Source organism: Ranitomeya variabilis, chromosome 3 (genome assembly GCF_051348905.1).
Source record: "Ranitomeya variabilis isolate aRanVar5 chromosome 3, aRanVar5.hap1, whole genome shotgun sequence".
Taxonomy (NCBI): Eukaryota; Metazoa; Chordata; class Amphibia; order Anura; family Dendrobatidae; genus Ranitomeya; species Ranitomeya variabilis.
This window is the reverse complement of record NC_135234.1, coordinates 368,940,061-369,012,149: the sequence shown is the minus strand read 5'-3', so window position 1 is coordinate 369,012,149 and position 72,089 is coordinate 368,940,061.

The window sequence follows — 72,089 nt, the reverse complement described above, 5'->3', positions numbered from 1 at the left end:
ATTAAGAGGAAGGAAAAAGACAAAACAGATTAAAGGAAAAAAAATGGCTCAGAACTCTTTTTCTTTTCCTTCTTTTGAGATGCATTCAACTCATTTTTGGCCAGATGCACTGTTATGGACTGGTAATTTAGGAGCGATATGCGACTAGCTCTGGGCAGGTGGTAACTATACAGACCGCAGTTCCTGATCTTAACGCAGTAGCCGTGGAATGTTCCTGTCACTCCCTGGACATCTCGTCACAGCCGGAGAACTAGCTTCCCCTAAAGGTAGAAAATGGAAAGCTATCTTGCCTCAGAGAAAATCCCCAAAGGATAGGACAGCCCCCCACAAATATTGGCTGTGAGAGGAGAAGGAAATGACATACGTAGTATGAAACAAGATTTTAGCAAAGGAGGCCAATTCTAGCTAGATAGACAGTAAGGAAAGAAACACTGTGCGGTCAGTAATAAAAACTAGAAAAAGTCCACCGCAGAGATATGCAAAAATCTCCACACCAGACTAAAGGTGTGGAGGGCAAAATCTGCAGCCCAGAGCTTCCAGCTTAGCTAAATAGATCCATACTGATAAGCTGGACAAATGAGCAAAACATAGAATGTGCTGAACAATAAGTCCACAACAAATGGACTGCAAAAGGACAAGCAAGGACTTATCTTTGCTGAACGAGACAGAGTGTCAGGGAAATCCAAGAGCCGTGCCTCTAGGCAGGAACAATTGGCAACTGGCATTGATTGAGGGAAAAAGCAGACTAATATAGCCGAGCAGAAAGAAGATCAATGGACGCAGCTGCTGATACTAAATCCAAGAAGCAGCTATACCACTCAAAACCACAGGAGGGAGCCCAAGAGCAGAATTCACAAAAGTGCTACTTACAACCACCGGAGGGAGCCCAAGAGCGGAATTCACAACATGCCTCTTGTTTTCCTCTACTAAACAAAGCTGAGCTTGAAGCTTCAGGCTTTCGGCCTGTAACAACAATATGAAACTACATTTGGCCTAGTTCTTGGTTTGGGCCTAGTAACGTTGTCTGCTGCTGCCTCTTGTTTTCCTCTACTACACAAAGCTGAGCTTCAATCTTCAGGCTTTCGGCCTATATTTAGAATATGAAACTGCATTTGGCCTACTTGTTTGGTTGGGCCTACTAACGGTGTCTGCCGCTGATTGTTGTTCTCCTCCACTGAACAAACCAATGCCGCCTGTTTACTCCTGTTACCAATTTTTAACAGCTTTTAGCCCACTTTTTTTTATTTTGGGCCTATATCTGTGTTTCCTCCTCATTCCTGCCCATTGCCCAGCCACTGCTAGATGAGTCTGCTGGTACATTGACACAGACCACTACATTCCCCTTGCACTCTACACAGCCTGAATCTGACCCTGCTGAAACTCAGGTTCCCCTTCCCGCATACTATACCACCTTTCTTGGGGACAAAGAGGAAGGTGCAGATGAAAGTGCAGGTTCCTTCAACAGGTGGGGGGGCATACTCGTTGGCGACGTCACTGGCACAGGGCCCCTCATAGTACGCAAAAGTGTCTCTGCCGGTGGGAGGCGCCCCCGCCGTCAATCACAACGCCGTACTTTGAGGGGCCCCCGAGTGGGCCCCCCCTGCTTGCTCAGGATCACAGCACTTGCAAAGTTGAAATACCTCTCCCTGCTCCACCGCCGTGACGTATTCCACTTTTCCAAGAAAAAATTGAGCCAGCCCTCCCCCCCACAACTTTAACCAAATGACCCCCAATTTTCAATACCTAACTATTATTATAAGGTTAATTAAGATTGACAAGCTTAAGTAACAATAATTGATGTTTTTGACATTAAAATGGGCTCTGTAGGTGTTTTCCTGTCCTCCACTCACTGCCGACTTTTATTCCCCATTGACTTGCATTGGGTTTCGTGTTCAGTCGGCCCCCCGACTTTTCGCAATGATCGGCCGATTTCACCCGACCCGACTTTTGACAAAGTCGGGTTTCGCGAAACCCGACTCGATCCTGAAAAAGTAAAAGTCGCTCAACCCTACTCATCACTACTACAATATTATCATCATCATCATCTGAACCATCTAATCGAGCTGTTCTCCTCTTCCCACAGGTATGCACTGACTTTCCCCAACTCTCCCTAGATCCTGAATGTCTCTGTATATTGCATTGATTTTCTATGGTATGCACTGGCTTTCCCCAACTCTCCCAGGATCCTGAATGTCTCTATATATTGCATTGATTTTCTATGGTATGCACTGACTTTCCCCAACTCTCTTTGGATTCTGAATGTCTCTGTATGTTGCATTGATTTTCTATGCTTTCCCTGGCATCTGAGTGTCTATGTGCGGCACATGTAATCTTTTTCTGGTATGCTTCTTACCTATCATTTTGCTTCCATGACCTGTTTCATGTCTCTCATTATGTTATTCTTAGTGATGAGCAAACGTGCTCACCACTGCTCGTTACTCACCCGAGTATCACTATTCTCGATGTACTCAGCAAGCACAGAGCATTTCCAGGATTATTCGGTGGTAACTGGTGTCTCCACCCAGCGTTTTTGGTGGACTTTAGAAGCCCAATCACGGTGCAGGGATTGTCTCCCAGGCCATGAAATGCCACAGCCATCTTTGTTGTGGTGGTGCAGTGATAGGCTTGGCCGCACAGCAGCATCCCGAGTATAAGAGACCTGGCACTGCCCTGCTTGTCGCATTCTGTTCCTGATTCAGCGAGAGTAGGGAGAGCTGTTGCCGAGATAGGGTCAGAACCGTGGTTTTTAGAGTTAGTGTAGGTCTGCAACTCTTAAATCCACAACTCCTCAGAAACCAAAAGTCCTTTTTAGGGCTAATTCATGGGTCCCGATATTGCAGCGCTAAGTAGGCAGGGCACAGCATATCCACATCAGTGCAAGGCCTGCAGGCACTGTATGTGCATCCATTGCTCCCATTGCATCCCTCCCAAAGCCCGATAACTGTCTGCTGCTGCTGCTTCTTTACTATATACCTAGTTGCATTTTTCTTCCAAAAATTCACCCCCAAAAAACAAGAATATACAGTCTGTTCTGTCAGACTGAAGTGCAGCACCCCAGAGTCCTGGTTGTTGCAGTACTGTGGCTCCGCCACTATGGGGAGCTATGGTACGTCTGATTGCACTAAAGGAGTTTCTCTGACCAGGTAACACCTCACTACACTTCACACTCCGGCCACCAGGGGGGGTGGTCCTATCTAGTAGGCCACTCCTCACACTATGGTAAAACTGGGGGTTGGACAGGAACACAGGGGGAAGTAGCTGGGAAGAGCTAGTGAGAGGACCTGTCAGGGATGGGATCCTGGCAGACTCCTCAGAACAGAACTAACCAGTGCACAACGGGAATACAGTAAAGAAGTATTGGGACCAGAAGGAGTCGTGCTGTTAGACCGAGGCAACATCCTTCTGAGGCGCAAACAGTCGGTGGCCGGAACGCCGAGCAAGTAAGAGACTCTAAGTACACTGCAAACCACGGCCGGACAGCTAATTACAGGTTGGCTATCTCACTTAACACCTAAGCAGACAACGGAGGCAGCTGTGGGAGAGGGGCGACTCTAGGGTCCCGGAAGAACTCCAGGCCTACCCCGTCATACGGGTGCGTCCTACCATATCATCTGGGGGACGGAGAGAACGAACATCAGAGACAGACAGAAACAGTTGTGAGGACTATCCCGGGAGCTCAGCAGGGAAGAACTACAACATCCAGCGCTAGAAGGTAGACACTGATTCCCACCTGTAAAGAGAACTCCTGATGTGCCTTTGGACCGGCCGGTCTCTGACAACCCAGTTAACAGCGCTCTGGACTTTGGTCTCCAAAACCTTCAGTAAAGAGGTAAAGACACTGCAACCTGGTGTCTTCGTCATTTACCGCGACTTGCACCCCACAACTGCACCGTTACAACACCACTTATTGCACCGGACGTCCCCCACCGACAGACAGGGCCACGGACCGGGTCTAGCCACCGTGACAACCCCAGGACTGAGACCCAGAGGCCCGGCTCCGGGTACCCCTCGGCCCTGCGGCGGTGTGGGGGCGCCGCAACTTGGCGTCACGAACAGGATCTACTTAAGCCTGAAGAATCAGGTCATGTGTGCCTTGGAACTGTGATTTATTGTGCTTGGACTGTACTTTATTGAAAAGACTGTGTGCTGTGCCATTTACCGCCAAAATTCGCCATTGCCGCGCACGGAGGGAGGAGCCCTAGCTACGCGGGCGGAACCAGCCAAAAGAAGCGCGGAACGGAAAGCGCGGTAATGCGCCAATCCCGGAAGAGGAACTCCGACCTCCAGCAGGTTAGTGGGAGGAAGGGACAGCCATGTCTGAGTCGGGAGGAGAGGAGGTGGCGGTCGCAGCCGCGGACGTAGGGGCAGCTCCGGTCCACGCAGCGGGCGAAGCCGCGGCCCTAATACCACCACCGGTTGCCGCAGAACCCGCTGTTCCCCTCAGCCAGCCGGACACTGCCGCTAACACAAAAGCCATAATGCCCTTTTCTATGCCGTACCTGCCCGGAGCGGCCTGGCTCCCACGATACTCTGGGGAGTCGCATACATTCACTGACTTTAAGGAAGGGCTCTGCAGCCTGCTCGAGTTCTATCCCCTGACAGAGCCCCAGAAGGTTCATATGATAACCGGCCAACTCTTTGGGGCGGCTCTGAGAGAATTGAAATCCTGGCCTGCTGAGGATAAAGGAACTGCACAACAGATTTTTGCCAAGCTTAAAGCCACCTTTGATACTCGCACTGCTACGGAAATTAAACTGACTTTTTATGGATGCAAACAGAGGCCACAGGATAGCTTACGGGACTATGCCCTTAATCTCCAGGAGGCGATGCGGGCCATTAAGCAGAGTGACCCCGGCAGCATGCAGGATGAGGATAAACTCCTGAAGGAGCGGTTCATTGAGGGGCTCCTGTGTAGTCACCAGCAGGGCCAATTGCACTTCCTGGCCATGCAAAATCCAGACTTGACTTTTGCGCAGTTCAAAGATAAAGCTATCCAGGCATTGCAGGAGCGACAGCCCAGCCGCGCAATACCACCCAGGTGCCCCGCTCTCACATACCACCAGGAGGTGGCATCAGATACCCCAGTTGCCGCGGAGGCCGACGCCCAGAGCTTCGAGGACGACTCCCCTGCAGGACTCCGTCTTCAGATGCAGGAGCTGACCAAGAACGTTGCTGCCCTAGCCCGGACGGTGCAGTCCCTACAGGAGGCCCCCAAGAAAAAGATCCAGCTAGCCTCCGGACCAGAGGATGTTCCCTGGACGCGACAGAAGAGGACCCCACCGACCAGAGGCCGGGACAGCGATCGTTTCCATCAGGACGGACGACCCATCTGCCGCCGATGTCACCAGGTGGGCCATCTTGCAAGGTACTGTCCTTTAAACGAGCAACCCCTGGGGCAAAGGGCCAACCCCCAGGAGTAGGACGGTCAGGCCCGCAGCATTGGAGAACCAAGTATATTGGAGGACGACCAGTTCTCCCTGTAGTGATTGATGGAATCCCCTTGAATGCTTTGCTGGACACCGGTTCTCAGGTGACGACTATACCTTACGTGCTCTACAAACGGTATTGGGAGGACGCTGATATTACTCGTGGCCCTGACGATGATTTCACCATAATCGCCAGTAATGGTCAGCCGTTGCCACAAGTGGGGTATAAGGAGGTCACCATCAAAGTAGGGCGGGTGGAATTGAAAGCCCAAGGGATTGTGATTGTTGATATTGATCGTCGAGAATGTAATCCCATGATGACTCTTGGTACTAATGTTATAGAAAATTGTCTTGCAGAAGTGATTGTTTTGTTGCAACAGGTGGCAGAAACCGCTGGCCACAGTGAGCAACGTGCCCTGCAGAAGGAAATCAGAGCTCTGATGCAGAGACAGCAGGTAGAGCTGACTGGTGGTGAGATTGGTCGTGTCACTGTGAGTGATTCAAACCCCATCGCGATACCCCCCAAGAGTGAAATGTTAATATGGTGTCGAGCAGCCATAGGCCTCAGGGGTAAGGACTACCAGGCCTTGGTAGAACCCGTATATTCAGACAATAGGCCTACTGTTCTGACAGCCCGGGGGGTGGTCGACGTCCGTCAGGGGAGAGTGCCCGTACGTGTCCTCAATTGTGGGGAGGAAGAGGTTCACCTCACCAAGTATACCACACTCGCCAAATTGTTCACTGTCAATAATAATGTGATACAGACACCTGAACCCTTGGTCCCGTCAAACTTGGCGGAGAACAAAGGTTCTGCAGAGCCCTCGAAGGACTGGTGTCGGGAATTGCATGTGGGCACTGACTCTACCCCGTCCCATCAAAAAGAGGGGGCCTACAGGGTGGTACACGAGTACGAGCAGATATTCAGCAAACACCCCTCAGATTTTGGGCAGGTGAAAGGGATCCAACATCACATCCCCACGGGAGATCACCGACCCATAAAAGAGAGATATCGCCCTGTACCCCCAGCTCATTACCAGTGTGCCAAGGACATGTTGCGGGAAATGAAGGAGGCTGGGGTGGTGAGAGACAGCTGTAGCCCCTGGGCAGCTCCGTTAGTCCTTGTTAAAAAGAAAGATGGTACAATGAGGATGTGTGTTGATTACAGGCAGTTGAATCGCATTACACATAAGGACGCATACCCACTGCCTAGGATAGAGGAGTCTCTGGCTGCCTTAAAATCTGCTAACTACTTCTCTACCTTAGATCTCACCAGTGGGTACTGGCAGGTTCCTGTAGCGGAGGCGGACAAAGAGAAGACGGCCTTCACGACGCCAATGGGTCTCTGTGAGTTCAACTACATGCCCTTCGGATTGTGCAATGCTCCCGGAACGTTCCAGAGGATGATGGAGTGCTGCCTGGGACACCTGAACTTTGAAACCGTGCTGCTATATTTGGATGATGTCATTGTCTTCTCTAAGACCTACGAAGACCACCTGAAGCACCTGGCCGAGGTGTTTGAAGCCCTATCCAACTTTGGCTTAAAGGTGAAACCGTCCAAGTGTCATCTGCTGAAACCTAAAGTGCAGTACCTGGGCCATGTGGTGAGCGCTGAAGGAGTGGCCCCAGACCCCGACAAGGTCACAGTGATCAAGGACTGGCCAAAGCCCAGTGACCTCCACAAAGTCCAGCAGTTCCTCGGGCTGGTAGGCTATTACCGGAGGTTCATTAAGGACTTCACCAAGAAGGCCGCACCCTTGCAAAACCTGTTGGTGGGCCAACCGAAGAGGACCAAGGGGAGGAACACCCCCTTTGATTGGAACGAAGAGCTGGAGGAATCCTTCACCTGTTTGAAGTCGGCACTGACGGGAGAAGAGGTACTGGCTTACCCCGAATACGACCAACCGTTTGTGCTGTACACAGATGCCAGTAATGTGGGACTAGGAGCCGTGCTGTCTCAAGTCCAGAAAGGCAAGGAAAGAGTGATCGCTTACGCCAGCAGGAAACTCCGTCCCACGGAAAGGAACCCTGACAACTACAGTTCCTTCAAACTGGAATTCCTTGCCCTTGTCTGGGCAGTGACAGAGAGGTTTAAGCACTACCTGGCCTCCGCGAAATTCACCGTCTTCACGGACAACAATCCGCTAACGCATCTGGGTACTGCCAAACTCGGGGCTTTGGAACAGCGGTGGATGGCCCGGCTGTCCAACTATGATTTCACCATCAAATATCGGGCAGGACACCAGAATGCCAATGCCGATGCTCTGTCCCGAATGCCCAATTTACCAGAAGTGGGAGAAGACCCGGAGGCACTTGAAGAGGTGGAGCTGCCTGCCTTCCATCGCCCCAAAGCCACTCAGAACTCTCACCATGTGAAGAACAGGCACAAGAACCAACCGGATGCCACGCTGAATCCCCTGCCCCACCACGGATGGGCAGAAACCCAGGATAGTGACCCCGCGGTCCGTCAGGTGAAGGAGCTCTTGACGCAGGCTGCGTTGCACCCTGGCCCAGACGATCCACAAGAAACCCAACAGCTGTGGAAGGGGAGAAGCAAGCTGTTTATCCATGATGGCAAGCTGTGCAGGAGGAGCATTGACCCACGTACTCATGAATTGGTGTGGCAGATAGTGGTGCCCAGGCGAGATGCGCCCATGGTTCTGGGAGCCTACCATGATGGAGCCGGACACTTCGGATGGAGGAAGCTAGAGAAGCTGCTCCGAGGGAGGTTCTATTGGATTGGCATGAAGAGAACCATTGAGAAGTGGTGTCGGGAGTGTGGTCCATGTAGTCTGCGCAGGAAGGACCGTGACAGTCAGCGGGCTCCCCTGCGGCCTATCATCACCAAAAGGCCGCTCGAACTGGTCGCGCTGGATCATGTGAAGCTGACACCTAGCCGGTCGGGCTATATCTACGCCCTTACCATCGTGGACCACTACTCCAGGTTTTTGGTGGTTGTGCCTGTCAAGGATCTAACGGCCAGGACTGCCGCCAGGGCCTTCCAGCAGCACTTTTGTAGGCCCCATGGCTACCCAGAGAAGGTTCTGACCGATCAGGGACCTGCATTCGAAGCGGAAGTGTTCCAAGAATTCTGCCAACTGTACGGGTGTAAGAAGATCAGGACCACACCGTACCATCCTCAAACCAACGGGATGTGCGAGAAGATGAACCAAGTGGTAATTGATTTATTGAAGACCTTACCCGTGGAGGAACGGAACCTGTGGCCGACAAAGTTGCCTGACTTGGTGGATATGTACAATCACATCCCAGTAAGTTCCACCAACTGTACTCCAGTGTACCTGATGCGAGGAAGATCTAGTCGGTTACCCGTTGATCTGGACATGGGGGTCCTAGTACCCGAAGATACCTCGCCGGATGCAGATTGGGATGCAGAAAGGCAGCGAAGGTACCGCGAAGTACAGGAGTGTGTAGAGAGAAGTCTCGCCCAGGCTAGGCAGAAGCAAGAAAGGGACTACAACCAACATGCTCCTGCGATCCCCCTGTCACCTGGTGAGCAAGTACTTAAACGAAAGAGGAGATTACATAAGCTCGATGACCAATGGGAAGCGGAACCATATACCATCCTGCCATCCGACTTTGACAACACAAAGGTCTGTCTCATCAGCAAGGACAGAGGGGAGACCTCGACAGCGGTATCCAGGGTTCACCTTAAGGTCTGCCCCGATAGGTTGAAAGAGAGGGGCACGGCCCCAGAAATCTCCCCGCCGGTGGAAAAGGAGAAGATGTTCCATACCGTCCTTGGTGACTTTCCCCAATCCTGGACTCAGATAAACCAAGCCATCGCGGCGCCTGTTCTAATGTTCCAACAGCCGGACCCACCAGAAACAATGGTGGTATCAGATCAGCCGGCCCCGCTACCTCAACAAGCCTCACCTGATGACGCCATGCCGACCGCTGAACCAGCAAATCCTCCCTCTGCTATCAGTGAATCTGCTGTACCCACTGTTGATAGCAGCAGCTCTGGGAGCCCTAACCTGCCAGTGCTACCCCGACTCACTAGAAGTGTAGCTAGAAGACAGTGCACTACACCAGCGGTAGCAAGCATAGCGGGCCCTGTTAGGCCAATAGCAACCCCTGCGCTGCGAAGGTCCACACGCAGCACTCAAAACCAAACTCCCCTCCGCTACAAAACTTGGAGGTATTAATAAGGGCTGCTATTTAATTGAAAATGTTTGTATATATATCTTTTTGTTACAGGTTTTAAATGGACAATAGAGTAATGGACGGTGAATTGCTCAAAAACCTTCAAAAAGGGGGCCCCTTTTGTTTACCTGGGGTCCCTGCTGTTTTAACCACTGAACTGAGAGTCATAAACTGTGCATGACCTAACTTTCGCAACGTTCAAGAATTCTCACCTCCCATAAAGGGAAGCTCTGTTATGTTTAATTGTTATACTATTTCAAAATGTTATGTGTTTTCTGTTAACATGTATTATTGTTCTTGTTTTCCCAGTCCCGGAGTACTGGATTTAACCGGGGGGGAGTGCAGCACCCCAGAGTCCTGGTTGTTGCAGTACTGTGGCTCCGCCACTATGGGGAGCTATGGTACGTCTGATTGCACTAAAGGAGTTTCTCTGACCAGGTAACACCTCACTACACTTCACACTCCGGCCACCAGGGGGGGTGGTCCTATCTAGTAGGCCACTCCTCACACTATGGTAAAACTGGAGGTTGGACAGGAAGACAGGGGGAAGCAGCTGGGAAGAGCTAGTGAGAGGACCTGTCAGGGATGGGATCCTGGCAGACTCCTCAGAACAGAACTAACCAGTGCACAACAGGAATACAGTAAAGAAGTATTGGGACCAGAAGGAGTCGTGCTGTTAGACCGAGGCAACATCCTTCAACCTGGACAAGACAACCTGGTGTCTTCGTCATTTACCGCGACTTGCACCCCACAACTGCACCGTTACAACACCACTTATTGCACCGGACGTCCCCCACCGACAGACAGGGCCACGGACCGGGTCTAGCCACCGTGACAACCCCAGGACTGAGACCCAGAGGCCCGGCTCCGGGTACCCCTCGGCCCTGCGGCGGTGTGGGGGACGTCCGGTGCAATAAGTGGTGTTGTAACGGTGCAGTTGTGGGGTGCAAGTCGCGGTAAATGACGAAGACACCAGGTTGCAGTCTCTTTACCTCTTTACTGAAGGTTTTGGAGACCTCAGTCCAGAGCGCTGTTAACTGGGTTGTCAGAGACCGGCCGGTCCAAAGGCACATCAGGAGTTCTCTTTACAGGTGGGAATCAGTGTCTACCTTCTAGCGCTGGATGTTGTAGTTCTTCCCTGCTGAGCTCCCGGGATAGTCCTCACAACTGTTTCTGTCTGTCTCTGATGTTCGTTCTCTCCGTCCCCCAGATGATATGGTAGGACGCACCCGTATGACGGGGTAGGCCTGGAGTTCTTCCGGGACCCTAGAGTCGCCCCTCTCCCACAGCTGCCTCCGTTGTCTGCTTAGGTGTTAAGTGAGACAGCCAACCTGTAATTAGCTGTCCGGCCGTGGTTTGCAGTGTACTTAGAGTCTCTTACTTGCTCGGCGTTCCGGCCACCGACTGTTTGCGCCTCAGAAGGATGTTGCCTCGGTCTAACAGCACGACTCCTTCTGGTCCCAATACTTCTTTACTGTATTCCCGTTGTGCACTGGTTAGTTCTGTTCTGAGGAGTCTGCCAGGATCCCATCCCTGACAGGTCCTCTCACTAGCTCTTCCCAGCTACTTCCCCCTGTGTTCCTGTCCAACCCCCAGTTTTACCATAGTGTGAGGAGTGGCCTACTAGATAGGACCACCCCCCCTGGTGGCCGGAGTGTGAAGTGTAGTGAGGTGTTACCTGGTCAGAGAAACTCCTTTAGTGCAATCAGACGTACCATAGCTCCCCATAGTGGCGGAGCCACAGTACTGCAACAACCAGGACTCTGGGGTGCTGCAGAAGCCTGTTGAAAAATCATAGTTTGTCAGGCATACGTAGCATAGTTGTGTGTGCTAGTCTTGTGCCACTTTTTTTTGTGTTTTTAATTCACCGAAAAAGGCCTCATGTATCTGCGTGCTCCAAGTTTTTGCATTTTAGGCCCTTTTGCCACTGTTTTGCTGTCTGTTACTCTAATTATATACAGGACTATTTGGCATTTTTAAAAAAACAGGCCACATATTTGCCAGTGTGAAATTTCCATGACAGCCCTCATATATCTGCGTGCTCAAAGTTTTGGCATTTTAGGCAATTTTGCCACTGTTTCTGGTGTCTGCTACTCTAATTTTATACAGCACTATTTAGCTTCAAAAAATATAAAAAGGCCACATGTATCTGCGTGCTCCAAGTTTTTGCATTTTAGGCCGTTTTGCCACTGTTTTGCTGTCTGTTACTCTAATTATATGCAGGACTATTTGGCATTTTAAAAAGAAAATATGACACATATTTGCCAGTATAGTATTTCCGTGACAGCCCACATATATCTGCATGCTCTAAGTTTGGGCATTCTAGGCCGGTGTGCCCCTTTTTTTTGCTGTCTGATGCTCTGATTCTATACAGCACTATTTAGCTTCAAAAAATATAAAAAGGTCACATATTTGCCTGTGTGGTATTTCCGTGACAGCCCTCATATATCTGCGTGCTCCAAATTTGGTAATTGTAGGCCGGTGGACCCCTTTTTTTGCTGTCTGATGCGCTGATTCTATACAGCACTATTTAGCTAAAAAAATATAAAAAGGCCACACATTTGCCAGTGTGGTATTTCCATGACAGCCCTCATATATCTGCGTGCTCAAAGTTTGGTAATTGTAAGTCGGTGGACCCCTTTTTTTGCTGTCTGATACTCTAATTCTAAACAGCACTATTTTGCGTAAATTTACTTCACAAAAATGCCCCCCAAAATTGAATACAGTCTATTATATCAGGCTGAGGCCTGCCTGGTGTTTGGGTTTTAAAAATCGTAGATTTGCAGGCATACTGATCAGACATTATCTCGCTACTAATAAATACATTTGTGTTGAGCATTTGAAATAGTGCAGTAGTCCATTTAAAATGGACAAGGCAAGGAGGGGCAATGGATGGGGAATTAGACGTGATGATGATGGTGCATGCAGAGAATGAGGCCGTGGCCAAAGTGAAAGTGGGCAACAACAAAGACCCACATCTTCTCTCTCAACCTTCCTGTCCCAGTTTCTAGGTGACCACAGCACACCACTATTGAAGCCAGAGCAGTGTGAAACGGTTGTTGGTTGGATATCGGATAATGCTTGCAGTCACTTAGCCACCACCACCACCACCATGTCTTCCACATGGTCATGTCTGAGTAACCGTGAGTGTGGCCCGGATTTTCCTCACCCTGATCCTCCTTCCTCCCACCATGCCGAGTGCCCTGAGACAAATGATCCCACACTTTGACACTCTAAAGAGCTGATCAGCTTTCCATTTCAAGATTCCGAACTCTCGGCAGGTCAACTTGAAGTGGGGACAGATGAGATCGCATGTACAGATGCGCAAAGCTTTGACCAGCCACGGTCACACGAAGGCGATGGTGGGAAAGTGTCACAAGAGATGGACGATGATGAGACACAATTGCCAGAAAGTAAGGAGGAGGAGAAGGGTGCGGATGTGGAAGACGAGGTGGTGGATGACATAGTGACTGACCCAACCTGGCAGGAGGACATGCAGAGCAAGGGCAGCAGCACACATGGGGAAGGAGGCATATCACTCCAACAGGCAGGAGGAAGCAGTGTGGTGACCACAGACAGAAGGCATGCATCTTTTCCCCATAACACCAACATGAGGGAAGTAGCCATTCCAACTGTTAGATCTTCCCGAGTCTGGTTATTTTTTAAAGACTCTGCCGATAACCCCAGACAGGCCATTTGCAGCACCTTCCATGCTTGCATCAGCAGGGGTAGCAAAACAACCAGCCTGAACACTACCAGCATGATCAGGCACATGGCAGCAAAGCACCCGACTTTGTGGGCCAAACCCCATGCTCCAGGACACTGCCTGCAGGTCACACCACTACTTCTTCGACTGTTTTGCAGAGAAGCCAATCCCCAGTACACCGTGCATGTGAAGATGCCTCTAGCCCTGCACCTGTTGTGGCCTACAGTCAAGCAGCACCATTATCAAGCTCGTCTATGTCCCAGCACAGCCTTCAATTGTCTATAATCCAGTCTTTGGAACGCAAGTGGAAATACCCCGCCAACGCCCCACAGGCCACAGTCCTAAATTCTAATATTTCTCTTCTGCTTGCTCTCAACAAGCCTAAAAGGCTGAAATGCTGCCTTTTAGGCTCGTTGAGATGGAATCTTTCCCCAGCCTGATGGTGGCAGCCGTCCCAAGGTATTCAGTCTCTAGTCGCCACTATTTCTCCCGTTGCGCCATACCTGCATTACACCAGCATGTGTCCCCAACATTACTTGTGCCCTCAACAATGCTGTTACAGGGAAAGTCCACCTAACCACGGACATGTGGACAAGTGCTTGTGGGCAGGGACGGTACATCTCACTGACTGCACACAGGGTTAACATAGTGGAAGCCGGGACCCAGTCGGGACTTGGGATGGAACACATCCTCCCCAAGCCGATGATTGCTGGTCCTACATCAATCATGGTTGCCCCCACAGTCTACAGCTCCTGCACCTCCTTCGCCTCTTCTTCATCCTCCATCTCTGAATTCAACAGATCAGTCAGAAGCTGGAAGCACTGCAGCACTACCCCAGCCAAACGGCAACAGGCTGTGCTGAAGTTAATCTGCATAGGTGACAAATTGCACAATGCAGAAGAGTTGTGGACAGCGCTAAAAGAGCAGTCAGATGTTTGGATGACACCGCTGAACTTACAGCCAGGCATGGTCGTGTTTGAAAATGGCTGTAACCTGGTGGCGGCTCTGAGGCAAGGTGAGCTCACACACGTACCTTGCTTTGCCCATGTGCTTAACCTCGTGGTTCAACGTTTTCTGAAAAGCTACCCGGAGCTGCCGCATCTGCTAGTGAAAGTATGCCGTCTATCTTCCCATTTTAGAAAGTCAGCTGCAACTTCAGCAACCCTTCCAGCTCAACGGCTGGTGTGTGATGTCCCCACGCGCTGTAACTCTACACTGCTTATGTTGGAAAGGCTTTGTGAGCAGAAAAGGGCAGTTGTTGACTACCAACATCAACAAGGCCGTTGATATTCAGTTCAGACTCCACACATAAGACCTCAGGAGTGGACATGGATTTCCGACATATGTACCATCCTCCAAAACTTTGAGGACTGCACCAAGAGGGTGAGCGGCGATGACCCCATAATTAGCGTCACCATCTCACTTGTCAGCATTCTGAAAACCTCTCTGCTCACAATTAAAGAGCATGCATTGCAGGTAGAGCACGAGGACATGCAGCAAGAAACCATACAGTGGGATTACACTCAGCCCAGCCTCATGTCTTCTCATCTTGGATTGGTAGTCAATGAGGAGGAGGAGGAAGAACAGAAGCTACTTTCATGCGCTATAGATGGTACTACAAACACAGCTGTCGTACTGTCTGTTCAGCGAGGATGGTCTGAGGACAGGGAGGAGGAGGAGGATGAGGATGAGGAGGACAGCATGGTCAGTCATCCTGTTGGTAAGGACACGGAAGTCTTGCCTGTTATCAGTCTGGCATGCATGGCTGACTTTATGTTGCGCTGTACTTCACGTGACCCTCGCATTATAAAAATTTTGGGTGACACTCATTACTGGTTAGTGACACTTCTAGACCCACGCTACAAGGAGAGCTTTCAATCTCTTCTACCATAGGCAGAGAGTTGTACTAAAATGTTGCACTACCAGAGGGCCCTTGTAGCAGAATTACTTAGAAAATTCCCATGTGAGAACTTTGCAGCAGACATTAGAGTTTGTTGTAAAACCAAGGAGTCCAAGTGAGAGAGACAGAAGTGCAATCCAGCCCAGGCAGAGGAAGTTCTGGGACAGTTTTCTCAGACCCTCCCATCATGACGGCACAGAGACAAGGGGTGCTGTCACAAGAAGTGCAATGTTTGTGAAGATAGTGAGGGAGTACCTTGCAGATCGTACAAACATCCTCCGTGATTCCTCTCTGCCTTTTAATTATTGGGTATCCAAGCTGGACACTTGGCATGAACTGGCTCTCTACGCCTTGGAGGTCCCGACCTGCCCTGCTGCTAGCATTCTGTCAGAGCGGGTTTTTAGTGCCGCTGGTGAAATTATAGCAGATAAGCGCATCCACCTGTCAACTGAAAATGCTGACAGGCAGACTCTTATAAAAATGTACAAGGGCTGGATTGGGAAAGACTTCTGTACACCATAAAGTGAAAACAGCAAAACATAACCTCAAATACATTCTCTCTTTTGGGGAGGTGTATTCTAATGCACCTCTTCACAACCACACATAGGTATACGCTGCCAGATTTGGTCTGCCTCGTGCAATGTGTCCGTTAACTGACACTAGATCACCGGGGTGAACGTGCTCTGTACGGTGAATTTTGGGCATGGGGGCTGTGATAGCACTATTTTATTTTGTAAAAACAGGACCCCACATTGGGGAATTGGACATTACATTACATTGGGCCTACTTCTTAAGTCTGTCTCCTGCAATGTGTCCTTTACCTGAAACTAGATCACCAGGGTGAACATGCTCTGTACTGTTATAGGCTGGTGAAGTTTGGCCAAGGGGCCTGCAATGGCACTAGTCTATTTTTAAAAATGGTACCCCATTGGGGGATTGTTTGGCAGATCATGCACTGCAGTACAAGTCTCAGATACACACCACTACATTAGGCCTGATTCTTAACTCTGTCTCCTGCAATGTCTCTTCTTTAACTGCCACTAGATCACCAGGGTGAGCGTGCTTTGTACTGTTATAGGCCGATGAAGTTTGGGCAAGGGGGGCTGTGATGGCAATAGTATATTTTTAAAAAAGTTACCCCACATTGGTGAAACCACATCCTTGTTGGCAAAGACTTCATAACATTTGTGTACCTTAAAGAACTCCTTTAAAAAGCTCCTTTTTGTGTTGCCTGGTTGCTCACATTGGACATAATACTCTCAATATAAATTTGATAAAGCAATGCTGTTAGTTTGGCTCAGTAGATGATTAAAAATATAGCTTTTTAAACTATATTAGTTTCTCTCCTTGAGGGCCATAACTTTGGCTGCCTCAAATGTACAAATGGCGAATATACAAATGGCGATTTGTAAACAAGATTAAAATACTGTATACTGAATGCATTCAGAAAATCACATAGCTGAATTTCTTGTAAAACATTTATAGATGTGACAGACAATGCTCATAGTGACACAATCTTGATAAATGTTTGTTTATTCACTTCACAAACAGTTCTAAGCCTCTATATGTTTGCTGTTTGTCATTGTAAAACATTAAGATTTACTGAAACTATGCCTGTGGTTTGATCTAAATCGTTGTGGCTTTTATTTTCTAGGGGTTTATGGCCTCTCGTCTGATGATGTCTCAGTTTCTTCCAACCTTGAAAAGTGGCCACTTGAAGGTCTGTGTGAAACTAGAGTTACTACATGGTGTAAATCACTATATAAGACCAGAGAAACATGACAGATGCCAAAACTGGGGTACATGTACATGTACAGTGTGATGATACCTGCAAAATTGGGGACGCCCATGCAGTGTAGATAATCACCCAGGGTTCTCTGTCTTGTCCTTGCTTCTCTGATATTCTAGACGGATGATGTTTAAAAGCCTCTTGGTGATCTAAGCATACTGTATGTAGTTGTCTTCATATATATGTAATCACTATATTTTTTTAATCCTTATATGTACTTATTAACCTTTGTATGTTAACATATACAAAAGTGTACACACTCAAACTATTCAATCATACTATCCCTTGAATTTTGTAGTTTGCAATAAAATTGCATTCTATTGCAAGTATTAGCCTTTTTTAAAGCTGTATCTGAACCTTAGTGTTAAAAACATGGCAAAAAGGATTGCCAAATTCTCCTGCAAATAATTCCGCAAAGAGGGAACCATCATGCCATTAAAAAATATGAGTGGATTTTCATGGGCCCATCCAGTATGTGGGTTCAAAGGCATAATGGGGTGCATATGACTGACTATGCAGCAGGGCTGGCCTTGCTGCCAATGTGTAAAACAAAGGAGTACGGGAGTACAAAATGCGTATTGTGAAGTGGATTTTCAGGGGCCCATCCATTATGTGGTTTCAAAGGTGTAATGGGGTGCATATGAAGTGCTAGCAGGGCAGGCCTTGAATTCAATGCAACACTTTTTCAGGAGTCCCCCATGGACATCTTATGAAAGGGGTACTGTGTTGCGTCGTCATTTTTTGCAGCCCATCCACTCACAGCCTAGGCTACAACAGCTTAGGAGACCCACAGTTTAATATTGGCCCTTTAAGAAGAGCAATGCCCCCTGATGCACCAGTAAAAATAGGCTCTGTGACTTTAAGAGTCCCTCCTTCATAAATGAAACAAGATGGGTCTGTGTATGTGTCACACACCACATGGCCAGCTAGGGTTGTTAAATGTTACAATGACATTTCACAGTGAATGCATTTGTAGTGGTTGAAAGCAATGTTAAAGTTGAAAAACGCTTCTAAAATGCTGGGTCTGAACTAAGCCTAAGTGGGGGAGGAAATTTTCGGTCTGGGGTTAAATATTTGGCCTTACAGTCAAGTTATTAACCTGCAAAGGATGTACCTTGACTTATTTCCTAGCAAAACCCGTTTTGGTTTCATTTTAATGTGTTTTTTGTGGCTCCGGGAAAAATGGCATGAATCTCAGAAAAAATTGATTAAAGTTGTGAACTAGGAGTCAGGAATGCTTCCAGGGGCAATCCCCATGATGTCCCTGTGTCATTTAAGGAGTGTTTCCATCATTTTCTTTTCAGATGTTTTTAGACCTTAAAAGGACCCCCTGGGGGATCGTAGTGAAAATGCTTGGGTCTCCCATAGACTTACATTGGGCTCGTTGTTCTGGCCGAGTACCTGAGTATTCCAATCTGCTCGACCCGAGCAACGAGCACCCGAGCATTTTAGTGCTGGCTCATCATTAGTTATTCTGGCATATCTTTGAGTGGTCACTCCGACCCCTCCCTCTCTTTATGGCCTTTGCTTAACTCTCTACATCTGGTCTCACCTTACCCACCCACCTTCTCATTCACACCTGATTGCTCTTATCTGGGGATATATTCAGACCCAGGAGTCTGATCAAGACTTAGTCTGATCCATGTATCTTTCAAATTCCATCTTTCAAATTACAGAATTCTAATTACTATACTTTACTATACTTTGAATTAGACTTGAATTGGACTGGAATTTGACTGTAAGGTATTTGAATATCAAACCACTACAATGTTTCGGTTTCTTTTCTCTTTCACACCTATACTACTCTATTTTTTCCCTACCTCCTGTAATCCCCCACCTAGAAAGGAACTAGTAATTTCACCCTCCATCCTCCCCAGCCATCTCCCCTCCTCCTCACAGCTGTTCCTCCACATGCAATCCTTTTTCTTTAGACACACACGGCCGCATCATGTCCTATCCAGCTCCCACCTTCTAATGCTCTCTCTGCTAATCCTCATTGCTGATGACATATCCCCAAACGTTGGCCCTCCTTAACACAACCCCATACTCATTTCAAAACCCTTGCCACGATCCTCTACACGTTTTCCCAATCATGATAACCTCATACCCATTCATCCAGCCACCACTCCCCGGTCCTCCTACCTGGAGCACTATGGAACGCACGCTCCATCTGCAACAAACTGCCATTTATCCATGACCTCTTCATCACAAACAAAGTCTCCTTCCTCGGCATCACTGAAGCCTGGCTCACCCCCTCTGACTCAGCCTCTCCGGCTGCACTTTTCTATGGCGGATTCCACCTCTCTCACACCCCTCACCCCAGCACCAAATGTGGTGGAGGAGTTGGCTTGCTCCTGTCCTCCACCTGCTCCTTTACTCCAATCCCACTACCACCCTCCGCTACTCTTCCTTCATTTGAGGTGCACTCCGTCCGCATCTATTTCCCCACCTACCTCCAGCTGACTGTCAACTACCGCCCCCCAGAACTAGCTATCTCCACCTTTCTCAACCACTTCACCACTTGGCTACTTCATTTTCTCTTTGCTGACAACCCCACTATCATCATGGGTGACTTCAAAATCCCCATTGACACTTCCACCTCAGCTGCCTCTAAATTTTTATAGCTTACTGCCTCCTTTGGCCTCTCTCAATGGTCTTCTGCGGCCACTCATAAACATGGTCACACACTAGACCTTATCTTTACCCGCTTCTGTTCCCTTACTAATCTCACTAACTCACCCATCCCCCTGTCTGACTACAACCTAGTGACATTCTCTCCCCTCTCCTCTCCTAGTGTGCAACCCCCACTCCACAAACTCACTCACCCTCGCAGAAATCTCAAACACCTCAACTTACAATCACTCTCTGAGTCCCTTCTCCCTCTTACAGACATAGCTTCTCTTCATGACACAGATGCTGCTGCCACTTTTTATAACACCATAACACCATAATAACAGCAACACTCGATTCGGCCTCACCCTCATGCATAGCAAAATTCAATCAACAGATAGCCATGGCTGACCAGGGTCGCTGAGCAGAGATGGAAGAGATCCCACTCTGCCGAGCACGTCATCGTATGCAGTTCCTTACCAGCTTCAAGTCCATGCTCACTGCTGCAAAACAAACTTATTTCTCATCTCTCCTATCCTCCCTGTCTCACAACCATAAACAGCTTTTCTGCACTTTCAATTCTCTACTCCATTTCCCAGCACCTCATCCCTCCCCTCTTATTTCTTCTGAAGACTTTGGATCTTTCTTTAAACAGAAGATCAATATGATCAGAGAAAGCTTTGGCCCACAGCGCCCAATGCCCCTCTTAGCTGCTCAACCCTGTTCCTCCAAAACCAGCTTCTCCACCATGACATAAGATCAGCTCTCCACCCTCCTGTCAAGATCACATCTCACCACTTGCATGCTTGACCCATTCCCATCCCACCTCATCCCTAACCTTGCCACGGTCTTCATCCCAACCCTAACACACCTCTTCAACCTCTCACTCACAACTGGTGTCTTTCCCTCATCCTTCAAGCATGCATCGATCACACCCATCCTCAAAAAGCCCTCCCTTGACCCATCCTCTGTGTCTAGATATCTCCCGATATCTCTTCTCCCTTATGCCTCAAAACTACTGGAACAGCATGTCCATCTTGAACTGTCCTCCCACCTCTCCTCCTGCTCCCTCTTTGACCGGTTACAACCTGGCTTCTGACTGCATCACTCAACTGAAACTGCCCTAACTAAAGTCACCAATGACCTACTAACCATCAAGAGCAAGCGAGACTACTCTGTCCTCCTTCTTCTGGACCTGTCTTCTGCCTCTGACACTGTGGACCATTCCCCCCTGCTACAGATTCTATAATCTCTTAGCATCACAGACTTGACCCTATCCTGGATCTCGTCATATCTAACAGACCGAACTTTCAGTGCCTCCCTCTCCCACACAACCTCCTCACCTCACCCCTTGTCTGTTGGTGTCCCTCAAGGCTCAATTCTAGGACCCCTACTCTTCTCCATCTGCACTTTCGGACTGGGACAGCTTATAGAATGCCACGGTTTGCAGTATCATCTCTATACCAAAGGCACGCAGATCTGTCTATCTGGACCTGACCTCACCTCCTTACTCATCAAAATCCCACACTGTCTGTCTGCTATCTCGGCCTTCTTTTCTGCTCGCTTTCCAAAACTGAACATGGACAAAACAGAATTCAGCATCTTTCCCCCATCTCACTCTACCCCTCCACCAGACCTATCCATCAAGGCCATTGGCTGTGTCATGAATCCCCAATGGCTAGGGATAGCACAGGATAAGCAAAGTATAATAAATATCGGACGAGCTCTAGGGTGATGGAACCTGGGCTGACCGCTGCCCTACGCCTGACAAACGCAACTAGAGATAGCCAGGGAGCGTGCCTACGTTGGTTCTAGACGCCACGCACCAGCCTAAGAGCTAACTAGTACTGCAGAGAAAACAAAGACCTCACTTGCCTCCAGAGGAATTAACCCCAAAGATATAGTTGCCCCCCACATGTATTGACGGTGAAATGAGAGGAAGGCACATACATAGAGATGATGTATATAGCTTTAGCAAATAGAGGCCCGCTGAAAACTAGAAAGCAGAATGACACAAAAGGGGACTGAGCGGTCAGCAAAAAACCCTAATCAAAACAACCATCCTGAGATTACAAGAACCCATGTGCCAACTCATGGCACATGGGGAGAACCTCAGTCCACTAGAGCAACCAGCTAACAAAGAGACATTCTAAGCAAGCTGGACAAAAAACCAAACAACTGAAAATCAGCACTTAGCTTATCCTGAAAGATCTGGGAGCAGGTAGGCAGGAACCAAACAGAGCACATCTGAACACATTGATAGCCGGCAAGGGAAATGACAGAGAGGCCAGGTAAAATAGGAAACACCCAGCCTCTGATGGACAGATGGAAACCAAAGGCCGCAACCCACCAAAGTCACCCAGTACCAGCAGTAACCACCAGAGGGAGCCCGCAAACAGAATCCACAACAGTACCCCCCCCTTGAGGAGGGGTCACCGAACCCTCACGAGAACCCCCAGGGCGATCAGGGTGAGCTCTATGGAAGGCGCGGACCAAATCAGTCGCATGAACATCGGAGGCGACCACCCAGGAATTGTCCTCCTGACCATAACCCTTCCACTTAACCAAATACTGGAGTTTGCGTCTGGAAACACGAGAATCCAAGATCTTTTCAACAACATACTCCAATTCTCCCTCCACCAGCACCGGAGCAGGAGGCTCGAACGAAGGAACAACAGGCACCTCATACCTCCGCAACAACGACCGATGGAACACATTATGAATAGCGAACGATGCTGGGAGATCCAAACGGAAAGATACAGGGTTAAGAATCTCCGAGATCCTATAAGGACCGATGAACCGAGGCTTGAACTTAGGAGAAGAGACCTTCATAGGGACAAAACGAGAAGACAACCACACCAAGTCCCCAACAAGAAGTCGGGGACCCACGCGGCGACGGCGATTAGCAAACTGCTGAGTCTTCTCCTGAGATAACTTCAAATTGTCCACCACCTGATTCCAAATGTGATGTAGCCTGTCCACCACCACGTCCACTCCAGGACAATCCGAAGACTCCACCTGACCAGAGGAAAAACGAGGATGAAACCCCGAATTACAAAAAAAAGGAGAGACCAACGTGGCCGAACTAGCCCGATTATTAAGAGCAAATTCGGCCAGTGGCAAAAAAGCAACCCAGTCATCCTGATCAGCAGAAACAAAACACCTCAAATAAGTTTCCAAAGTCTGATTAGTTCGCTCCGTCTGGCCATTCGTCTGAGGATGGAATGCAGACGAGAAAGACAAATCAATGCCCATCTTGGCACAAAACGTCCGCCAAAATCTAGACACAAACTGGGATCCCCTGTCAGAAACGATATTCTCCGGAATCCCATGCAAACGAACCACGTTCTGAAAAAACAAAGGAACCAACTCAGAGGAGGAGGGCAACTTAGGCAAGGGCACCAAATGAACCATCTTAGAAAAGCGGTCACACACAACCCAGATAACGGACATTTTCTGTGAAACCGGGAGATCAGAAATAAAATCCATGGAAATGTGCGTCCAAGGCCTCTTCGGGATGGGCAAGGATAACAACAACCCACTAGCCCGTGAACAGCAAGGCTTAGCTCGAGCACACACTTCACAAGACTGCACAAAGGTACGCACATCCCTAGACAAGGAAGGCCACCAAAAAGACCTGGCCACCAAGTCTCTTGTACCAAATATTCCAGGATGACCAGCCAACACAGAAGAATGGACCTCGGAGATGACTCTACTGGTCCAATCATCCGGAACAAACAGTCTTTCTGGTGGACATCGATCCGGTTTATCCACCTGAAACTCTTGCAATGCGCGTCGCAAGTCTGGGGATACGGCGGACAATATTACTCCATCCTTAAGGATACCAGCAGGCCCAGTGTCTCCAGGAGAGTCAGGCACAAAACTCCTGGAAAGAGCATCTGCCTTCACATTCTTTGAACCTGGCAGGTATGAAACCACGAAATTGAAACGAGAAAAAAATAACGACCAACGAGCCTGTCTAGGATTCAAACGCCTGGCAGACTCAAGGTAAATGAGATTCTTGTGATCAGTCAAGACCACCACGCGATGTTTAGCACCCTCAAGCCAATGACGCCACTCCTCAAATGCCCACTTCATGGCCAAAAGCTCCCGATTACCCACATCATAATTGCGCTCGGCGGGCGAGAATTTTCTAGAGAAGAAAGCACATGGCTTCATCACCGAGCCATTAGAACTTCTCTGTGACAAAACCGCCCCCGCTCCAATCTCGGAAGCATCAACCTCCACCTGGAAAGGAAGTGAAACATCTGGTTGACACAACACAGGAGCAGAAGAAAACCGGCGCTTAAGTTCCCGAAAGGCCTCCACGGCCGCAGGAGACCAATCAGCAACATCAGCACCCTTTTTAGTCAAATCAGTCAAAGGTTTAACAATACTGGAAAAATTAGCAATGAACCGACGATAAAAATTAGCAAACCCCAAGAACTTCTGAAGGCTCTTAACAGATGTAGGTTGTGTCCAGTCACAAATAGCCCGAACCTTAACTTGATCCATCTCAATAGTAGAAGGAGAAAAAATGTACCCCAAAAAAGAAATCTTCTGGACTCCGAAGAGACACTTTGAGCCCTTCACAAACAGAGAATTGGCCCGCAAAACCTGAAACACCTTCCTGACCTGTAGAACATGAGACTCCCAGTCATCAGAAAACACCAAAATATCATCCAAATACACAATCATAAACTTATCCAGATATTCACGGAAAATATTGTGCATAAAGGACTGAAAGACTGACGGAGCATTGGAGAGTCCAAAAGGCATTACCAAATACTCAAAATGGCCCTCAGGCGTATTAAATGCGGTTTTCCACTCATCACCCTGTTTTATCCGCACCAGATTATACGCACCACGAAGATCTATTTTAGTGAACCACCTAGCCCCCTTAATGCGAGCAAACAAATCAGTAAATAATGGCAATGGATACTGGTATTTGACTGTAATCTTATTCAGAAGGCGATAATCTATACAAGGCCTCAGGGAACCATCTTTTTTTGCCACGAAAAAAAAACCTGCTCCCAGAGGGGACGAAGATGGACGAATATGTCCCTTTTCCAAGGACTCCTTAATATAATTCCGCATAGCAGTATGCTCTGGCAGTGACAGATTAAATAAACGACCCTTAGGGAACTTACTGCCAGGAATCAATTCTATAGCACAGTCACACTCTCTATGGGGAGGGAGCGAATTGAGCTTAGGCTCCTCAAAAACATCCCTATAATCCGACAAAAACGCAGGGATCTCCGAAGGAGTAGATGAAGCTATAGAAATCGGAGGTGCATCATCATGAACCCCGTGACATCCCCAGCTTAGCACAGACATTGTTTTCCAGTCCAGGACAGGATTATGAGTTTGTAACCATGGCAGACCAAGCACTAGTACATCATGTAAATTATACAGTACAAGGAAGCGAATCACCTCCTGATGAACGGGAGTCATGCGCATGGTCACTTGTGTCCAATACTGCGGTTTATTCATAGCCAATGGTGTAGAATCAATTCCTTTCAGAGGAATAGGAACTTCCAGAGGCTCTAGACTAAAACCGCAGCGTTTAGCAAATGACCAATCCATAAGACTCAGGGCAGCGCCTGAATCCACATAGGCATCGACGGAAATGGAAGACAGTGAAAAAATCAGAGTCACAGACAAAATGAACTTAGACTGCAGAGTATCAATGGCAAAAGATTTATCAACCCTTTTTGTGCGTTTAGAGCATGCTGATATAACATGAGCTGAATCACCACAATAAAAACACAAACCATTTTTCCGCCTATAATTCTGCCGTTCACCTCTGGACTGAATTCTATCACATTGCATAGTCTCAGGTGCCTGTTCAGAAGACACCGCCAACTGGTGCACGGGTTTGCGCTCCCGTAAACGCCGATCAATCTGAATGGCCATAGCCATAGACTCATTCAGACCTGTAGGCGCAGGGAACCCCACCATAATATCCTTAATGGCCTCAGAAAGACTATTTCTGAAGTTTGCAGCCAGGGCGCACTGATTCCACTGAGTAAGCCCCGACCATTTCCGAAATTTCTGACAATATATTTCCGCTTCATCATGCCCCTGAGAGAGGGCCAATAAAGCCTTTTCAGCCTGAATCTCTAGGTTAGGTTCCTCATAGAGCAATCCCAATGCCAGAAAAAACGCATCCACACTGAGCAATGCAGGATCCCCTGGTGCCAATGCAAATGCCCAATTCTGAGGGTCGCCCCGTAGGAACGATATAACAATCTTGACCTGTTGAGCAGGGTCTCCAGAGGAGCGAGATTTCAAAGAGAGAAACAATTTACAATTGTTCCTGAAATTCAGGAAGGTAGATCTATCTCCAGAAAAAAACTCTGGAATAGGAATTCTAGGTTCAGACATGGGAGTGTGAACAACGAAATCCTGTATGTTTTGAACCTTTGCCGCGAGATTACTCAGGCTGGAAGCCAAACTCTGGACATCCATGATAAACAGCTAAGATCAGAGCCATTCAAGGGTTAAGAGGAGGTAAGAAGCAGCTAGACAGCAATTAAGGGCTAGGCAGCAAAACTCTGAAGGAAAAAAAAAAAAAAATGTTCCTTGAACACTTCTTTTCCTCCTGCTTCAGCCCAAACAATTAACACTTTGTGGCCGGCTATACTGTCATGAATCCCCAATGGCTAGGGATAGCACAGGATAAGCAAAGTATAATAAATATCGGACGAGCTCTAGGATGATGGAACCTGGGCTGACCGCTGCCCTACGCCTGACAAACGCAACTAGAGATAGCCAGGGAGCGTGCCTACGTTGGTTCTAGACGCCACGCACCAGCCTAAGAGCTAACTAGTACTGCAGAGAAAACAAAGACCTCACTTGCCTCCAGAGGAATTAACCCCAAAGATATAGTTGCCCCCCACATGTATTGACGGTGAAATGAGAGGAAGGCACATACATAGAGATGATGTATATAGCTTTAGCAAATAGAGGCCCGCTGAAAACTAGAAAGCAGAATGACACAAAAGGGGACTGAGCGGTCAGCAAAAAACCCTAATCAAAACAACCATCCTGAGATTACAAGAACCCATGTGCCAACTCATGGCACATGGGGAGAACCTCAGTCCACTAGAGCAACCAGCTAACAAAGAGACATTCTAAGCAAGCTGGACAAAAAACCAAACAACTGAAAATCAGCACTTAGCTTATCCTGAAAGATCTGGGAGCAGGTAGGCAGGAACCAAACAGAGCACATCTGAACACATTGATAGCCGGCAAGGGAAATGACAGAGAGGCCAGGTAAAATAGGAAACACCCAGCCTCTGATGGACAGATGGAAACCAAAGGCCGCAACCCACCAAAGTCACCCAGTACCAGCAGTAACCACCAGAGGGAGCCCGCAAACAGAATCCACAACATGGCTGCTCACTTTCCCCAGTCCCGCATGCTCGGTGCCTCGGCATGATCCTCGACTCTGCCCTCTCTTTCAAGCCACATATCCAAGCCCTTGCCTCCTACTGCCATCTCAAACTCAAAAATATTTCCCAGATCCAAGCATTCCTCGACAACGAAACCACAAAAACACTACAGTATTGCAGGCCCTTATTATCCCCCGCCTTGACTACTGCAACCTCCTACTCTCTGGCTTCCCCTCTAACACTCTGGCACCACTCCAATCCATCCTACACTCTGCTGCCTGACTAATCTACCTGTCTCCCCGCTACTCCCCAGCCTCTCCCCTATGCCAAGCCCTTCACTGGCTTCCTATCATCCAGACATCCAGAGACTCCAGTTCAAAACCTTTACTATGACATAAAAAGCCATCCACAACCAGTCTCCTCCACACATCTGTGACATGGTCTCCCGGTACTTACCTACACGCAACCTTCGATCCTCACAAGATCTCCTTCTCTACTCCCCTCTTATCTGTTCTTCCCACAACTGCATCCAAGACTTCTCCTGTGCTTCCCCCACACTCTGGACTGCTCTACCCCAACGCATCAGACTCTCGCCTACCATAGAAACCTTCAAAAAGAACCTGAAGACTCACCTCTTCCAACAAGACTACAGTGATCCTCAACCTACTGAACCACCGCACCACTAGCTCTACCCTCTCCTAGTGTATCCTGACCCATCCCCTGCAGACTGTAAGCCCTTGTGGGCAGGGTCCTTCCTCCTTCTGTACATGTTAGTGCCTTGTTTTTTGCCCATGTTTATTGTATTTGTCTATATTTGCCCCTTTTCACATGTAAAGCACCATGGAATAAATGGTGCTATAAAAATGTATAATAATAAGTAATAATAATCTCCTCCTCCTCTTCCATCTCATCCTCTTCATTCCCCTCCTCAGACTATCCAAGTAGGAGAGACCTGACGAAGCTTGTGAGGGCATTAGCCTCTTTTGCCAGAACCTGATCCTCCTCCTCTTCCTCAGCCTCTACCTCCTCATTGTTCGCACTGAGAAGATGACATGAGGCTGGCCTGGGTGATATCTCCCTGTCTCTTGTCTTCTTCCATCTCCACCTCGTTCGCATGCAAAGCTTTATGTTTAACTGTCTGCAGTGACTGTTTAAGTAGGCACAGAAGTGGGACCGCAGCGCTGATGATGATGTCATCACTGCTCCCCATCTTTGTGGAGTCTTCAAAGTCTTGGAGAACCACACAAATGCCAGACATGCATGCCCACTCTTCAGTTGTTATTTTTGATGGCTGACCAGATTACTGAGGCATGTTGAAGCTGGTATTCCACAACTGGCCTCTGCTTCTCACAAAGCATTGCCAGAATGTGCAGGGTGGAGTTCACGTTGCACACCAGTCAGTGAGCTAGCACTTGTATGCTCTGCTGCAACACTTCCAGAGCAGTGGCAGCTGTAGCTGACCTGTGGAAATAGACACTGACAAGGCGTACCTTGACCAGAAGATCTGTCAAATCTGGTTAGTCTTTCAGAAATCGCTGAACTACCAAGTTAAGCACATGGGCCAGCATACTTGTGTGAGCTTGCCAAGCTTCACAGCCGCTACCAGGTTGCGTCCATTATCACACACAACCATGCCTGGTTGTAAGTTCAGTGGTGAAAGCCACAGATCTGTTTGGTTTGTTATTCCTATATATAGTATATAAGGGATGTTCACTGTATAAATGCAAAATGGTGCTCTGAAGGAAAAAATAATGTAGACTTTAAGCAAGAACCTTCGGCACTCAAATGAGAACAATTTATTGTTCAGTGTTCAAAATGAAAATAGAGGCAAATCCACCAGATACAAAGGAAAAAGCAAAACGTTGGTAGCACAGATATACTTCAGCCGCGACGTTTCAGCAACAAAATGCCTTTTTCAAGCCAAATCTGTCATAGATAGTGTTGAGCATTCCGATACCGCATAAGTATCGGGTATCGGCCGATATTTGCTGTATCGGAATTCCGATACCGAGATCCGATACTTTTGTGGTATCGGGTATCGGTATCGAAACAACATTAATGTGTAAAAGAAAGAATTAAAATAAAAAATATTGCTATACTCACCTCTCCGACGCAGCCTGGACCTCACCGAGGGAACCGGCAGCGTTGTTTGCTTAAAATGCGCGCTTTTCCTTCCTTCCGTGACGTCACGGCTTCTGATTGGTCGCGTGCCGCCCATGTGGCCGCGACGCGACCAATCACAGCAAGCCGTGACGTAATTTTCAGGTCCTTCTAGGCATTCAGTATTTTAAAATTACGTCCCGGCTTTGTGATTGGTCGCGTCGCGGTCACATGGGCGACGCGACCAATCACAAGCCGTGACGTCACGGGAGGCAGGAGACGCGCGCATTTTAAAAAGCGCGCGTGTCCAGCCTCCCGTGACGTCACGGCTTGTGATTGGTCGCGTCGCCCATGTGACCGCGACGCGACCAATCACAAAGCCGGAACGTAATTTTAAAATACTGAATGCCTAGAAGGACCTGAAAATTACGTCACGGCTTGCTGTGATTGGTCGCGTCGCGGCCACATGGGCGGCACGCGACCAATCAGAAGCCGTGACGTCACGGAAGGAAGGAAAAGCGCGCATTTTAAGCAAACAACGCTGCCGGTTCCCTCGGTGAGGTGAGTATAGCAATATTTTTTATTTTAATTCTTTATTTTACACATTAATATGGTTCCCAGGGCCTGAAGGAGAGTTTCCTCTCTTTCAGACCCTGGGAACCATCAGGGATACCGTCCGATACTTGAGTCCCATTGACTTGTATTGGTATCGGGTATCGGTATCGGATTAGATCCGATACTTTGCCGGTATCGGCCGATACTTTCCGATACCGATACTTTCAAGTATCGGACGGTATCGCTCAACACTAGTCATAGAATAAACACAAAAACAATGGATATTAAAAAAAACATTACAAAAACACCCAAAAGTAATAGATATTAAAAACATATAAGTGACACACATAAATCAGGTGCTCATTACAATATAGTGTACATGAATATGGCGCCACAAAGTGAAATAAATATATAGTATAATTAGGTCAAATCTATAAATATATGAACAGAGAAAAAAGAAATATATATGCGCAGAAAAAAAATTGTACAAAGAAAAAAATAATGCAAAGAGGAATATATGCACAGAGAAAAAGAATATTGACTGAGGACCCATGGTGTAGGATTAAAGGAGGCTAAATAAAAATGAAGGAAGGAATAGCAGAGGGTAGAATAAAAGAAAGAAAGAACCCCTAAAGGGACGCCAAAAAAGGCTTGAAAAAGGCATTTTGTTGCCGAAACGTCACAGCTGAAGTATATCTGTGAAAACCAATGTTTTGCTTTATCCTTTGTATCTGGTGGATGTTTTGCCTCTTTTTTAATTTTGAACACTGAACAATAAATTGCTTATGGTCTGTTATTCCTTTCAATAACTTTGCTGCAGTGTTTGATTTTTGTCGCAGACAAATAAGCACCAGCAGTGCCTTTTGCCACTTTGCTGAGGCAATGCTGCAGAGCTTCCGGCTGATGTGGACGATGTGCTCTTAGATAGCAAATCGGAGATGGAGAATGAGGAACAGCAGGAGAGAGTGCAGGAAATGGTGTAAGAGGTGGAGGAAGCCCTGATAGAAGTAGGGCAGCAATCCTTGGCATGGGTAGCACATGTGCCGTGCCAGAGTGACTCGGCCCCGGCCCTCAGAGTGTTCAATCAGTGTGCGGTCAGGGAACTGTAGCATCTCTGGCCACAAGCTGTTGTCAATGTTTTGGCCACTAAGTGGACAATCCCAGTTGGTCAGGGCATGGGTAATGTTCCTGGACATTTGCTGGTACAAGGCGTGAAAGCCACAACTGGAGAAAGAGTTAGAATGTGTTGTGTGTTGGATAACCTGCCAAAGGGATCGCTCTTGTCTCCAGGCATAGCAGTACCCTCCCCGAGAGGAAGGCAGCACTACTGTCGTACCTGAACTCCTGGGGTGCCACAGTAGTGGTTTTAATTTCAAACCAACAAAATTTCACACACTCCAAGTTCTAGAGTCTATAGGACAATAGTCAGTTTTTGAGCAACAACATTTTTACACCTGTAGTAAGACAATTATTGTTTTTTATTTCAAGCCAATGAAATACTGTAGAACCAAGTTCTACAGTATAAATGACAACTAACCCACCTTTTTTCTCCATTATTTTAATTTCTTCTAACTCTTCAGTTTGCAAGAAATGATACATATTTTACTGAAATAAGTAAAGTAAAAGAAAACTGTGACAAAATGTTTTTGTTGCAAAAAATAAATAAAAAAAAGTCTTGATGGTAATAGCCAATTTTTGACCAACAAAATTTCTTTACCTGTAGTAGGCCAATTTTTGCTTTTATTTCAAACAAACAAAGTTTCACACTAAAGTTCTAGAGTATATATAACTATAGTCAATTTTTGAACACCTACATTTGTACACCTGTAGAAGGACATTTTTTTGTTTATATTTCAAACCAGTGAAATTTCACACAAAGCAGGTTCTACAGTTTATAGGATAATAGTCAATTTTTGGAAGAAAAATATTTTGGAAACTGTACTGTCACTCACAGTGTGGGAAGACAAAATGAGGGGAAGGAACCCCAAACACTAAGGAATGGGGGAGTGGAAACCCAGAGGACGATCTTATAGCACCCTGCCTAACCTATCATCCCTTTATTGGTTCCACACCAATCGCCGAGCAGGACTCAAAGCCCTGTATATCCCTAGAGCTAGACCCTCAAGAGGGAAGGGGGGGTGACACTGGTGAGTCCCAACTGTACACTAAAGACAAGAAGGAAGACAAACAAGGGGGGAGAAACTTAACTTGAGCAGACTCCAGAGAGGTAACACTAAATGTCCTCCAAGGGCATTGGAGAGGAAGTAAGCTGACTGCTATAGAACTAAGACTTCACAAGGGAATATGTGAATATCACTGACAGCTCCCTGAAGCCGACTGAGAGTCTATAAACACCCAGGTCCAGGTGTGCAAATTAAAGCCGGAGGGAGGTTGCAACTGGGTCCAAAAGTCAGAAGGATTAAGAAGGCATCTGCAATGCAAAACACAGAGACCTTCTGCAGATAGATGCAGAGTGACTGTCTGTTGCATCTGACACACCTGTGACAGTTCTTCCCCTTCTAGGAGTGGCCTCAAAATCTGAAGCTTTAGATTACCATCAACCATTATTGGTGGTGGCATAGGGGTGAGGCCTCAAGAGGTTGCACATATTTCTTGAGCAGAGATCTGTGAAAGACATTGTGAAGCTTAAGGGCCCGGGGTAGCTCAAGACGAAACGCTACTGGGTTAATGACGGCGGTTATTTTGTAGGGAACAATCATTCTAGGACCCAACTTGCAGGAAGGAACCCTCAATGAGATATTCCTGGTAGACAATCACAGAAAGTCATTCACATTCAGGTCTGGACCTGGCAAGCGTTTTCTGTCAGCCATACGTTTGTACCTGTCTCCCATTATCTTCAAATTACTCAGAACTCCCCACCACACCGAAGAGAGCGACCAAGCAAAATGTTCCTCTCAGGAACTCCCAAAGCCTCTCCCCCACTAAAAGTACTAAACTGTGGATGGTTACCGTATGTACCAAAGAACATTGACCTGCCGGTAGACTCCTGATGATGATTATTAATAGCAAATTCTGCCAGCGGTAAGTAGGTAAGTAGGATGCCCAATCCTCCTGATTCTCAGAGACAAAACATCTGAGGTAAGTCTCAAAATTCTGATTAATGCACTGGGTCTGTCCATTTGATTGGGGAAGGAAGGCAGAGGAAAAGGACAGCGGCACCCATAGTCAAGAACAGAACGCCCTCCAGAAATAAATTGGATCCCCTGATCTGACAAAACATTGGAGGGAACCCAGTGAAGATTCACGTTCTCGTTTATAAACACGTGAGCAAGAGTCTTGGCATTCGGAAGTGCCGGTAATGCAACAAGGTGAACCATCTTACTGAAGCTATCTACAACCACCAAAACCACAATCTTGCCTGCAGATATCCGTAGGTCAATAATAAAATCCATACAGAAGTGAGTCCTTGGCCTGCTAGGTAGCAGAAAAAAAGTACCAGACGGACGGGTATGCAATATTTTAGAGTGCGTGCAGATACTACAAGCAAATACATGTTCAACCACATCCCGATGCAACCCCGGCACCAAAAACGATGAGAAATGAGGTCCACCGTTGCCTTACCACCTAGATGACCAGCAAGCACAGAGTTGTGATGTTCCTTAATTACTTTGTGGCATAGATTACATTGTACAAATAACCTTCCTCAAGGGCAGGAGGCAGGGGCGTCCCCCTGGACCTCCAACACCTCACTCTCCAGCTCACGGTACAATACCAAAATGACTACCCCTTAATGCAAAATTGGGGCAGGGTTCTTATGGTCACCACCACCAGGGAAGCTCCGGGACAAAGCATCACCCTTGACATTTTTGACCCCTGGACGGAAAGTGACAACAAAATTAAACCTAGTTAAAAACAGGGCCCATCTATCTTGCCTGGGGTTGACACGCTTACCCGATTGAAGATATGAGAGGTTCTTATGGTCAGTAGTAACAGTAATGGGATGGACACCCCCATCCAACCAATGTCGCCATTTTTCAAATGCCAATTTAATCACCAAAAGCTCCCTATTGCCCATGTCATAATTTCTCTCAGCTGAAGACAATTTCTTAGAATAGAGAACTCATTGACGTCATTTACCAGGGGACGGACCCTGAGACAACACAGCCCCAACTCCCACTTCTGACGCATCAACCTCCACAACAAAGGGTTGGGAAACATAGGGTTGACAGATTATAGGGGTCGTGGCAACACAGCTCTTTAGCAAGAAAAGACCTACAGGGCAGCTTCCGACCATTTGGAAAAATCAGACCCCTTCCATGTCATGTCAGTAAGGGGTTTCATAATCAATTAAAATTTGGACGAATATCCGATTAAAATTAGTAAAGCCCTGAAAACATTATAGAGCCATCAGGTTCTCAGGATGGTCCCAATAAAGGACAGCATGGACCTTCTATGGATCAATCCAAAAAACCCGACGATGACAACAGGTACCCCAATTAAATATTGGAATACCACATGTGAATAGGTCAGACCAAAAGGCATGACCAGACTCTCGAAATGACCCTCAGGAGTATTGAATGCTGTTTTCCATCCCCTTCTCTGACTCTAACCAGGCTGTAGACCTCCCTTAAATCCAACCTGGAGAACACCTTAGCTCCCATGACCTGGCTGAACAGATCCGGAATCAGAGGAAATCCTTCATGTCTTGTCTCTCTGGGCCAGAAAAATTATACAGTCTGGACTTTGATAGTTTAGCTCCGGGGTCAGGTTAATAGGACAAGTATATGCACAATGAGGAGGCAAATCCTTACACCCTCTCCCAGAAAAAATGTCCTCAAAACCAGACAAAAATGCAGGTAAGGTTACTGTAGAGACCTTATAAAGAGAAATATTTAAACATTTCTCATGGCAGTAATCTCCCCATTCAACGATCAACCTAGTTTTCCAATCCACCAATGGATTATGCTTAATCAACCAGACCCAATACAATTGGGTGGGGAGAGCATCCAAGAAATAGCAAGAAATTATCTCACAATGAATCAACTCCACCCTCAGTCTTACATTATGTACAACCTGAGTCAGAGCTTTCTGCGCAAGTTGCGCTGAACCGATGGCGAAGATGGGAATAGACTTAAATGGGGGCTGGTCATTTAACATTTTATGAGATCCCCAACTTTCAGCAAATCTTTGCCCCTGGAAATCACAGGCAAACAATATTTTGGCATGTTTCCTATCACAATTTTACCTTTCTATAGAAATGAAACATGGCATGGATAGCATCACCCATCTTTACGATATTAAGTAGGAGGCATTCAGCCAGCCTTACTGTGATGTGAGTGAATGCATTATTTTGGCTATGACACCAAAAATATATCTTCCATAAATATTGGAATGATGCAAACTGCAATATTCATCACTGATAACTGGCTCCAAAGTGTCTCAGACAAGACCTTTGAACAGAGAAAGTTATTGCCTCAGAACTTTACTTCACTGTCTATGTGTAAATGAATCCAATTCTTTGTGGCTGGTTCCAAAAGCAGATCTTTGGTGCAATTACCTGTTCATGACAATAGGTCCTTACCACAATGGAGGTTGAAGTGTCACTTCTATCTCACTTTATAATTAGTTTCTCTCGTCCACAGTTATAATTAATCCCATATGTTCAATGTGAGGGTGGTATGTCACCCCTCTGGAGATATGTTTATGGATTTTAACTTTTCTATTAGACAGGAAGTGACATACTCTGTTTAAATATCATCTTTCTTGGCAGCACATTGTCTTGTGAACACGTATTGCATAAAAAAAATACTATTGACTGCACACAGAACTATCATGTTGAAGATCATAATATGCACATGACATATAAAAGTGCAGTCACAGCCTGTCTAAACCAGCTATCAATCAACTGCCGATCTGATTTATATAGCAGATTGGTGATTTTTTAAAGCCTGTGTTTAGCTATTGTAAATGCACCCTTAGATCAAGGTACTATAATGCTGGTGGATGTGGACTGTTGTGAACTCTGTTTTTGGGCTCCCTCTAGTGGTCACAAGCGGTACTGTGTAGTGTTGTCTTTCTGCAGGTTGGCAGCATCAGCTGGTTCGTTATCCTTGGTTGGTTTCCTATTTAGTCCACCTGGATACTCAGTTCCTTGCCTGCTCTCAATGTATTCAGTGCTCTTCAGATTCCTTGTGACTACCTTGCTCCCAGTCTCTCCAAGACAAGCTAAGTTTTTGTTTGATCATTTTTTGATTATCAGCATTTATTATGTTTTTAGTCCAGCTCGCTAAAATGTGATTTACTCGCTTGCTGGTTGCTCTAGGGGACTGAGTTTCTCCCCCCCCACACCGTTAGTTGGTGCGGGGGTTCTTGAAATCTCAGTGTGGATTTTTTGTAAGGGTTTTTTACTGACCTCACAGACCCCTTTACTATTTTCTGCTATCTAGTATTAGTGGGCCTCATTTGCTAAATCTGTTTTCACCCCTGTGTATGTGCCTTCCTCTTACCTCACCGTTATTATATGTTGGGGGCTTCTATTTCTTTGGGGATTATTTCTCTGGAGGCAAGAGAGGTCTTTCTTTCTCTCTAGGGGTAGTTAGTTCCTCAGGCTGGCTCGAGACGTCTAGGATTTTTAGACACGTTCACCGGCTACTTCTAGTGTGTTTGGATAGGTTCAGATTTGCGGTCAGTCCAGTTTGCCACCTCCCTAGAGCTTGTCCTATGTATGTTACTTAGCTGGAGTAATTTGGGATCCTCAACCACTAAGGATCATAGCAGTAGAGCAGGCCTCAAAAGTGTTTAATGCATCGCAGAAGTGGGATAAAAAGAAGACCTGAGTACATTTTTTTTAATTTTTTTTTCCTCCCGCTTTTCCTTTGCTGCAGTCTGTTTAGCTTCTTTCATCCCCTTGAACTCTGGGTGGTTTTGAGTTCAGCTGCAGACATGAATTTTCAGACTCTGACTTCTAGTGTGGATCATCTGACTGCACGGGTGCAAAGTATTCAGGATTTTGTTATTCATAGCCCTATGTCAGAACCAAAGATACCCATTCCTGAATTGTTTTACTGGTGATAGATCTAGGTTTCTAAACTTTAAGAATAATTGTAAGTTATTTCTATCTCTGAGACCTCGTTCCTCTGGTGATTCCGCTCAGCAAGTTAAAATTGTTATCTCCATGTTGCGTGGCGACCCTCAAGATTGGGCTTTCTCTCTGGCGCCAGGAGATCCTGCATTGCTTAATGTAGATGCATTTTTTCTGGTTCTTGGACTGCTTTATGAGGAGCCTAATCTTGAGAATCAGGCAGAAAAAGCGTTGCTGGCTATCTCTCAAGGTCAGGATGAAGCAGAGGTGTATTGTCAAAAATTTCGGAAATGGTCGGTGCTTACTCAATGGAATGAGTGTGCCTTGGCTGCAAATTTCAGAGAAGGTCTTTCTGAGGCCGTTAAGAATGTTATGGTGGGGTTTCCCACCCCTACAAGTCTGAGTGATTCTATGGCTTTAGCCATTCAGGTTGATCGGCGTTTGCGGGAGCGCAAATCTGCTCATCCTTTGGCGGTATTTTCTGAACAGAGACCTGAGTCTATGCAATGTGACCGAACTCTGACCAGAATTGAGCGACAAAGTCATAGACGTCAAAATGGGTTGTGCTTTTACTGTGGTGATTCTACTCATGTTATCTCAGCATGCTCTAAACGCTTAAAAAAAATCGCTAAACCTGTCACCATTGGTACTATGCAGCCTAAGTTTATTTTGTCTGTTACTTTGATTTGTTCTTTGTCATCCTACCCGGTTATGGCTTTTGTGGATTCGGGTGCTGCCCTGAATCTGATGGATTTGTCGTTTGCCAGGCGCTGTGGTTTTGTCCTGGAGCCTTTGGAATTTCCTATTCCTCTGAGGGGAATTGATGCTACGCCATTGGCTGAGAATAAGCCTCAGTATTGGACGCAAATGACCATGTGCATGACTCCCGTACATCAGGAGGTGATTCGCTTTCTTGTTCTGCATAATTTGCATGATGTTGTCGTTTTGGGTCTGCCATGGCTGCAGGCTCATAATCCAGTTTTAGATTGGAAAGCTATGTCTGTGTCAAGTTGGGGTTGTCAGGGAATTCATGGCGATGTTCCGTTGGTGTCTATTGCTTCTTCCACTCCTTCTGAGGTCACTGAGTTTTTGTCTGACTACCAGGATGTATTTGATGAACCCAGGTCCAGTGCCCTGCCCCCTCATACGGATTGTGACTGTGCTATAAATTTAATTCCTGGTAGTAAATTCCCTAAGGGACGACTTTTTAATCTGTCTATACCAGAGCATGCCGCGATGCGGAGTTATATAAAGGAGTCTTTGGAGAAGGGACATATTCGCCCATCCTCTTCCCCTCTTGGTGCAGGATTTTTTTTTGTGGCCAAGAAGGACGGTTCTTTGAGACCTTGTATAGATTATCGTCTTCTGAATAAAATCACAGTCAAATTTCAGTATCCTTTACCACTATTGTCTGATTTGTTTGCTCGGATTAAGGGTGCCAGTTGGTTCACCAAGATAGATCTCCGTGGTGCGTATAACCTTGTGCGCATTAAGCAGGGAGATGAATGGAAAACAGCATTTAATACGCCTGAAGGCCATTTTGAGTACTTGGTGATGCCTTTTGGACTCTCTAATGCTCCTTCTGTGTTTCAGTCTTTCATGCATGACATCTTCCGAGAATATCTGGATAAATTTATGATTGTTTATCTGGATGACATTTTGGTCTTTTCTGATGATTGGGAGTCCCATGTGAAGCAGGTCAGGATGGTGTTTCAGGTCCTGCGTGCTAATGCTTTATTTGTGAAGGGCTCAAAATGCCTCTTTGGAGTACAGAAGGTCTCCTTTTTGGGTTTTATTTTTTCTCCTTCTACTGTGGAGATGGACCCAGTCAAGGTCCAGGCTATTCATGACTAGACTCAGCCCACATCTGTTAAAAGTCTTCAGAAGTTCTTGGGTTTTGCTAATTTTTACCGTCGTTTCATCGCTAATTTTTCTAGCGTGGTTAAACCTTTGACGGATTTGACCAAGAAGGGTTCTGATGTGACTAATTGGTCTCCTGCGGCCGTGGAGGCCTTTCGGGAGCTGAAGCACCAGTTTTCTTCAGCTCCAGTCTTATGTCAGCCAGATGTCTCTCTCCCCTTCCAGGTCGAGGTTGATGCTTCTGAGATTGGAGCAGGGGCTGTTTTGTCGCAGAGAAGCTCTGATGGCTCTGTGATGAAACCATGTGCTTTCTTTTCAAGAAAGTTTTCGCCTGCCGAGCGGAATTATGATGTTGGTAATCGGGAGTTGTTGGCTATGAAGTGGGCATTTGAGGAGTGGCGACATTGGCTCGAAGGAGCTAAACTGTTGTGAATTCGGTTGGTGGGCTCCCCCGGTGGTCTGTTATGGTAGTGCCTCTTATGTGCCTTCCTCCATCTCTGATTACCTGTCGCCACCCTCTAGGGGAGTTTCCTATTTAAGGCTGCTTGGCTGTTAGTCATATGCCGGCCAACAATGTGCTAGTAGCATTCTGTTGCATTCACCTGCCTCAAGTTCCAGTTCAGCTAAGTTGAATTTTGTTTCTTGTTTTTGCTATTTTTGTCCAGCTATCTGCAATGTGACTCTTCAGTGCTGGAAGCTCTTGTGGACAGAAAATTACTACTCCAGTGGCATGAGTTGTCACTGGAGTTTAAAGTAATTTCTGGATGGTGTTTTTGAATAGTGATTTTTAGGTCGACCGTGAAGTAACACTTTCCTGTCCTTCTGCTATCTAGTAAGCGGACCTCACTGTGCTAAATCTGCTGTTCATCCTACGTATGTCATTTCCTCTGAACTCACCGTCAATATCTGTGGGGGCCTACTATCATCTTTTGGGGTTCCTCACTGGAGGTAAGGCAGGCCTGTATATTCCTCTTATAGGGGTAGTTAGATCTCCGGCTGGCGCGTGGTGTCTAGGGCATCGTAGGTACATCCCCCGGCTACTGTAAGTGTTGGGTCAGGTTCAGGTCACGGTCGACCTTAGTTTCCATCACCCGAGAGCTAGTCCGTTTTGTATTTTTATTCCCCTGGTCATTGGGGTAACCATAACAGTTTGGCCGGCCTGTAAAAAATCTATGTGTTAAAATATGCACTAAAGCAGGAAGGAGGAGAAAAGGTTTTTTTTTTTTTTTCTGTGTTTGAAAGTGCACCTTAGTTTGATCATTTGTATTCCTTGCTTAAACTGCAGTCTTCAGCCTTTTTTTTTTTCCCTCTCCTCTTAACCTCTGAATGCTTGGGTTACACCCATTTGAATATGGATCCACAGAGTTTAGTTGGAGGTTTGAATAACCTTGCGACAAAAGTACAGAACCTACAAGATTTTGTTATACGTGCTCCAATGTCTGAACCTAAGATTCCTCTGCCTGAATACTTTACCGGAGACAGATCCCGGTTTTTGAGTTTCAGAGAAAATTGCAAATTGTTTTTGTCTCTGAGATCTCACTCTGCTGGTGATCATACTCAACAAGTTAAAATTGTTATCTCTCTATTGCGCGGCGACCCACAAAGTTGGGCATTTGCATTATCGCCAGGGGATCCTGCGTTGTTAAATGTAGATGCGTTTTTTCAGGCTTTGGGGTTGCTTTATGAAGAGCCTAATTTGGAGACTTTGGCTGAGAAAGCCTTGATAGCTCTTTCCCAAGGGCAAGATGAAGCTGAGATATACTGCCAGAAATTCCGTAAATGGTCGGTGCTTACTAGATGGAATGAGTGCGCTTTAGCAGCTAATTTCAGAGAAGGTCTCTCTGATGCCGTGAAGGATGTCATGGTGGGGTTCCCTGTGCCTGCAGGTCTGAATGATGCCATGAAATTGGCTATCCAGATTGATCGGCGTTTGCGGGAGCGCAAATCTGTGCACCATATGGCGGGGTCTTCTGAGGAAAAATCTGTGCACCATATGGCGGTATCTTCTGAGCAAAAACCTGTGCACCATATGGCGGTGTCTTCTGAGCAAAGACCTGTGCACCATTTGGCGGTGACCTCTGAAAAGGCATTAGAGCATATGCAATGCGATCGTGTTTTGTCTAGAGGCGAACGTCAAAATTACAGGCGCAAAAATGGATTGTGCTTCTACTGTGGAGATCCAGCTCATGTTATATCAGCATGCTCTAAACGTATAAATAAGGTTGATAAAAAGGTTGATAAATCTTTTTCTACAGGTACCTTGCAGTCAAAATTTCTTTTGTCCGTGACATTGATTTGTACCTTATCATCTGTTACTGTGAATGCTTATGTGGATTCTGGCGCCGCTCTGAGTCTCATGGATTGGTCCTTTGCCAAGCGTTGTGGGTTTGATTTGGAGCCATTGGAAGTTTCTATTCCCCTGAAGGGTATTGATTCTACACCTTTGGCTAGCAATAAACCACAATATTGGACACAAGTGACTATGCGTCTTACCCCAGACCATCAGGAGATTATTCGTTTCCTTGTATTATATAACCTACATGATGTCTTGGTGCTTGGATTGCCATGGTTACAGATTCATAATCCCGTCTTGGACTGGAAATCTATGTCTGTGTTGAGCTGGGGATGTCGGGGTATTCATGGGGATGCACCTTTGGTTCCTATTTCTTCATCTACTCCCTCTGAGATCCCAGCATTTCTGTCAGATTTTTATGATGTCTTTCAAGAGCCTAAAGTTGATTCTCTCCCTCCTCACAGAGAGTGTGACTGCGCTATTGAATTGATCCCCGGTAGTAAGTTTCCTAAGGGTCGCTTGTTTAATTTGTCTGTGCCCGAACATACTGCTATGCGGGAGTATATCAGAGAATCCTTGGAAAAGGGTCATAGTTGCCCCTCGTTGTCTCCACTAGGGGCAGGATTTTTCTTTGTAGGTAAAAAGGATGGTTCATTGAGACCTTGTATCGACTATCGACTTTTGAATAAGATTACAGTTAAATACCAGTACCCGTTGCCTTTACTGACTGATCTGTTTGCTCATATAAAGGGGGCTAAGTGGTTCACTAAGATCGATCTACGTGGTGCGTATAATTTGGTGCGGATTAAGCAGGGGGATGAGTGGAAGACCGCATTTAATACGCCTGAAGGCCATTTTGAGTATTTGGTAATGCCTTTCGGTCTCGCAAATGCCCCTTCCGTTTTTCAGTCCTTTATGCACGATATTTTCCGTGAATATCTGGATAAGTTTATGATTGTGTATTTGGATGATATTCTTGTTTTTTCGGAGGACTGGGAATCTCACGTTCAACAGGTCAGGAGAGTTTTTCAGGTTTTGCGAGCTAATTCTCTTTTTGTAAAGGGCTCAAAGTGTAGTTTTGGAGTTCAGAGAATTTCCTTTTTGGGATATATTTTTTCCCCTTCATCTATGGAGATGGACCCTGTCAAGGTCCAGGCCATTTGTGATTGGATGCAACCTACTTCTTTGAAGAGTCTGCAAAAGTTCTTGGGTTTTGCTAATTTCTATCGCCGATTTATAGCGGGTTTTTCTGCCATTGCTAAACCTTTGACTGATTTGACCAAAAAGGGTGCTGATGTTGCTAATTGGTCCTCTGCGGCTGTGGAGGCCTTTCAAGAGCTTAAGCGCCGCTTTTCTTCCGCTCCTGTGTTGCGCCAACCTGATGTGTTACTTCCGTTCCAGGTTGAGGTGGATGCTTCGGAGATCGGAGCAGGTGCAGTTTTGTCGCAGAAAGATCCTGACTGCTCAGTAATGAGACCATGTGCGTTTTTCTCCCGAAAGTTTTCGCCCGCTGAGCGAAATTATGATGTGGGAAATCGGGAACTTCTGGCCATGAAGTGGGCGTTTGAGGAGTGGCGTCATTGGCTTGAGGGTGCTAGACACCAGGTGGTGGTCCTCACTGACCACAAGAATCTAATTTATCTTGAGTCGGCCAGGCGTCTGAATCCTAGACAGGCGCGCTGGTCGTTGTTTTTCTCCCGATTTAACTTTGTGGTGTCATATCTGCCTGGGTCCAAGAATGTGAAGGCGGATGCCCTCTCTAGGAGTTTTGAGCCTGACTCGCCTGGTGATTCCGAACCTACCGGCATCCTGAAGGATGGGGTGATATTGTCAGCTGTCTCCCCAGACCTGCGGCGTTCTTTGCAGGAGTTTCAGGTGGATAGGCCTGATCGCTGTCCGCCTGGTAGACTGTTTGTCCCTGATGATTGGACCAGTAGAGTTATCTCGGAGGTTCATTCTTCCGCGTTGACAGGTCATCCTGGAATTTTTGGCACCAGGGATTTGGTGTCTAGGTCCTTCTGGTGGCCTTCTTTGTCTCGAGATGTGCGCATGTTTGTGCAGTCTTGTGATGTTTGTGCTCGGGCCAAGCCCTGCTGTTCTAGGGCCAGTGGGTTGTTATTGCCCTTGCCTATTCCTAAGAGGCCTTGGACGCACATCTCTATGGACTTTATTTCTGACCTTCCAGTTTCTCGTAGGATGTCTGTCATCTGGGTGATTTGTGACCGTTTTTCCAAGATGGTTCATTTGGTACCTTTACCCAAATTGCCCTCCTCCTCTGAGTTGGTTCCTCTATTTTTTCAGAATGTGGTGCGTTTGCATGGTATTCCTGAGAATATAGTGTCTGACAGGGGTACTCAGTTTGTGTCTAGATTTTGGCGGACGTTCTGTGCCAGGATGGGTATCGATTTGTCTTTTTCGTCTGCATTCCATCCTCAGACTAATGGCCAGACTGAGCGTACTAATCAGACCTTGGAGACTTACTTGAGGTGTTTTGTGTCCGCTGATCAGGATGATTGGCTTGACTTTTTGCCATTGGCAGAGTTTGCCCTTAACAATCGGGCCAGTTCTGCCACTTTGGTTTCTCCATTTTTTTGTAATTCAGGGTTTCACCCTCGGTTTTCGTCCGGTCAATTGGAGTCTTCGGATTGTCCTGGAGTGGATGCTGTGGTTGATAGGATGCATCGGATTTGGGGACAGGTTGTGGACAATCTGAAGTTGTCCCAGGAGAAGACTCAACAGTTCACTAATCGTCATCGGCGTATTGGTCCTCGTCTTTGTGTTGGGGACCTGGTGTGGCTGTCTTCTCGATTTGTTCCTATGAAGGTCTCGTCTCCTAAGTTTAAGCCTCGGTTTATCGGCCCTTATAGGATTCTGGAGGTTCTTAATCCTGTGTCCTTTCGTTTGGACCTCCCAGCATCTTTTAATATCCATAATGTTTTCCATCGGTCATTATTGCGGAGGTATGAGGTACCGGTTGTTCCTTCTGCTGATCCACCTGCTCCTGTGTTGGTTGAGGGTGAATTGGAGTATGTGGTGGAAAAGATCTTGGACTCCCGTGTTTCCAGACGGAAACTTCAGTATCTGGTTAAGTGGAAAGGTTATGGCCAGGAGGATAATTCTTGGGTGACAGCATCCGATGTTCATGCTCCTGATTTGGTTCGTGCATTTCATAGTGCTCATCCAGATCGCCCTGGTGGTTCTGGTGAGGGTTCGGTGCCCCCTCCTTAAGGGGGGGGTACTGTTGTGAATTCGGTTGGTGGGCTCCCCCGGTGGTCTGTTATGGTAGTGCCTCTTATGTGCCTTCCTCCATCTCTGATTACCTGTCGCCACCCTCTAGGGGAGTTTCCTATTTAAGGCTGCTTGGCTGTTAGTCATATGCCGGCCAACAATGTGCTAGTAGCATTCTGTTGCATTCACCTGCCTCAAGTTCCAGTTCAGCTAAGTTGAATTTTGTTTCTTGTTTTTGCTATTTTTGTCCAGCTATCTGCAATGTGACTCTTCAGTGCTGGAAGCTCTTGTGGACAGAAAATTACTACTCCAGTGGCATGAGTTGTCACTGGAGTTTAAAGTAATTTCTGGATGGTGTTTTTGAATAGTGATTTTTAGGTCGACCGTGAAGTAACACTTTCCTGTCCTTCTGCTATCTAGTAAGCGGACCTCACTGTGCTAAATCTGCTGTTCATCCTACGTATGTCATTTCCTCTGAACTCACCGTCAATATCTGTGGGGGCCTACTATCATCTTTTGGGGTTCCTCACTGGAGGTAAGGCAGGCCTGTATATTCCTCTTATAGGGGTAGTTAGATCTCCGGCTGGCGCGTGGTGTCTAGGGCATCGTAGGTACATCCCCCGGCTACTGTAAGTGCTGGGTCAGGTTCAGGTCACGGTCGACCTTAGTTTCCATCACCCGAGAGCTAGTCCGTTTTGTATTTTTATTCCCCTGGTCATTGGGGTAACCATAACACTAAACATCGTGTGGTGGTCTTGACTGATCACAAAAATCTGATTTACCTTGAATCTGCCAAGCGCCTGAATCCTAGACAGGCTCGTTGGTCGTTGTTTTTCTCCCGTTTCAACTTCGTGGTCTCATATCTGCCTGGTTCGAAGAACGTGAAAGCTGATGCACTTTCTAGGAGTTTTGTGCCTGACTCTCCGGGAGTTTCTGAGCCGGCTGGTATTCTCAGAGAGGGAGTGATTTTGTCTGCCATTTCCCCAGATTTGCGACGAGTGCTGCAGAAATTTCAGGCGGATAGACCTGACCGTTGTCCACCAGAGAAACTGTTTGTCCCGGATAGATGGACCAGCAGAGTTATTTCCGAGGTTCATTCTTCGGTGTTGGCGGGTCATCCTGGGATTTTTGGTACCAGAGATTTGGTGGCTAAGTCCTTCTAGTGGCCTTCCTTGTCGCGGGATGTTCGTTCCTTTGTGCAGTCTTGTGGGATTTGTGCTCGGGCTAAGCCTTGCTGTTCTCGTGCCAGCGGTTTGCTTTTGCCTTTGCCTATTCCGAAAAGGCCTTGGACGCACATTTCCATGGATTTTATTTCGGATCTTCCGGTATCTCAGAAAATGTCCGTCATCTGGGTGGTGTGTGATCGTTTTTCCAAGATGGTCCATTTGGTGCCCTTGCCTAAGTTGCCTTCTTCCTCCGATTTGGTTCCTCTATTTTTTCAGAATGTGGTTCGCTTGCATGGCATTCCTGAAAATATTGTGTCTGATAGAGGATCCCAGTTTGTGTCCAGGTTTTGGCGGACTTTTTGTGCTAAGATGGGCATTGATTTGTCTTTTTCGTCGGCCTTCCATCCTCAGACTAATGGCCAAACCGAGCGAACTAATCAGACGTTGGAAACTTATTTGAGATGTTTTGTTTCTGCTGATCAGGATGATTGGGTGACTTTTTTGCCATTGGCCGAGTTTGCCCTTAATAACACAGGCCAACAAAAAACAACTTTTTTTATGTTTCTTTGATGAAAATAGGCAAATATTACTAATTTTGGGTCGAGAAACTCAAATATACCCACAGAATTGTTTAATTAGCTCTCGTTTTTTAGATACACGCCATGGATGTATGTGCTGTAGGTAGCGAGAAGCATTCATTACAAGAGTATAAATTGCACACAAATGTCATGTTCAAACTTGAAATATTGTTTAAAATATGATTAAAATAGCAAGAACACAATACATTAACTGAACACAACAGTTCAGACAAGACCTATTCACGAGAACGCTTTCTTTTTGCTTGTCTATTGAAGTTTTCTTCTGGTACATCTCTGATTAATGTCCAACAGTAGTCTGCAAGCATGGAAGCATTCCACTTGCCCTGATATCTTTGTTCCATATTTAAAATATCTTGGTGGAATCGCTCACCATGCTCATCGCTTACTGCACCACAATTGTCCGGGAAGAAATCCAGATGAGAGTCCAGAAAGTGTATTTTTAATGACATGTTGCAGCCTAATTTATGATACTTCGTAAGAAGGTTATTCACAATATCAACATAGTTATCAACTCGTCTGTTTCCCAAGAAGCCACGTACAACATCTCTGAAGGCTTGCCATGCCGCCTTCTCATTGCCTTGTAGGATCTCGTCAAAATTTCCATCCCTAAGTAGGTCACGAATTTGAGGACCAATGAAGACACCTTCTTTCACTTTAGCATCACTGAGTTGTGGAAACTTCCCTCTGAGGTACTTAAAAGCATTTCCTTCTTGGTTCATTCCCTTAACAAAATTTTTCATAAGACCAAGTTTAATGTGTAGCGCCGGCAGAATGATTTTACTGCGTTCAACAAGTGGACAGTGTTGAACATTCTTAATTCCAGGACACATTTTGTCCCTTGTAGGCCACACTTTTATATTGTAGTGAGAAGATCTAGCACGGCTGTCCCACTCACATAGGAAACAGCAATATTTTGTGTATCCCAACTGCATGCCTAACAATATTGCAACCACTTTCAAGTCTGCACAGATCTGCCATTGGTGGTCACTGTATTTTATTGCGTCCAGAAGCAGTTTCATATTGTTGTAGGTTTCTTTCATGCAAACAGCATGGCCTACAGGAACGGAAGGAAGAACATTTCCATTGTGCAATAGTACAGCTTTTAAACTAACCTTTGAACCGTCGATGAAAAGTCTCCAATCTAGTGGGTTGTACTGAACATTCATAGCGGACATTAAACCATCAACACTGGTGCAGAAAACGAGATTGTCTTGCTTTTTAAAATAAACATGTAAATCTCTTTGTCGATGCCTATAGGCAGTCACTTTAACATTGTACAGTAGAAAGTTCCATTGTTTTAATCTTGAAGCCAGAAGCTCTGCCTTTTCTTTCGACAGGTCCAGGTCGCGTATCAGATCATTGAGTTCACCCTGAGAAAGCAAATGTGGTTCATTTGATGCAGACTGTGAATCATATTCAAGATCTTGTGATGAACTTCCGGGCGATTCTTCCTCCTGATCTGATTCCAGTACATATTCCTTTGGAGGGCGAGGAACGGGAAGATCTTTCCCATGTGGGACTGGTCTTATAGCCGAGGGGATGTTAGGGTACTCAATAGTCCCCTTCTTTTTTCTTGACATGCCATGCTGAAGAGGAGCAACCATGCAGAAATAGCAGTCGTCTACATGATTTCTTGGCTCCCTCCAAATCATTGGCACACCAAAACGCATAGAACGTCCTTTATTCTTCAACCATGCAACCAGATTTACTGAACAACTATTGCAGCAAATGTGTGGAGCCCAGGGCTTCTCCTGATCACCAACCTTTACACCAAAGTAATGATGGTAAGCAGTCTTCACAAGTGGAGTAATTGGTCTTCTTTGGTTGGCAAATGTCACATAACCACACACGTAACAAAAATTGTTAACAATATTTGCACATTTACGAGGCATTTTCAAAGTGTAAATTCTCTCCACAAAATTACTGCAACAAGAGAAAGAGACTTCAATTAGTACAAACTATGCAGACACAATGAATAAAATGGCTGACATTGGTTCAACAGGTCTGTAATCAGGTTTACCAATACACATTTGTTGAAAATTCAAAATTTCCCTATTTTCCTGCATAATAATCTTAACCCCTTCCCGACATGTGACGGTATAGTATGTCACATGTCGGGACCCCCGCTTTGATGTGCGCTCCGGCGGTGAGCGCACATCAAAGTCGCGACATGTCAGCTGTTTTTTACAGCTGACATGTGCGCGCAATAGCGGCGGGTGAAATCGCGATCACCCGCCGCTATTAACTAGTTAAATGCCGCTGTCAAACACAGACAGCGGCATTTAACTACCGCATCCGGCCGTGCGGCCGGATATGAGCGCATCGCCGACCCCCGTCACATGATCGGGGGTCGGCGATGCATCAGGAAGGTAACCATAGAGGTCCTGGAGACCTCTATGGTTACTGATTGCCGGTGGCTGTGAGCGCCCCCCTGTGGTCGGCGCTCACAGCACACCTGCAATTCTGCTGTGTAACAGCGATCTTATGATCGCTGCTGCATAGCAGAGCCGATCGGGCTGTGCCTGCTTCTAGCCTCCCATGGAGGCTATAGAAGCATGGCAAAATTAAAAAAAAAAAGTTTTTAAAAATGTGAAAAAAATAAAAAAAACATAAAAGTTTAAATCACCCCCCTTTCGCCCCAATCAAAATAAATCAATAAAAAAAAACCCCAACCTACACATATTTGGTATCGCCGCGTTCAGAATCGCCCGATCTAGCAATAAAAAAAAAGCATTAACCTTATCGCAAAACGGCGTAACGAGAAAAAAAATCGGAACGCCAGAATTACGTTTTTTTGGTCGCCACGACATTGCATTAAAATGCAATAACGGGCGATCAAAAGAACGTATCTGCACCAAAATGCTATCATTAAAAACGCCAGCTCGGCACGCAAAAAATAAACCCTCACCCGACCCCAGATCACGAAAAATGGAGACGCTACGGGTATCGGAAAATGGCGCAATTTTGTTTTGTTTTGTTTTTTGCAAAGTTTGGAATTTTTTTTCACCACTTAGGTGAAAAATAACCTAGTCATGTTAGGTGTCTATGAACTCGTAATGACCTGGAGAATCATAATGGCAGGTCAGTTTTAGCATTTAGTGAACCTAGCAAAATAGGCAAGCAAAAAACAAGTGTGGGATTGCACTTTTTTTGCAATTTCACTGCACTTGGAATTTTTTTCCCGTTTTCTAGTACACGACATGGTAAAACCAATGATGTCGTTCAAAAGTACAACTCGTCCCGCAAAAAATAAGCCCTCACATGGCCAAATTGACGGAAAAATAAAAAAGTTATGGCTCTGGGAAGGAGGGGAGCGAAAAACGAAAACGGAAAAACGGAAAAAGCTCCGGGGGTGAAGGGATGACATGTATCTCAGCAACAAGAGCTAATAATGATTTTTAAGTAACATATTCGTTTTTAGGATGCTAAAATTATTACAAACCAGCTATTTTCATTTCAGACACATTTTCACTGTTGGCCAGTGTAATCGGGCTGGTTCTGCTACTTTGGTTTCGCCTTTTTTCTGCAATTCTGGTTTCCATCCTCGTTTTTCCTCGGGTCAGGTTGAGCCTTCTGACTGTCCTGGGGTGGATTCTGTGGTGGATAGGTTGCAGCAGATTTGGAACCATGTGGTGGACAATTTGAGGTTGTCACAAGAGAAGGCTCAGCGCTTTGCCAACCGCCGCCGCGGTGTGGGTCCCCGACTTCGTGTTGGGGATTTGGTGTGGCTGTCGTCTCGGTATGTTCCTATGAAGGTCTCCTCTCCTAAATTCAAGCCTCGCTTCATCGGTCCTTATAAGATCTTGGAAATCCTTAACCCGGTGTCTTTTCGTTTGGATCTCCCAGCATCGTTTGCCATTCATATTGTGTTCCATAGGTCTTTGTTGCGGAGGTATGTGGTACCTGTGGTTCCTTCTGTTGAGCCTCCTGCTCCGGTGCTGGTCGAGGGCGAATTGGAGTACGTGGTGGAGAAGATTTTGGATTCTCGTATCTCTAGACGGAGGCTTCAGTATTTGGTGAAGTGGAAGGGCTATGGTCAGGAGGATAATTCCTGGGTTGTCGCCTCTGATGTTCATGCGGCCGATTTGGTTCGTGCCTTCCACGCGGCTCGTCCTGATCGCCCTGGGGGTCTTGATGAGGGTTCGGTGACCCCTCCTCAAGGGGGGGGTACTGTTGTGAACTCTGTTTTTGGGCTCCCTCTAGTGGTCACAAGCGGTACTGTGTAGTGTTGTCTTTCTGCAGGTTGGCAGCATCAGCTGGTTCGTTATCCTTGGTTGGTTTCCTATTTAGTTCACCTGGATACTCAGTTCCTTGCCTGCTCTCAATGTATTCAGTGCTCTTCAGATTCCTTGTGACTACCTTGCTCCCAGTCTCTCCAAGACAAGCTAAGTTTTTGTTTGATCATTTTTTGATTATCAGCATTTATTATGTTTTTAGTCCAGCTCGCTAAAATGTGATTTACTCGCTTGCTGGTTGCTCTAGGGGACTGAGTTTCTCCCCCCCACACCGTTAGTTGGTGCGGGGGTTCTTGAAATCTCAGTGTGGATTTTTTGTAAGGGTTTTTTACTGACCTCACAGACCCCTTTACTATTTTCTGCCATCTAGTATTAGTGGGCCTCATTTGCTAAATCTGTTTTCACCCCTGTGTATGTGCCTTCCTCTTACCTCACCGTTATTATATGTTGGGGGCTTCTATTTCTTTGGGGATTATTTCTCTGGAGGCAAGAGAGGTCTTTCTTTCTCTCTAGGGGTAGTTAGTTCCTCAGGCTGGCTCGAGACGTCTAGGATTTTTAGACACGTTCACCGGCTACTTCTAGTGTGTTTGGATAGGTTCAGATTTGCGGTCAGTCCAGTTTGCCACCTCCCTAGAGCTTGTCCTATGTATGTTACTTAGCTGGAGTAATTTGGGATCCTCAACCACTAAGGATCATAACAGTGGACCCACTGTGCCATGGGCCGGGCTTACCCTGGAGGGTAATAACTAAGTGACTACCAGGTATTCTCTAGTGCCTCACCTGATGGTGAGATTAGGATTGTCTGCTGGTAGTCACCAGGTACCACTCCAGAGCAGTCCCCTGGTCTGCAGCAGCTGACTGAAGGGCCAGAGACTCAGGTATGGGGTACCAGTGGGAGAGGCAACAAAAGCGAGGTCAGATGGTCCAAGGTCGGGGAAGGCAGCAAAGGTTCAACACATGTACCTGAGGTCAGGAGCAGAAAGGTAATGATAAATGAGTAGGCAAGCTGGGTCACAACACAGGAGAGACCAGTGTCAGACTGGGGTGCCAAGGACCCACCAGTAACCAAATCCTGGGCCCCACTTTTCAGCTACATGCCAATGTGACATTGTCCTTAATCACAAATTTATCTAACAATGAACTGGGTAGATTGTTAAATGAATAAGAAACTGTCTATGTCTGTACATAGTGATTAGGCACAAGGTGAGTATATCATAGTAACATAGTAACATAGTTATTAGGGTTGAAGGAAGACTTTAAGTCCATCTAGTTCAACCCATAGCCTAACCTAACATGCCCTAACATGTTATCTGTGCTTTTTTTATTTTTATTTCAAATAAAGGTGTGTGTCATTATTTCAATTAAAGGATTTGGCTGTGTCTTTTTTACACTCTATCCGTGGGGTTAGTAATGAGGGTGTTTTATAGACACCTCTCCATTACTAACCTGTGGGCTTCATATCAGCAGCCATAAAACAGCTGATATCAACCCCACAAATATAGCCCCACTTGCCACCACACTGGCGCAAGTGTGAAGACTCGGGCAAAACACCAGAATTGGTGCATCTAATAGATACGAGTTTTCTGGGGTGGACGTGGGCTGCTATTTTTAGGTTGGGGGGCCAATATACATGGCCTTTGACCAATCTGAGAATACCAGCCCCCAGCTGTTTGCTTTAGCTTGGTTGGTTGTCAAAAATGAAGGGTACCACGCCATTTTTTAAATTATTTATTTAAATAAATGAAAAAATACAGTGGGAGACCCCTCTATTCTTGACAACCCACCATGATAAACCTGACTGCTGAGGTTTGCAGCCTATTGCTGTCATTTTTTGCCTGCACTGGTAATCAAAAATAGAAGAGTCCGACATCATTTTGTATTGTTATTTTTTTTTAGCATAAGTGGTGGCTGATGAATACTCTCATCAGCAGCGCTTGCTCTCGCTGTTATCAGCAACAGCAGGAGTGGTATGATGGGAGTAGTACTCATCAGCCGACGCCTGTGACCAGCAGTAACCTTTTTACTGTTGGTCACAGCTGCTGGCTCATGTTGACATCTAACAACGTGGGAACTGCAGCGCTATGACAGGCGGTAATGATCTTACCGCTGATCAGAGCCACCGGTGTTTCTAGCGCTGTCATGAAGATGACAGCATGGGAAACAGCCAATGTTTGTGGTGCAAAGCCCAAATAGTAACACGGACTACATGGAGATGTCCGTGTTCGAGGTCCATACCAGAACACTAGATGTTCGGTAAAGACCCCAAACTTTACAGTTCAGGTTCACCCATCTCTAGATAAGAGCCATTCCTGCAACATCAATGTTAGTAATTCTCTTTTTCATTATTCCTTTTTCTTTCATGTAATTGTATATATCTTACTGTTTTGTTCTCATTTTGTATCATTTTGTATATATTTTTTTATAAATACTGCCTACCTTTGCATATTAAATATATAATATTTAATAGGTATGTTCCTCTTACTCTGGAAACTGCACCTCTGATGCTATATGTTACATGTAATAGGTGTCCAATTGGCCTGTATAAACAATTGACAGTAGCAGCCAGAGAGTTTTTTAGGTATTGTGGGGTTGGCAGTAATCTTTTGAGGGTATGTATATATATATATATATATATATATATATATATATATATATATATATATATATATATATATATATATATATATATATATATATATCCAATGCAGCAAAAAGAAGAAACATGAGCGGCACTGTCCCATTTACTGAAAAAACAGACAGACCATTCTGTGGGGGAAACCCAGGTAGGAACCCCTTAATGCATAAACCAGTGTGACCACGGTGCTCCTCATGAGAAAATAAAGTCTGTATGAAAATGCTGAGGATAAGATGAAGGAGAGAGGGCACTCACCGGTCTTCTATAAAATCACTTCTTTATTATAAACTTGACATCCAGAGTAAAGGCAGCGGCCGGGGGAGAGAGAAGGAGCAGGGGTGGACGACGGCCGTTTCGCGCTTGTCCTGCGCTTCTACGGGTCGATTAGTGTTCAGGACCGGCAGCAGTTTATAGTGTGCCAGACTGGACACCTCCCACCGCTCGATCCCTCCCACCAACCGGAAACTACACCAAGCACAATGTAAAAACATTAAAAGGACAAATTAAAAACAATTAGTATCGGAGTACACGCATTTACAGAAAGTGCATTACAACAAGACATTAGTGTATTACACAGGAGAATTTCAAAACCGCCGCGCTCCGCGGCGAACCAATCCTGTTTACTTTAAAGGAACAGAGACTCTTGCGCCACCTATAGGAAAATGGACATATCGACCCTGTCATTGAAGCCAAGCGGACCCATGGCGCCACTGCGCAGGATCCACCTGGCCTCACACCTCAGGAGCAGATTGTCCAAGTCGCCACCCTGAATGGGCAGGACCACCTTCTCAATACCAGCAAAGGTAAGGCACTCAGTCCTACCTCCATGTTTCTCCCTCATATGGTTAATAAGTCGCGGGACTCCCTTCCCGGACACCACAGACTTACAGTGCTCCCGAAATCGAATATACATCGGCCGAATGGTTTTGCCGATGTAAAAATACCTGCAAGGGCAAAAAACAATATACACTATGTGATCAGTCTTACAAGTAATGAAATCATCAACCACATGACTTATGGATCCTATCTGAAGGCATCGATCTAAAAGATGCTGCTGACAACATGGACAATGGCCGCACCTGAAATTCCCCTTAAGAGATCCTCCTAAAAGCCAATTAGTACTCGGCTTGACCACCCGATTTTTTACTAATTTGTCCCGCAATCTGACACTCCTCCTATTGGCTATAAGGGGGCCTCTAGCAGCTATTTCGGTTAGATCCTTATCTCTTTCTAACAGGTGCCAATTCTTTTTAACTGCCAATCTAATTTGTTGGTCCATGTTGCTAAATTTGAAACAAAAGTTAAATCTCCTATTATTCCCCTTTTTTTGTATTTGGTGTGGGGGTGGCTTTTTATCAATCTTTGTTACTGCCCTCTCATTTTTAACTCTCGCTAGAGCTGGTGTTAAAACGCTCTCCGGGTACCCTCTTTTTCTGAATCTCTCTCTCGTTTCCTCTGCTTGACGAATAAAACCTTCTTCCGTGTTATTTACTCTACTGGTCCTTAAGAATTGACTATATGGCACCGCTCGTTTTGTATGAGGAGGGTGATAGCTGTTATAGTGCATGAGTGTGTTCACTGCAACCGGTTTACGAAAAAGAGAGGTGCATACCCTGCCATCTGTGATTTCTACTAAAACGTCTAAAAACTCCAAACGTTCACCCCCAAAAACCGAAGTGAAGGTCATGTTGACATCATTTGCACCATTTAAATATGCCACAAATTTATCAAAGGTTCCCTTGGGGCCATCCCAGATTATTACAATATCATCGACATATCTCCGAAAATATTTGATATGTCGTAGGAATATGTTGTCATTAGAATATACACATTTCTCCTCCAGAAAGCCAAGGAACAAATTCGCGAAGGTGCAAGCTACCGGGGTCCCCATCGCAGTGCCCTCCTGCTGTAAATACCAATTGTCAAGAAAAGTGAAAACGTTGTGGGTCAAGATAAATTTTAGTCCTTCACAAACAAAATTAATGAAATTATCACTCTTATCAGTTGTTTTCAAAATAGCATTAATGGCATTAACCCCAGCTGTTTGGGGAATCCTGGTGTATAGGCTTTCGACATCTATCGATGCCAAAGCAAAACCGTCCTGCCAATCAAATTCTCGCAAACTATCCAAAAACGAATTGGTATCTTTGAGATACGACGGAATATTACTCAGCATGGGGCGTAACAACCAATCCAAGTACTGGGATAGTGGCTCAGTGAGCGAACCTATCCCAGATACTATGGGGCGTCCCGGGGGATTTGTCATAGATTTGTGCACTTTGGGGATATAATACCAGTGCGGTCTGGTGGGGAACCCCGGTAGCAAGCTTTCAGCTTTCTTCTGCGAAATTGTGCCTAGTTCAACATACCTCCTCAAAAAAGATCTTAATTCCACTTTGCATTTCTGCACAGGATTCTTGGGAAGCAATCTATAGACTGTTTTATCGGATAATTGTCTCAGAGCCTCACTGATGTAATCAGTCTTCGGCAATAGAACAATTTTTCCCCCTTTATCAGCAGCCCTGATTACGGTGTCTTCCCAAGTTTTGATCTCTTTTAACGCCCTTTGTTCTTTGGACGTGATGTTATTGGTGGCTTTATGGTATACCAATGCCTCAACGTCCTTTATCACTTGTGCCTCAAATAAATCGATCAGATTACCTGGGGATGTAATTGGCATAAACCTCGATGGAACTCCTCCCTTAAAAGGTGCTGTGTCAGTCACTTTTTCGCTGACAGTTATACTGGGTTCATTTCCACAACTCAACAATAGTTCTACATCCCCCCTCATATCTGCCAAAGCCCCTGTGCCTGCCATAAACCCTAAAGGACCGATCTTAACAGGACTCTCTCCTTCTAGAACATTACTGGAGACACTTTTATTCGCAAAATTTTTAAACAGGTGAATTTTTCTAATAGATTTAAATAAGTCGATCTTGAATTCAGTCAAGTCAAACTCCTCTGGGATACTGTAATTTAGACCTTTAGATAATAAAGATAAATGGTCTACGGTCAGAACATGATCAGTCAGATTGAGAACCACCTCCTCCGGAGGAACAATTAATACTTCTTTGTCCAAGCAACATGTCTGCGTTTCCGTTGTTTTCTTATCTCTCCTCCTTCGTTTCTTTCTTCCACCCCTCCGGGTCTTTCTCCTAAAGGGGTGGATGCACCTATGGTATCCATGTCAGTAACGGGTAACGTGTCCATTGAGCCTGCTGCAGTGCCCGCACCATCACTGAGGCTGGATTCAGACTCTGTGGTGAGATAATCTCTGTGACGATTTTTACCAAAAAAATTAGTTTTTTTCCTCTTCCAATTAGCGGTATTTCTGTTCTTACCGAAACTATCATTGGGGATATGCCAAGAAAAGATGCGACCATTGTCAAAATCTGCTTTGTCGCGTATATATTTATCCCTTTTCCTCTGCTTTATGTTAGCTTGGATGGGTATTAACTTATTTTCCAATTTTTTCTGGCAGACTCCCCATTGGTTCTCTGTGAATCTTGTTTTGAGTTCTTCAAAACTTGCACCTTCGCGAATTTGTTCCTTGGCTTTCTGGAGGAGAAATGTGTATATTCTAATGACAACATATTCCTACGACATATCAAATATTTTCGGAGATATGTCGATGATATTGTAATAATCTGGGATGGCCCCAAGGGAACCTTTGATAAATTTGTGGCATATTTAAATGGTGCAAATGATGTCAACATGACCTTCACTTCGGTTTTTGGGGGTGAACGTTTGGAGTTTTTAGACGTTTTAGTAGAAATCACAGATGGCAGGGTATGCACCTCTCTTTTTCGTAAACCGGTTGCAGTGAACACACTCATGCACTATAACAGCTATCACCCTCCTCATACAAAACGAGCGGTGCCATATAGTCAATTCTTAAGGACCAGTAGAGTAAATAACACGGAAGAAGGTTTTATTCGTCAAGCAGAGGAAACGAGAGAGAGATTCAGAAAAAGAGGGTACCCGGAGAGCGTTTTAACACCAGCTCTAGCGAGAGTTAAAAATGAGAGGGCAGTAACAAAGATTGATAAAAAGCCACCCCCACACCAAATACAAAAAAAGGGGAATAATAGGAGATTTAACTTTTGTTTCAAATTTAGCAACATGGACCAACAAATTAGATTGGCAGTTAAAAAGAATTGGCACCTGTTAGAAAGAGATAAGGATCTAACCGAAATAGCTGCTAGAGGCCCCCTTATAGCCAATAGGAGGAGTGTCAGATTGCGGGACAAATTAGTAAAAAATCGGGTGGTCAAGCCGAGTACTAATTGGCTTTTAGGAGGATCTCTTAAGGGGAATTTCAGGTGCGGCCATTGTCCATGTTGTCAGCAGCATCTTTTAGATCGATGCCTTCAGATAGGATCCATAAGTCATGTGGTTGATGATTTCATTACTTGTAAGACTGATCACATAGTGTATATTGTTTTTTGCCCTTGCAGGTATTTTTACATCGGCAAAACCATTCGGCCGATGTATATTCGATTTCGGGAGCACTGTAAGTCTGTGGTGTCCGGGAAGGGAGTCCCGCGACTTATTAACCATATGAGGGAGAAACATGGAGGTAGGACTGAGTGCCTTACCTTTGCTGGTATTGAGAAGGTGGTCCTGCCCATTCAGGGTGGCGACTTGGACAATCTGCTCCTGAGGTGTGAGGCCAGGTGGATCCTGCGCAGTGGCGCCATGGGTCCGCTTGGCTTCAATGACAGGGTCGATATGTCCATTTTCCTATAGGTGGCGCAAGAGTCTCTGTTCCTTTAAAGTAAACAGGATTGGTTCGCCGCGGAGCGCGGCGGTTTTGAAATTCTCCTGTGTAATACACTAATGTCTTGTTGTAATGCACTTTCTGTAAATGCGTGTACTCCGATACTAATTGTTTTTAATTTGTCCTTTTAATGTTTTTACATTGTGCTTGGTGTAGTTTCCGGTTGGTGGGAGGGATCGAGCGGTGGGAGGTGTCCAGTCTGGCACACTATAAACTGCTGCCGGTCCTGAACACTAATCGACCCGTAGAAGCGCAGGACAAGCGCGAAACGGCCGTCGTCCACCCCTGCTCCTTCTCTCTCCCCCGGCCGCTGCCTTTACTCTGGATGTCAAGTTTATAATAAAGAAGTGATTTTATAGAAGACCGGTGAGTGCCCTCTCTCCTTCATCTTATCCTCAGCATATATATATATATATATATATACAGTATATTCCTTGCATTGGAATTCAAGGTGTATATGCCATACACTCTCTGTGAGATCCCCAATAACTGGCAGTGGAAGCAGCACCATCACATGTCAGCCAATTGCATAATTGTCCTTATGAATAGAGGCTGTGGAGTTGCATCTCCTTGACAAACTGATGATGGTGGTGGGATTTGCGTGATGCCCCCAGCTGTTATCTGTGACAAGCAGTATGGCAGGAGGAGTGAGTGTTTGACTAAAGGATGGAGGTACAATAATATTGCAATGCTGGAAGTACAAGGACGGGTTTAAGTTGGGTGTCTAATGACAGGATGAGCCAATCAGGAAAGCACAAGGTGGAGACAATCAGAAACAATAGGTACTGGTATATGGGTTAACAAGGAACTGTCCAGAGGGCTGAATAGCTCAAGTGGAAGAGGTTATTCCTGGTGCACAGCAGTTACCATGTTTGAGTCATGACAAGGATGAAGTTGACACTGGCAGAAGAGGTCTAATGGATGAATCCCTTGGCTAAATTCTCTTGGATGTATTCTGACATGGCCCTAGTCTCAGGTAGGCATAGGGGATACACTGACTTCATTGTTGTAAAATTCCAGGCATAGGGACAATGGGACAGTCATAAGGTCTGTGGGGAGACAGGACCTCTGCCTTCTATTCACAGAAGACATCCACAAAGGCATGATATTGGATGTGCAGCGAAGCCGGGATTTAAAGGCATAGGAGGCGCTGTCTTGGGAGTGATTTTGTCTAAGCAGTTGGAAGCACAGTGCGGTCTCCAGTGAAGTACCTGAGATGAGGACCAGTTAATAAGCGGCGCGTGATCACGCATCCAAGGAAAGACAGGGAGAACAGAATTCACAGATCTGGGTAGCAGGCAGAAGGAAATCCTTTCAGTATTCAGTACAGCAATTGACAGCATGACTGGTAGTGTGATGAATCGAACAGGTTGTGCCAGCTGTTGTGTAGGGAGCTGAAGTCAAAGGACAAGATCCTGGTAAATTAAGTGGCCCATGAAGTAGGAGAGGGACCGCTCCTGCCACGCCAGGGTAACTTTGGTCAGTAGCTTTGGAAAGCAATTACACTCACCTACAGTCATCTCTCCGGCCAACCCTAGATGTTGGAGATTCCTAGTCACACAGGGCACTGGTGAACAAAATGTCCCTTAACTCCACTGCATAAGCAAATGTTCTCCCTGATCCTTCACTGTCGTTCCTGCACAGAAGGGTTGGCCCATTCAACCTGCTTCGGCTCAGTGGCTGGGGGTGAAATTTGAAGTGGCAAAGGTAACTGGAAGTTTGGAGCCAGTCTGAGTGATCTGATCTTCGGGCAGTAGGAGACATTGAAGCTTTTTCCAGGTCCACTCACGGAAACAGAGATCTATCCTAGTTGTCAAGTCTTTAAGGGCATCCAGGGAGGTTGGTAGATCTCTGCTTGCCAACTCGTACCTTGTACAGCTGGACAGGCCCTGACAGGTCACCATGAGGGCTTCTTCATTCCAAGATAGCTCCACTGCCAAATTACCGAAGCGTAAGGAATACTTGGTCCCTGATAGGGCTGGCAGAACGCACCAAATAATATAAAGGAAGCTATAAGGTGTGTTTGCAGCCTGGGGTCCACTGTGCAGAGATATTACCTGCTGCTTGGTAATGGCCAACAGTATATGGCGGTATATTAAGAACTCACACGGGTTAACGTCACCCGGTGAGAATTAGAAACGGACCCTGTTAAGTCACAGAGCCGCAATACCTCTGAATGAACTCTAGTGTTCAGTCACAGGATACCTGCCCCAAGGACACGGGGTTAGAGTCCCTCTAGACCCATCAGCACTCGGCACCGCACCAGCGGTGCCAGGGAAAACTAAATAGTAGATTTAGCGCACTGAGTGCATGCAGCTCTGCTCTGGTGGATGCCACTAACCACCCTAACTAGGGACTGGAAAGCGCACTAGTAGTGCACGGCGTCGCACTGCTAAATTGACGCTGTACTTGTCCTCTGTGCTGGATTGCACTATCTGGCGCTGTACTTGCTCCAGACACCCAACCACACACAACAACCCTAGGGAGGGGAATTATAAGGCGTTATCACCAGATAACATACATGCATCCACACACGATTTCTATTTATACTAGCACATGGTCGAGCGGCCATATGAACCTTTTATAGTTGCAGCCTTCCGGGACCTTGCCAGTGGTCCAATCAGAGTCACTTGAGGACCGGAGCGTGTGACCTCCGACCTCCAATGAGAGGTCGTTCCACGGGCATGCTCAGTGGACAAAAAGCAGGAGCATCTGCTCGATGCTGATTAATGCTGGTTAGAATAGCTGGACTTGGGACGGCAGCAGTAACCAGATATACAGCATCAGCTTGAGCAAGACGCTGGGACTGACGTCTCTGCTGAGCAGGCCCCTCTGCAGCTGAGGAAGAATGGGAGACCGCAGAGGACATGGTTTGAGATTCCCCCTGTGCAGTGGCGGGAACTTGATACCTAACAGTCCCTCTCTCCAAGCTACTCCCTTCTTCACACTGAAAACCCCATGCTGTCCATTTTTCCATACTGAGCCCTCCATGCTGCCCTTTACCATAATGAACCCCCACTCTACCTTTTTTGTCATGATGGTAACTTGGACATATTTGCAGCACTGTGCTACTCCCTGCATTTGCTGTTCTGCCCCTTTCCATGTCAGGCCGACTCATTGAGTTACCTCATCCTGCTCTCCCAGTTCTGCGGTATCTTCCTGCTGTCTCCACCTGGATATAGAGGGGCGGGGACAAATCCTACAGGAATTTAGCCCTGATAATTTAAACAGCACCAGAGTTGTTTAATACAAAAGTATATTTTATTAAATGCAAATACTAAAAGTTACCACACAGGATAACAATAACAGAAAAATAACACAAAATATATAATAGTAAATATATTGGTATGGACTAGTACCAAGATATAATGTGATCCCAAATGGTGTGCTAAAAAACGCACAGCGGTCACGGGCCCTACCTAGCAGCAATCAATCCTATAAATTAAAGGTGTCCATTGTAATTGGAACACCACAAGAGACAGACCCACATTTGTAAGTGAGAGGAAGGGAGGCAGGAAAAGAAAAACCTCCCTCGGCCAGTAGAAACACACTTGTGAATAGTCTTGTCACATATGCATATTAAGAAATTGTTGCTGCTAAAATGTAAGGAAAATAAACAGTTAGTTACCCATGAGAAGTGTTCAGTAATGTCCAGTAATGAGGGACCGGACCGCTTTCCCCGACGCGCGTTTCGCGAGGATAAACCTCGCTTCCTCAAGGGGGCGCCCCCTTGAGGAAGCGAGGTTTATCCTCGCGAAACGCGCGTCGGGGAAAGCGGTCCGGTCCCTCATTACTGGACATTACTGAACACTTCTCATGGGTAACTAACTGTTTATTTTCCTTACATTTTAGCAGCAACAATTTCTTAATATGCATATGTGACAAGACTATTCACAAGTGTGTTTCTACTGGCCGAGGGAGGTTTTTCTTTTCCTGCCTCCCTTCCTCTCACTTACAAATGTGGGTCTGTCTCTTGTGGTGTTCCAATTACAATGGACACCTTTAATTTATAGGATTGATTGCTGCTAGGTAGGGCCCGTGACCGCTGTGCATTTTTTAGCACACCATTTGGGATCACATTATATCTTGGTACTAGTCCATACCAATATATTTACTATTATATATTTTGTGTTATTTTTCTGTTATTGTTATCCTGTGTGGTAACTTTTAGTATTTGCATTTAATAAAATATACTTTTGTATTAAACAACTCTGGTGCTGTTTAAATTATCATAGTTAGTTTTGAGTTAATACATATAACGATATATAGACTGCTGGTTTCTCTATATACCAGGAATTTAGCCCTGCTGTGTCTTGCAGGGTTTAGTTTTATTAGCCTATCCTTGCCAGGGGGATGTTTCCATCAATCAATTTAAGTGCTATTTGGTGTCACAACTAGTGTTGAGCATTCCGATACTGCAAGTATCGGGTATCGGCCGATACTTGCTGTATCGGAATTTCCGATACCGAGATCCGATACTTTTGTGGTATCGGGTATCGGGTATCGCAACAACATTAATGTAATAATGTGTAAAAAAGAGAATTAAAATAAAAAATATCGCTATACTCACCTATCCGACGCAGCCGGGACCTCAGCGAGGGAACCGGCAGCGTTGTTTGTTTAAATTTCGCGCTTTTACTTGGTTACGTGAAGTCCCGGCTTGTGATTGGTCAGGGCGGCCATGTTGCCGGGACGCGGACCAATCACAGCAAGCCGTGACGAAATTACGTCACGGCTTGCTGTGATTGGTCCGCGTCCCGGCAACATGGCCGCCATTAACCAATCACAAGCCGTGACGTCACGGGAGGCTGGACATGCGCGTATTTTGAAAAGCGCGCGTGTCCAGCCTCCAGTGACGTCCCGGCAACATGGCCGCCATTAACCAATCACAAGCCGGGACGTCACGGGAGGCTGGACATGCGCGTATTTTGAAAAGCGCGCGTGTCCAGCCTCCAGTGACGTCCCGGCAACATGGCCGCCATTAACCAATCACAAGCCGGGACGTCACGGGAGGCTGGACATGCGCGTATTTTGAAAAGCGCGCGTGTCCAGCCTCCAGTGACGTCCCGGCAACATGGCCGCCATTAACCAATCACAAGCCGGGACGTCACGGGAGGCTGGACATGCGCGTATTTTGAAAAGCGCGCGTGTCCAGCCTCCAGTGACGTCCCGGCAACATGGCCGCCATTAACCAATCACAAGCCGGGACGTCACTGGAGGCTGGACACGCGCGCTTTTCAAAATACGCGCATGTCCAGCCTCCCGTGACGTCCCGGCTTGTGATTGGTTAATGGCGGCCATGTTGCCGGGACGCGGACCAATCACAGCAAGCCGTGACGTAATTTCGTCACGGCTTGCTGTGATTGGTCCGCGTCCCGGCAACATGGCCGCCCTGACCAATCACAAGCCGGGACTTCACGTAACCAAGTAAAAGCGCGAATTTTAAACAAACAACGCTGCCGGTTCCCTCGCTGAGGTCCCGGCTGCGTCGGACAGGTGAGTATAGCGATATTTTTTATTTTAATTCTTTATTTTACACATTAATATGGTTCCCAGGGCCTGAAGGAGAGTTTCCTCTCCTTCAGACCCTGGGAACCATCAGGAATACCGTCCGATACTTGAGTCCCATTGACTTGTATTGGTATCGGGTATCGGTATCGGATTGGATCCGATACTTTGCCGGTATCGGCCGATACTTTCCGATACCGATACTTTCAAGTATCGGACGGTATCGCTCAACACTAGTCACAACTACTGTTACTGACCCAGCTCGTTCATCCGTTCTGTCTGACATCTTTGCTACTGATTCCGGATTTGTATTGTGAATCTATGCTATCTGACCTGACCTCAGACCATGTAACTACACTTCTTCCTTTCCCCCCTGTGCACTGTATTCCTGCTTTGACACTTGGGTCAACTGCTGCAGGTCTGGGGATTGACCTCAAGTGGCACCTTGTGACGACTTGCTGCTCAAGCCTATTCTCACCACCAGAGGCTCTAGTGAAAACCAGGTAGTCACTTAGTCATGATCTTCCAGAGTAAGCCCGACCTGTGGCACAGTGGGTCCACACCCTCCAGCATCATACAGTTCTCCATACTGAGAACCCTACACTGTCCATTCTCCAAACTGAACCATCCACATTGCTGCTTCTCCATACTGAGCATCACATACTGTCCCTTCTCCATTCTGAGTCCCACATGGGGCCTTCTTCCTTATACTGAGGCCCCCACAGTATTCTTTATCCATGCTGAACCCCCCATACTGCCACTTAGCTATACTGATTGCCCCACCCGGCATCTTTTCCAGTCAGAACCACTCATGCTGCCCCCCAACTATACTGGGCCCACCCCATGATTCCACTTATCCATACTGTCTCCACTGCTCCTTATCCATAATGAGCCTAGCCATTGTTGCTCTACTCTATCTCCAGCTCTATGAGCACTAACTGGCTACTGGCTCAGGCAACTTCTCCTCCTCTCCTGCACTCTACAGTCATGTCCACAATGTGATGAGGTGCAGAAGTGTAAGCACACTATTGCATGTTGGGTAAGAAAAATGATTGGAGCTCTTCTGACCTCGAAAGTGGCGTGGTATGCTCTCAGGTTAATTTGTATTTGCATTTAAAGACATTAATTCAAATGAATGCAAGGCCCTCCCACTCCTCAGAAAAAATGCCAGCTTTGTTATAGAATCTTGAACCTGGCTCTGCATCCTGTAACCTGCTGCTCTAGGCCTTGGACCTCTGGTGCCGAGTTACAAATTCAGGTTTGGAAGCATATTTGCTTTTTTTTGCCTTCATTTATATCCTGTTTTCTTATGAAAAATGTCAGCATCAATGATGTTTTAAGCAGCCCCAAGAAGAAGAGTAAAGGAGCTTCCTCAGTCATGAAATTTCCTAATACATATCCATACAGATAGAATGTGGCATCTAGGACAAATATATACAAGTAGAATGAGTGTCCCTTTAATAGGTCAATGGCTCACTGCACCAATTGATGTCTGAGATGTCTATTAGTGAATCAGTGTTTAGAAACAGATTTCCCCTTTATAATTATTTTATATCAGGGTATGTAAGGGGGAAGTTGTCCGACATTTATTTCTTAAACACCTTAAATAGTATTGGTCCCCCCGAGGAAGCCAAAGAGAAACGCGCGTAGTGGCACGTGTCTTCATCAATGGACATTGATATGGGTAACAATAAACAATGGGAGCACCAGCTCCCCTACTACATGGGTTCTGTTATTTGGTCACTGACCTATTTTACTTTTGGGATATCCACATTACAATACCTATGTGGTAGTAGTGAGCTTTACCCCCTTAACATTGATTGCTGCACTGTCACTTTACATACATATACAGTTTTGTAATGGGATTATTTTGACTTTTTGAATATCTTTTCCCAGATCTAATGTATGTGATGTGACACCTTCTACTGGTGCACCTGTACACCGTATGCAAATAGCTCTGTTTTGATACTTGTACTTTAATATATGCGATTGACTGTATGTTATTATTTATTCTTTGTTATTAAAATATACCTTTTTAATCATTTTGTAATTCTTGGTGGTTGATATGCTCCAGTTTTTTGTGCCTTAACCTTACATAGGGATACCTGGATGTGTGCATGCGGTTGCGCTTTGGTTACGGATATCTTCAGAATAGGTTCTGGCTCAATTTTTTCAGCAACTGGAAACCTTTAAATTCATGATGAAGAAAACAGTTTTTCAAACATAAAGTGTTGTTACTGAGGTTGAAACATATATACAGGGGGTATGGAAAGTATTCAGACCCCTTTACATTTTTCACTCCTTGCTTCATTGCAGCCATTTGGTAAATTCAAAAAAGTTCATTTTTTTCACATTAATGTACACTCTGCACCCCATCTTGAATGAAAAAAACAGAAATGTAGAAATTTTTGCAAATTTAATAAAAAAGAAAAACTGAAATATCACATGGTCATAAGTATTCAGACCCTTTGTTCAGACACTCATATTTAAGTCACATGCTGTCCATTTCCTTGTGATCCTCCTTGAGATTGTGGTTCTACTCCTTCATTGGAGTTCAGCTGTGTTTAATTAAACTGATAGGACTTAATTTGGAAAGGCACACACCTGTCTATATAAGAGCTCACAGCTCAGAGTGCATGTCAGACCAAATGAGAATCATGAGGTCAAAGGAACTGGCCAAGGAGCTCAGAGACAAAATTGTGACAAGGTACAAATCTGGCCAATGTTGCAAAATAATTTCTGCAGTACTCAAGGTTCCTAAGAGCACAGTGGCCTCCATAATCCTTAAATGGAAGAAGTTTGGGACCACCAAAAGTCTTCCTAGAACCTCCACCAGTCGGGCCTTCATGGCACAGTGGCCTGACGGAAACCTCTCCTCACTGCAAGACATATGAAAATCCGCATTGAGTTTGCCAAAAAAAACACATGAAGGACTCCCAGACTATGAGAAATAAGATTCTCTTGTCTGATGAGATGAAGATAGACCTTTTTGTTGATAATTCTAAGCGGTATGTGTGGAGAAAACCAGGCACTGCTCATCACCTGCCCAACACAATCCCAACAGTGAAACATGGTCGTGGCAGCATCATGCTATGGGGGTGTTTTTCAGCTGCATGGACAGGATGACTGGTTGCCATTGAAGGAAACATGAATTCGGCCAACTACAGAGATATCCTGGATGTAAACCTCTTCCAGAGTGCTCTGGACCTCAGACTTGGCTGACGGTTCACCTTCCAACAAGACAATGATCCTAAGCACACAGCTAAAATAACCAAGGAGTGGCTTCAGAACAACTCTGTGACTATTCTTGACTGGCCTAAACCTAATTGATTATCTCTGGAGAGACCTGAAAATGGCTGTCCACCAATGTTCAGCATCCAACCTGACGGAACTGGAGAGGATCTGCAAGGAGGAATGGCAGAGGATCCCCAAATCCAGGTGTGGAAAACTTGTTGCATCATTCTCAAGAACACTCATGGCTGTACTGGCTCAAAAGGGTGCTTCTACTCAAAACTGAGCAAAGAGTCTGAATACTTATGACCATGTGATTTTTCAGCTTTTCTTTTTTAATAAATTTGAAAAAATTACTACATTTCTGTTTTTTTCCAGTCAAGATGGGGTGCAGAGTGTACATTAATTAGAAAAAACAAATGAACTTTTTTGAATGTACCAAATGGCTGGAGTGAAACAATGTGAAAATTTAATGGGGTCTGAATACTTCTCGTACCCACTCTACTGTGCCTTATTTTGTGCACCTATCTAAAACTTTTGCACAGTGTAGTACATAGATTCCTAATGTGCATATACATGTCTGCTGTATGCCTATTGTGTATCTGAATGTATATTTCATATAAGCATGTGTGTACACGTTAGTGGCAAAATAGTGGGTCTATGCATATGTTCTTCATGTCAGTGTCCACACCTGCAGCAGTGTACATGGAGGTGGTACTATATCCATGAAGTGCACTTCATATGGTGAGACACAGTGTCCCTGTGGTTCAATACTACGAGTAGGGTTGAGCGACTTTCATTTTTTAAAGATCGAGTCGGGTTTTGTGAAACCCGACTTTGTCCAGAGTCGAGTCGAGGGCAGTCGGCCGATTATCGCTAAAAGTCGGGGATCGACCGAAACACGAAACCCAATGCAAGTCAATGGGGAAGCATAGTCGGCAGTGAGTGGAGGCCAGGAAAACACCTACAGTGCCCATTTTAATGCCAAAAACATCCATTCTTGTTTCTGAAGCTTGTCAATCTTAATTGACTTTATAATAAAAGTTGTTCATTGGAACTTGGGGGTCATTTGGCAAAAGTTGTGGGGGGTAGGGCTGGTTCAAGGTTTTAGTGGGCCCAGGAATCGTGGACTACGTCACGGCGGTGGAGCAGCGAGAGGTAAGTATTTCAACGTTGCAAGTCCTGTGATCCTGAGCAAGCAGGGGGGGGCCACTCGTTCGCATTGGCACTGGCACAGGGCCCCTCAAAGTACAGCGGTGTGTTTGCACGGCGGGGGCGCCTCCCACCAGCAGCGACACTTTTGCGTACTCTGAGGGGCCCTGTGCCAGTGACGTCGCCAACGAGTATGCCCCCCCCACCTGATGAAGGAACCTGCACTTTCATCTGCACCTTCCTCTTTGTCCCTGTGTAAGGTGGTATAACATGCGGGAAGGGGAACCTTACTTTCAGCAGGGTCAGATTCTGGTTGTGTAGAGTGCAAGGGGAATGTAGTGGTCTAGGTCAATGTACCAGCAGACTCATCTAGCAGTGGCTGGGCAATGGGCAGGATGAGGAGGAAACAGATATAGGGCCAAAGAATAAAGTAGGCTAAATGCAGTTCAAAATTGGTAACAGGACTAAACAGGCGGCATTGCTTTGTTCAGTGGAGTAGCAAACCCAGGAGCAGCAGACACTGTTTTAAGGGCCCAAACACACTAATAGGCCAAATGCAGTTTAATGTCTGATACTTTAGGCCAAAAGCCTAAAGACTGAAGCTCAGCTTTATACAGTGGAGGACAACACCAGGGGGGGCAGACACCGTTAGTAGGCTGTAACCACCAAGTTTTTTAAAAAACAGCACTTAATGAGAGCCAGAAGGTTGAAGCTCAGCTTTATTCAGTTGAGGACAAACACCAGGGAGGGGCAGACACCGTTAGTAGGCCGTAACCAAAGTTGAAGGCCAAATGCATTTTAATATCTGATACTATAGGCCGAAAGCCAGAAGGTGGAAGCTCAGCTTTATTCAGTTGAGGGCAAACACCAGGGAGGGGCAGACACCGTTAGTAGGCTGTAACCACCAAGTTTTTTAAAAAACAGCACTTAATGAGAGCCAGAAGGTTGAAGCTCAGCTTTATTCAGTTGAGGACAAACACCAGGGAGGGGCAGACACCGTTAGTAGGCCGTAACCAAAGTTGAAGGCCAAATGCAGTTTAATATCTAATACTATAGGCCGAAAGCCAGAAGGTGGAAGCTCAGCTTTATTCAGTTGAGGGCAAACACCAGGGAGGGGCAGACACCGTTAGTAGGCTGTAACCACCAAGTTTTTTAAAAAACAGCACTTAATGAGAGCCAGAAGGTTGAAGCTCTGCTTTATTCAGTTGAGGACAAACACCAGGGAGGGGCAGACACCGTTAGTAGGCCGTAACCAAAGTTGATGGCCAAATGCAGTTTAATATCTAATACTATAGTCCGAAAGCCAGAAGGTGGAAGCTCAGCTTTATTCAGTTGAGGGCAAACACCAGGGAGCGGCAGACACCGTTAGTAGGCCGTAACCAAAGTTGAAGGCGAAATGCAGTTTAATTTCTGATACTATAGGCCGAAAGCCAGAAGGTTGAAGCTCTGATTTAGACAGTGGAGGACAATTTGAATTAGGGACTGCAGACAGACTTAGTAGGCTGTCCCCTGTGGACCATGCATCCACCACATTAACCCATTGCGCCGTAATGGACACGTAATCTTCCATGGCCATGCCTACAGGTCCATGCGTCTATTGTCAGGTGCACCTTTGTACTCACAGATTGCCAGAGTGCATGGACAATGCGGTCTTTTACATGCTGGTGGAGGGTTGGGATGGCTTTTCTCGCAAAAGAAGTGTCGACTGGTTAGCTTGTAGCGTGGTACAGCGTAGTCCATCATGGCCTTATTAATAGTAAATAAAATATATAACTAGGCTCTATGAACTTTTAAATAGGTTCCAGGGGTACACGGGCAGCATTGGTGTGGTCAGTGGAGGAGTATTGCAAGTAGGGGCCGCAGACAGGCTATCAAAGGCCTAAAATAACAAACAATAGGCTCATGGCAGTTTTAAATCGGTTACATGGATACACAGGCAGGCACTCCAGACAGCATTGTGGTCAGTGGAGGAGTATTGCAAGTAGGGGCCGCAGACAGGCTATCAAAGGCCTAAAATAACAAACAATAGGCTCATGGCAGTTTTAAATCGGTTACATGGATACACAGGCAGGCACTCCAGGCAGCATTGTGGTCAGTGGAGGAGTATTGCAAGTAGGGGCCGCAGACAGGCTATCAAAGGCCTAAAATAACAAACAATAGGCTCATGGCAGTTTTAAATCGGTTACATGGATACACAGGCAGGCAGCATTGTGGTCAGTGGAGGAGTATTGCAAGAAGTGTCTGACACAGTTAGTACTCCCAAAAAATAAATAGATGGAAATTTCTCGCAAAACAACTATAAATAAAAAAAGAGTGGCATGCTTAGGTACAGGGGTGGGCTCATTTGCAGAGTTTATGACAAAGTAATTTGGCAGTAAATTAGTATTTACTGGTGTCAATATAGGACACTGACCCAGACTACTTTAACTAGCATCATAGATGTCAACAAATTGGTATTGTTTGTCAGTGCCAGGCATTGAATGATGTCAGCGCATAGACTAAACATTGGTGGAGCTGTGCGAGATAATTTTGCACGTGGTAGAGCACAGTTTGAGCTGGGGGGGACTCTCTTGTGGCCGGCGGTACCGCCCCAGGGCCCCTCATGTTACAACGGTGTGTCTGACGTTGGGTGCGCACCACCACCGCCAGAGACACTACATTGTACTATGAGGGACCCAGTGGCAGTGCCGTCGACCAAAAGCGAGCACTCCCACCTCTTCTGACAAACAGCACTGTAACTAACGGGTGCTTGCGCCAAGTGTCGAGAGTGAGACAACGGCCCCGTGGGGGGAGTTTTCCCATTGGGGGATGTGTAAACATGTCGTATGCTGTTCAAACAGCTGCTGCAAATTAAGAGATTTGAACACTCAGTAAGACCACTCCACAAGCAAAACCTTTTTATAGGAAAGCTAGGTGTCAGCCGGGAAAGGTGGGGCAAAGTAATTTGAAATCCAGGAGTGGTTCATTTTAATGAAGGTGAGATCATCCACATTTTGGGTAGCCAGACGAGTCCTTTTTTCGGTTAATATTGAACCAGCAGCACTGAATACTCTTTCTGATAGCACACTAGCTGCTGGGCAAGCAAGCTCCTGCATCGCATATTCTGCCAATTCAGGCCAGGTGTCTAATTTGGATGCCCAGTAATCAAATGGGAATGATGGTTGAGGGAGAACATCAATAAGGGCTGAAAAATAGTTAGTAACCATACTGGACAAATGTTGTCTCCTGTCACTTTGAATAGATGCTGCAGTACCTGTCCTGTCTGCGGTCATTGCGAAATCACTCCACAACCTGGTCAGAAAACCCCTCTGTCCAATGCCACTTCTGATCCGTGCACCTCTAACACCTCTGCCATGTAGCCCCCTGCAGCTTGTGTGAGAACCATCACCGGCGCTGTGTGATGGGATTGCCTGAATCAAACGGTCTACAAGAGTAGCTTGTTTGGTTGCTAAGATTTGTTCGAGGTTCTCATGTGGCATAATATTTTGCATTTTGCCTTTATAGCGAGGGTCAAGGATGCAGGCCACCCAGTAATCGTCATCGTTCATCATTTTAATAATGCGTGTGTCCCTTTTGAGGATACGTAAGGCATAATCCGCCATGTGGGCCAAAGTTCCAGTTGTCAAATCTGCGGTTGTGCTTGTTGGAGGGGCAGTTACAGGCAAATCTACGTCACTTGTCTCCCTTAAAAAAACAGAACCCGGCCTTGCAACGCCACTAATTTCTGTTGGCCCAGGAGAAGCTTCCTCATTCAAAAAGTACTCATCCCCATCATCCTCCTCGTCCTCCTCCTCCTCTTCGCCCGCTACCGCGTCCTCTACACGGCCCTGACCAGACAATGGCTGACTGTCATCAAGGCTTTCCTCTTCCTCGGCTGCAGACGCCTGCTCCTTTATGTGCGTCAAACTTTGCATCAGCAGACGCATTAGGGGGATGCTCATGCTTATTATGGCGTTGTCTGCACTAACCAGCCGTGTGCATTCCTCAAAACACTGAAGGACTTGACATAGGTCTTGTAGCTTCGACCACTGCACACCTGACAACTCCATGTCTGCCATCCAACTGCCTGCCCGTGTATGTGTATCCTCCCACAAAAACATAACAGCACGCCTCTGTTCGCACAGTCTCTGAAGCATGTGCAGTGTGGAGTTCCACCTTGTTGCAACGTCGATGATTAGGCGATGCTGGGGAAGGTTCAAAGACCGCTGATAGTTCTGCATACGGCTGGAGTGTACGGGCGAACGGCGGATATGCGAGCAAAGTCTGCGCACTTTGAGGAGCAGGTCGGGTAGCCCTGGGTAACTTTTCAGGAAGCACTGCACCACCAGGTTTAAGGTGTGAGCCAGGCAAGGAATGTGTTTCAGTTGGGAAAGGGCTATGGCAGCCATGAAATTCCTTCCGTTATCACTCACTACCTTGCCTGCCTCAAGATGTACAGTGCCCAGCCATGACTGAGTTTCATTCTGCAAGAACTCGGACAGAACTTCCGTGGTGTGTCTGTTGTCGCCCAAACACTTCATTGCCAATACAGCCTGCTGACGCTTGCCACTAGCTGTCCCATAATGGCACACCTGGTGTGCAACAGTGGCAGCTGTGGATGGAGTGGATGTGCGACTGCGGTCTGTGGACGAGCTCTCGCTTCTGCATGAGGAGGAGGAAGAGGAGGAGGGGGGGCGAACGCCTACAGCCAACTCTTTCCTTGACCGTGGGCTAGGC